The sequence below is a fragment of the Silene latifolia genome, chromosome Y (assembly GCF_048544455.1).
Source record: "Silene latifolia isolate original U9 population chromosome Y, ASM4854445v1, whole genome shotgun sequence".
Lineage (NCBI taxonomy): Eukaryota > Viridiplantae > Streptophyta > Magnoliopsida > Caryophyllales > Caryophyllaceae > Silene > Silene latifolia.
The window spans coordinates 72542763-72614851 of record NC_133538.1 but is presented as its reverse complement, the minus strand read 5'-3'; the positions used below and the strand labels follow the sequence as shown (position 1 = coordinate 72614851).

General features: G+C 39.8%; 2 protein-coding genes and 2 non-coding genes across 4 annotated transcripts; 2 read left to right on the top strand and 2 right to left on the bottom strand.

The window, feature by feature from the left end:
* Positions 1–24689: 24689 nt before the first annotated feature.
* Positions 24690–24796, top strand: LOC141635287 (small nucleolar RNA R71). Its single transcript, XR_012539986.1, has one exon. It is a non-coding gene; the product is annotated as a small nucleolar RNA R71 (small nucleolar RNA).
* A 9980-nt stretch (positions 24797–34776) lies between these two features.
* Positions 34777–36719, bottom strand: LOC141628326 (uncharacterized). The gene is made up of 3 exons (XM_074441484.1): positions 36178–36719; positions 35268–35467; positions 34777–35153 (listed from the first exon to the last, which is right to left on the bottom strand). Exons 1-3 carry the CDS (start codon positions 36717–36719, stop codon positions 34777–34779), a joined length of 1119 nt encoding a protein of 372 aa, XP_074297585.1.
* A 165-nt stretch (positions 36720–36884) lies between these two features.
* On the bottom strand, positions 36885–37844 carry LOC141628325 (uncharacterized). The gene has a single exon (XM_074441483.1). It carries the CDS (start codon positions 37842–37844, stop codon positions 36885–36887), a length of 960 nt encoding a protein of 319 aa, XP_074297584.1.
* A 32709-nt stretch (positions 37845–70553) lies between these two features.
* On the top strand, positions 70554–70659 carry LOC141635745 (small nucleolar RNA R71). The gene has a single exon (XR_012540408.1). It is a non-coding gene; the product is annotated as a small nucleolar RNA R71 (small nucleolar RNA).
* Positions 70660–72089: the final 1430 nt, after the last annotated feature.

The window sequence follows — 72089 nt, the reverse complement described above, 5'->3', positions numbered from 1 at the left end:
AAAGGAAAGACAATAAAAAGGGTACATAGATCTTACCCTCGACGCAAGGAACTCAACGGTATAACCAACGACGAGAACTGGCCTTCCAAACTTCGGGGATTGCTAATAATGCGATTAGGATGAAGAACTTGCTTGCTTTCTCTCTTAAACAGTAATTTAGGTTTTGCAAAAGTGATTTAGAATAATGACGACAAAGCTTATATACCTTAATCGCATAATTAACAAAACCCGAGAAAACTCCCCGTAAAACCGGACACTCGATCGAGTACCCGAGGTACTCGATCGAGTACCCCCTTACTCGATCGAGTACCCTAGTTACTCGATCGAGTACCCAACAGGTCAGAAACTTTTCTAAAACGTTACTTACCCTTACTCGACAGAGTAAGGCCTACTCGATAGAGTACCCCAAGACTTATAAATACGGAGTATTACAGTTCGTCCTACTCTCTAAAGGTCTACGTATAACACCCCCATTTATTCAGAAGCCTTTAGCAAGACATTCCCAAATAAATAGGACTATTACCATCTTGGTTGCCCGAGGTAGTGAATAACAAAGTACAACCACCTAAAGTACTTTAGATATAAAATTTAACGAATAAGAGTTTTATTACAATTTAACCCATATTAAATAAACTTAATATAAAATTAATTACAACTCGCAGCGTAAATTATATATAAACTGCAATATTAAAACTATGTGATCTAGACTTCTAAGTAGACTAGCCGAAATCCTCACGCATCCCCATGAGCTCCCAGGTCAGCTAACTAAAATACCTGTCAGTCAATCTGCTCCCCAATAATTGGTTCATCACAAGTGTTTAACGAATACACGATCAACCCAACGGTTGAGTAGGGACTAACTAAACAACACAATAAAAAATACTGAAAATAAATAAGACATATATAAAGACAACTGTAACACCCCCATACTCCAAGTGCCTTACCAGGACCACTTAAGGCATGGAAGTGCTACCATCTCGGTTACCTGAGTCAATGATAATCAAATAGAGAATAACGAAACGTACTTTATTAAATAGTTTAACGTGATAAGTCCAACTAATACTGATAAAGTAAAAAGTACAACTGTTCTCAAAATGTTAAACCCACTAAACAACGAAAGATTGTTCGACACAGCGGAAGACTTCTAAGACAGCTCGTGATGACTCAACCCAGCTATCCCATGCGCATCAACTCATACATGCTCAATAACTGCTCACCGCCCCCGAATGGATCACCACAGTTTTTAAAACATTTAAACGGGGTCAGTACTGATTACACAACACAAACAGCTGCAATGAAACCATATTATAAACAACTCAAACAGCACATCTCAATCTCGACAACTCCACCCTATCTTCACATATCTGACTACACACCGAAGTGTGTAGCCCTGCCAGAGTTCCCATCGCAACAAATACTCCTCGCCGCCAGTGGGGGGACCTCAGCCGTTCCCACCTAAGCCCAGCTCATCTCCATCGAGCAATAAACCCATGTTCATTAATGTGCACACCCTTTCTCTGGCGGGTTCCACAGAAGTCGAATCAAGGGCGTGAAGCATCTCCCGCAAGTGACTCCACTCAGCCATGGACACACCCCGACGATCACAGACAGTTAGACAATAATCACAATACTTCTATCAACAACCACCAAATTAGAATCTAATACGATAATTACTCAACAACAATAATACTAACAACATCAATATCAACCATGCCATGTAATTAATACCGAGTAGTGAAACCCTACCTGGAATAAGCCATCACAAGATCGTCACAATCAGCTAATCAACATCGTCCTTCAATGAAATTACTTCCTATCAAACATACAATCATACAATCACAACCTAACATCAACAATACTCCCCAAAACCCCCAAATTACCCAATTAGGGTTTCAACTAAAATCAATGAAATGATATAAAAACTATACTAGGATCTTACCCACAATGCGACGGTCTCAACGGCGTAAACAACTCAACGATCCGACGACTCTAGCCCATAGGATTTGATAGCAATGTGAGAGAGGAGAACTACGTAACCTTGTTTTCTCTTTTGTAAAATTTATAATGAAATAATAGTGAAAAAGAAATGCCGAAATATGTTTTTATAACCTTCTCGCGTTGCTATCAAAACCCGGCAAACAACCCGTAAAAACACACTTACTCGATCGAGTAAGTGACTTACTCGATCGAGTAAGTGACTTACTCGATCGAGTGACCCCTACTCGATCGAGTCCCCAACTTACTCGATCGAGTACCCTACAGGCAGACTACTGTTTTGCGTAAAAAGCTACTTACTCGACAGAGTAAGCCCCATTCGATAGAGTACCCATAGACACATAAAACCGTAGTATTACAGTCTGCCCTCCTTACACTTCTACAAAAAACCTCAAAGATACCACTAATAAGAAACTTGTTTGATTTTCAAACCGGTTTCTTAGCATAAGTGACCGTTTATCTCTGAAAACCGGTGTCTTATTGAAAGATAAGATATGTGTTAAACCTAAAACCGGTTTATTAGTTTTTTTTTTATCTATATTATTTTGGGAAAAAAATACACAACTCCTTCCGCAACGGTTTCTCATTTCTCCCATCCTGCTACTTTTTTTTGTAATTTTTCTTTTCCTTCTTTCTAATTAGTGATTAAAACATTTAATTTTTTCCCCCTAAACATCACTGAGGTAGGTTCTCACTTTTCTGAGATTCTAATTTGTGGATTAGTGATTCGAACCTATGTAATTCAATTGTTTAACCTACTAATTTCTTCCCATTTTCCTCATAAATCCGAATTTCAGATGAAGAAGGAGGCGATTTGGGGTCGATATTGGGCTGGAAGAACCCTAAATTGACATTTTTTGTATTAAAGGTAATTGAATGCATTGTCGAACTTTTTTTTATTAGGAAGTTGTATGTGTGATTGTTGTGAATCGCTGATGATTAAATGGGAATTATTGTGGATTACAATATGGAAATTATGTGTAATCGGATCTCTGTTACACCACCGGCTTTCCTCCATGCCAGTTATCTTGAATGTTCGGTATGCTTCTTTATTTCTCTCCCTATTTCTTTTCTTAGGGTTTCTCTGGCAATTGGATGCTATTGATCTAATATGCAATGGCGGATGTAATTAGGGATCCGGATTATATGATCAATTTTATGTTTATGTCCGCCATTGATAGCCCTTATAACTTTTGAATGGGTGTAATAGTATATTTCGACATTTGGTGCTAGCATTTTCCAATCGTAGAGCGTTAGATAAAATCCGTTTGGAATGTTGGCAGTCTTTTGCATTGTCAGAAGTTCAATTAACCTTTTCCATCAGCCACACAACCATTTCCTCAAACAGAAGGTGGTCACTCTCTTTTAGTCCTTTGTATTTGAAAAATTGGTTTTTGCTGATAAATTATGTGAGATAATTTGTGATACGTTGTGATGTATCAGATTTGCAATTGCGCAATTGGTGAATTAGAATTGTTGCAAGATATCTCTTACTAGAGTAGATAGTGCATCCTATGATTATGGACTTCAGAGTTCCGTTGCTTTTTTGACATACAAAACTTGTACTGTCAATTAGCGAGTATCTATGTCTTCGATAGTTTGAATGCCTGGACTTCAGAGAATATGAGCGGACTTCAGAGTTACTAGTAGTCTCCTTCATTTTGCAATATGTATTAACCTTTTGTTGGTGAACCTTCCTTTTGTTAATTTGAAAATTTTAATTGAGTGAAATCATTCCGACATCTTTAACATGAGGATGTTGTTGTATTAGCCTTCATGTTGAGGTATTGCCTAGTTAGATCACAATATTACCTATGCAAAACTGCTTGGTAAGATGATAGTTTTAAACTCGCTTGTTGCAATTGTTTTACTTTACTGATTTTCAGAAATTTAACTTACCATCCTATGTTTTGTTTTTGTTCATCTGAAAGGAGCTCGCAAGTTATTAGCTTTATCCTTTTTTTTAAACGACTATTTGATGGTTTAATTTCTGCTTCCCTGTACGCAGGTCCAAGAAGATTTTTGTTTCGTCAAACAGTGGGTCATTTCCAAAGCGAAGAGGTAATTGTTTTATCTTCTACCATTTGTTGCCCATGGAAGCATTCTACTAGTTGATGCATCTACCACTACCAGTAAAAAAAATATTATGTGCAGCCTTCAGCAATCTGCTTTCAACATTTATTTGATATTTCCTATTGTTAGTGAGCTGACTTAAATCCCCATTTTCTTAATTAGGAGCCTTCATGATTCATTGGGTTGATTTCTTGCTTACCCTTCTTGTTAGTGGTCTTTTCTTGTGCATGATTATGGATAATTATGCAAATGCTTACGCAATCATGATTCAGTGTATCCTTTCGTCTTTATACTGCTTTTTTTTCCCTTTTTGCAGAAGCGAGGACAGTGGGATGACTTTGAGTTTGGGTACCGATTAGATAATTTCGACATGCTTGTTTTTTCGCTCTTCGTGAAGAAGCGATGCCAGATCTAGTTTTTCAAGTTTGGGTACAGATCTAGTTTTTCAAGTTTGGGTAGGGTACAGATCTAGTTTTTGGAAGAAAAATTAATTCGGGGAATTATTATTTTGCTAGATTCATTCGTTTAGCAATTGAGGATTAGTTTATATAAATCCGAATATAACTTTAACATTGTTTGATGTTGGATGTTTATGAAGTTAATGTAATTGATAATAATTTTAATGTTTTAGTTACTGTAACATTTTATTGAAATAATGTAGGTCTCGATTGTTTTGATTTTTAATTTTGTTTTGTTTTAAATCAAACTTAAGAGACCGGTCTTATTCCATAACTGATTTCAAAGATAAGATCAAAGAAACTGGTTTTGGTCAATAATCGGTCTCGATCAAACAAAACCTGTTATTGTTGACAACTGATGTAAGGGTTTTGTCGTCGCTTCCCTTGTCAAAAACAATTTATAAAGAACCCAATTAAAAGTAGTATTAATTCGGGTGTCGAATACAAAGATGGCGGGGGTGTATACTTAGTCCGTTTCAAGTCCTATTTTAGTCAAACAAAAGTAAGAGGTTGATTAAACTGTAAACTAAGATGCAATAAGGTATAAAATTTAAACTAAATGAAATTGTTTTTTAATTAATAAGGGAAGGCTAAGGTCTTTGGGTTCACAAAGGGCAATTAGGGGGAGAAACAAGGTCTAACAAGAGAAGGGTAATAATGGTGGTCAAGGGTTTAAGACTAATTTCTTAGTCACCTTAAGCTCCTCAATAAGTTGTCACTTGATCGAGATGAACTAGCTACAAATAAAGCATAAAGACTACCCAATAGCATGAGCACCAAGACGGACCGAATGCATCAAATAGATGTTCTAACTTTCATTAAAACTCGTCGATAAGCACTTCTAAAACTATCTAATAGCACAATGCACCAAGGTAAGCCAAACATGTTAATGAAATGTCCAATTTTCATTGAGGCATTTCCACAAACACTTCAAATGCATTAAGAGTAGAAACCACATAACCACCCAATTCAAAAGGTTAACAACCCAAATTCATCCCCTTAATTACCCAAATTCCCCCTAGACCCTAGATTAGACTACTCACACATGTTTAAGGGTGAGAATTCAACAATAAATTGCAACCATAAACAAGTAAACATTGCAAACATGATAAAGACTAATACATTGGATGAATAACAATTAAACAACATAATAAATGTAAACAAATAAAAATAAGATGTAAATAAGAGATGAAATTGTACCAACTAAGAGGAAAGGAACAAGTTTGGACAATAATGGAAGAATGAATTTCTTCTAGTCTCCCAAATACAACCCAAATGACTAATTGTATACTAATGAGAAATGAAGAACTTGAATGAACAAAGGAAGAACTAAACTAAAATTAAAGAAAGATTACAACTTTTTATTGAATGAAAATGAGAGTGTAAATATTAGGGTTCTACAATATTGGGAGGAGAGAATGAACTAATCTAGTCTAATTTCTATTCTAATTTGGTGTAGGTAGTGGTAGTGTGTTTCTAATATGGTAGTAATCTTTATATACTAGTCTAAATAATAATAATAATAATAATAATAATAATAATAATAATAATAATAATGATAATAATAATAATAATAATAATAATAATAATAATAATAATAATAATAATAATAATAATAATAATAATAATAATAATAATAATAATACACTCACTCACCCACCTAACATTACTAGAGTTGGCATTGGGTCGTGCTAGGCCGGCCCGCGTGCCGACCCATCGTGCCTTTCCCAAAAAATGGACCGGCCCAGGCACGGATATTGGGTTGGCCGTGCCGTGCCGTGCCTGGCCCACTCACCCAAATCCCCACCGGGGCCCGCTCCTGGCACGCCCAATTTCGTGCTTGGGCCGTGCCTGGCCCATGGGCTAATCGTGCCTAGCACGTGGGCCGGCCCAATAACCTTAGTATTTTTTTTCTAAATACTCTTTTATTTATAAAAATAATGAATATTAACGATTTAAATATATATTTTATTAAATATTAATGTACTTGATGTCTTGATTAGTTGATTACTTGTATTTTTAATGTACTAGATTTAATTAAATAATTAAAAAACGATATTAAAAATGGAATTTAATTAAATAATTAAGAAACGGGCCAAATCTCGGGACGTGCCGTGCTAGGCCCGCCGTGCTTGGTTCGTGCCGGACCCTCCGTGCTTGGGCCGTGCCGTGCCTAGGCACGGGAATTTCCAAAAAAATGAAGCTGCGGCCCGCCTCAAACCCGTTCGTGCCGTGCCCGTGCCATCAGTATTATTCATCTGTGCAGTGCCGTGTCGTGCCCGTGCCGCCCGCCTTAGCCCGGCCCGGATTGCCATCTCTAAACATTACCAAACACACGACACATTCCATTGATCGAGGCCATTTCGTGTTCACAATTAAGTATATGTGGTCGTTGGTCAATGGTCGATACAAAACACAATTTATACTTCACAAACAACTCTACAATTAGTAAAGAGGCAAGTAAAGGTCGGATCCCAAGGGACGGGTATTGAAATGAGAATTCTATTGTAACTAGTAGTGTCTAGGGGGTGTCACAAATTGGGTTGATGTAGAAGGTCACTAAACTAAAATAGCAATGAAAATAAACAAGCAAGATGAATAAAAAGGGGTGTAAACAATTGATTAAAAGCACTAGGGTGTCATGGGTTCATAGGGAAATCATGGGATATGATCATACAAACATGTTCTCAAATTATAAGCAAGCAATTATTGTTGTGATGGATTGAGTTGGGTTATATCTTACAATCCTAGGAAAGTTTGGGTCCCGGAGCCGAATCGATTAGATTGTACAACACCTACAAGTCGACTTAATCTTTCCTACTCAACACATGCATGGTCTAACAAGACTCGAGTTGGGTTATGTCTTACAAGTCTCATTGAAAAGATAGAAGATGATAGTAAATGCAAGGATTCATAGGCTTAGCATTTCATCAAATATAACATGTGCATGTATTAAGATCAAAACAAGCAAGCAAATAAGATATGAAAGCATATTGATTTAAGCATGAATCATTCCCCATGTTGGTTTCCCTAATCACCCATTAAACCCTAGCTAAGAGACTACTCACTCATTATCATGTTGATCATGCTAGAAAGGTTGTCAATCATACTAACATAATGAAACATGATGAATAAATGAAAGTAATTAACAATAATTAAAAAGGGATTAAGAGATTATACCTACTAATGATTCCAATAATAAAGCAAGAATAATAGAAGTACTTGAATCCTAGATTGAGAGGTTGTCAATCTCCCAATAATAACCCAAATAATCTTCAATTACCCAAAATAAAGGAAAAACAAGAGAGAGATTAAAGAACTAAAACTTGGATTAAAACTTGATTAATACTTGATTACAATATTGAAGAGAGATTTGATTGATATTAACTACACTAATTATTGATAAGAAGAACATGCCCCTCTAATTAGCCTAATGGGGTATTTATAGTGAAAATTAGGGAGGATGCATTAGGGTTAACTAAGGGCTAAACTAGTAATTACACTTTTTAAGTTGAGCAAGGAGGACCGGTATTTTACGAGAGAAGGGCTTCTCTTTTCGTAGCTTGAAGAATGAAATCCGTCTTTGTCTTTGAAATCCGTGCGGATTAGAGTCGGACGGCCGGAATTGGGCTGGGCAATCCGAGCGGATTCAGGAGAGGGACGCTCGGATTGTGCTGGGGGAATCCGAGCGGATTCCAAGGGGGACGCTTCGGATTGTTGAGGCCGGACGGACGGATTATCCGCAATCCGTTCGGATTGTTGGTCGCGTCAATTCTTCTTCTTTTCTTCCCTTTTCTTCATAAATTCCTTGGGGATTTCCTTGGGGACGCAAGGATCCTTTCTCAACATTGTTCTTCTACTATGATATGTACAAAGGCCTTCTAGTCTTGTCTCTTCTTGATGCTTGGTCATTGAATACAATCAATTTAGCCTCATTTTGCCATGAAAAAACAAGATTTCCTACCAAGGGATCAAAATCTTAAAGAATATGCAAAACAAAGAACTAAAGATAAGAAATGACCCAAATAGGCACTAAAAAGCATGGAAACAATGGTAATTCGGGGGCTAAATATGCGCCAATTATGGTCACATCAAATATCCCCAAACCGAACCTTTGCTCGTCCCGAGTAAAGAGGTGACAAAGACTAGGACCAAAACTAACCTATCCTAATAATAATAGCCGATATGAGACAATTAGCGGGTCTCACTCCACCCCTTCAACTCACAACAAGACAACCATGAGGTAGGATGCCTTCTTGCAAGGCAAGGTGGGTCTTGCCAAAATGGCGACACATCCAAACATTAAAGCACATAAAATCACATAATGGATGCATCTACAAAAAGAATAGCCACTTTCCTCATCTAAGTGGCGAAAATTATCTACAAGGGAAGCAATTCAAGGGTACACAATCCTTCATAGATGCAATTTGTTTAAACTACTAAGCCTAGAAGGATACCAATAAATCACCTCCAAGTTGTGTCAAGCTAGGGTACCTTTGTCCTCAATCGTTAAATGCTTTTGTCAAGAGTAGACTCCCTATGGTGTTAGAAACACTGGAGGATCGCGGAATTCCCCCTCTTGCCTAGACAAGAAGAAGGGTCGTCCCCTCTCTACCATGCACAAAAATGGATACGATGGATAAAGGGATCAATAGATATTTGAGTTTCATTTTGGGAGTTTGCTTTTGTTTTTGTTTCCCCCCCAATTTCATTTGGCATTTGACATTTGAGAACACTTTCTTGCCATTTCTTTTTGATTTTTGGCTTTTCAATACTTGACAACTTTTTTGCATTTCTTTTTTTTTTTTTCAACATTTTCAAAGTCACCCCAATTAGTAACGAGGGTGCCTTGTATTTGAAGCTTAGGAGTTCTATTTTTGCTCCTTTTTTCATTTGATGCATTTTTGCAAACTTTCTTTCACTTTTCATTTCATTGAACTCAAATTGATTTCTTTTTGTGCCCATTCCCTTTTTGATGACAAAATGTATGGTAGAACATGGATGAATGATGGAAGTATGCATGGTTTCAAGGGTCACCTTGGAATAAACGGTAGCCAAGGAGTTATCACACCACAAGGTACTCTTGACTAGGCCTTAAACCATGGGTCAAAGGATACTAGCATGACACATCCTAGGGTGTTTTACAAGTATTCTAACAAGCAAAGTCTTAAGAACAAAAATCATCTACTAGGGCCTATATATACTTGTCAAGCTTCCCAAATAGACGGTTTCGCAAAATTTTTTCTAACATGCAAACTACATGTCATGATGCAACTAACATATACACATCCTAATGCAAATGATTCTACCAACTAATATGCCATATAAACTAAATGCAATCCTAAATTCACATTGTTGTACCGCATCAATCAAAATAAAGCCACATAGTCATTAACATAAAGAGGAAAAAGGAGATTGGAAAGATCATACCATGCGGTCTTCAATATCCTCATGTCTCGGATGTGGCGTAGTCAATCAAAGTGAACAAGGATAAACAAACACAATATATACAAGACAATATATACAAAGGAAATGAACTTGTTTTTGGTTTTTCAATTGTTTCAATTTTTATGATTTTTGAAATTTTTCAATTTTTATGGTTTTTGAATAAAAGTTAAGTGTTAGAATTCCCATCCCCACACTAATATGGGCATTGTCCTCAATGGCCAAAATGATGGAAATTATGCAAAGATGATGCATGATTTCTATACTAAATGCAATTCTACACTAAGCTATACTACATGATGCATGGTTTTTGTTATGACGGAGAGGATAATTTAGATTACCTCCTGTTGTGTATGCATTAACTTCCCCAAACCAAATAAGACACTATTGCTAATGTCAAGGATGGGTATAGTTCATGCACACACTATGCTATGCATGAAACTAGATTGTCATTTTGAATTTTACAAATGGGAACAATAAAGAACACCTCAATGGTACTGAGGTGTGAGTCCTTTGATGTTGCTAAGAATAAACCAACAATGATCAAAATGAAATAAAATACAAAGAAACAAGATACAAAGCTCTTTTCATGAAAAATAAAGATAAAGAGGAGAGATGAGAAAACTTCACTTGAACTAAGGTGGGTGCCTCTTGCCCGCTCCACCTAGCTATGAAGTAGTCTCCTAGATATCGGCATCATCTCCTTCAATATCGGTATCCCAAATATCCTTTGAAGCATCACTTAAACTTGGATCCATGAATTCATCTTCACTCTCAAGCTTCACCGTATCACCTCCACAAGAATCCCCACTCTCTTCCCCTTTGCGACCGTTCGCCCCTTCATTAGCCTTCCTTCTCCAGGAGTTAGGAAAGAGCAATTCCATTTGAGCCCATGAGGGGAAAGCTCATTCCTCACTAATCCGTCCTTTTTGAGCCATCTCATAGTATTGGGGGTAAAGAGCATAATAAGTGTCCACGGAGGTCTCATATTGACGGTAGTGTAAATTTTGCAAAATTCCTGTGACAAAGTCGTCACGGGGGAGGATGAAGGGATTTGGATGGTTATATGGTTGGTAGGGAAAGGGGTAAGGAGGCACTTTTATCCTCTCATTTTGAGTTTGTTGTTCTTGTTGTGGTGGTGGATTTTGTGGAGGTGGAGTTTGCCTTGTTTGACTTGGGATGAGGTAGGAGGGCATTGGGGACAAGCTTCGTCTTCTTGGGGAGACCCGTGGTAGATCATGCATTGGGAGATAGAGTGGAACGCTCCCTTTTGTCAACCACTTTATCTTCTTATCAACCCCCTCAAGGGTTATCCAATGGTGTTGGACGATAAGGAGATCTTCATTAATTCTCGTGTTCCCATGAAGTGGAGTGTACTCATTGTTTTCATTGAACCTTGGGTTAAAGTGCTTTGCAAGTCTAGTTATGAGTCCACCATTCACTATGTGCTTCATTCCATCATCATTCCCATTTCGAAACTTTGCCCATTTCTCTAGCATAACTAGAGGTGCATTGAATTGATACCCATCTCTCCCTTGAATGTTGAGGTATGATTCCATAAATACAAGGTCCAATTGGTTGACAATGGCGGATCACGGCGAAAAAGAGTACCCGAAAGAAATCTATATGTAAGCCTCAAGATCGGGTTTTGGATGTGAAAAGCAAGACACTCTTTGGTAAGAATGAAATCCCGGCCCGTCATGGCCCTCCACAATGGTGCAACATTATAATTTTTGGGCTTTGATGTTCGGGTAGGCGAAACATCAAGTCCGAACACATTGGCAAACTCGACAAGGGTCATCATTCTAGAGACATTCTCCAACCTAAACTCTATGCAAATAGTCTTGTTCAAGGTTGTGATTCTCAAAAAGCTTAAGAATTCTAGCACAAGGGACCGATATGTTGGCTCATACATGCGAAAGAGAGTCGAAAGACCAAAAACCTCGAAGAGTGCCTCTACTTGGTGAAAGATTCCAAGCTTTCTTAAGGTATCATGACAAAGAAATTTAGTGGGAAGAATATTCTTACTTAAGAGTCGATGGAAGACCAATCGCTGCACATCATCAAGGAATTCCACATTCGAGAAATCGTCGAGCCTTGTGAGGTCTACGATCTCTACATGTTCCCTTCTAATGGTGTTGAGATGTGAGGTAGAGGAACTTCCCACCATCCTTGGTCTTCTTGCACTTCTAAAGGAGGATCTCCTTGGTGCCATTATTGCTTCTTTTGTTGGGTTCTTTTGATTTGAAGATTTGCTAAGGATGTTCCTTGTTGATTGAGAATTGGAAACCCTAGAAAATTGGGGATTTTTAATTTTGTGGGTGAAGAGAGTGATTTGGATATGTATGGGAGTCATAAGGAGGTGAGTTTTATAGGGTAAGTGGAAGGAGTAGTGATGTGGCATTATATGGGTGGTGGGGTGTGTTTTAATTGGAAAAAGTCGGATCGAGAAATAGTGGGGAGAGACGAGCGGATTCGGAGGGAAGACGCTCGGATTCCTCCTTCACGAGACGGGCGGATTCTGGGCAATACGCCCGGATTCTGCCACAGAGTGAAATTCCAAAATTTTTGTTGCCACAAGACGGGCGTCCCGAGAATAAGACGCTCGGATTCTTTCATGGTGGGACGGGCGTCTCTTTCAGAAGACGGGCGGATTTTGATCTGAGAGATTTTTCTTGAAACGCACGGGCGGAGAGACGAGCGTCTTTCCACAAATCCGGCCGGATTCAACCAGACGGGCGTCTCTTTCATAGGACGCTCAGATTTTCAAACAGCCCAGAAACCTTCAATTTTTCGACCACGGTGGACGTGCGGTTTCTCTCCTAGACGTCCGGATTCGCCAAGACGGCGGATTCCGGGAATCCGCTCGGATTCGGCTGCGAGCTTTGACTTTTTCTTCTTTCTTTCAATGCATCCCCACACTTAGGAATTTGCTCCTTCCTTCATTCAAAAACTTGTTAGTAACCCTCCCTCACTTACGCTCATGAAAAGAGTTTATGACATTTATTAAAATAAAAGCAATTAAATAATAAATACAAGTTAGAGGGTTAGTATATTTACAAATGGTGGTTTAGGGAGGACTCCACCAAACTCTCCCTTAGATGATCCTTTCAAGGGGGAGGAGGCCCGAGGTAGGTAGCCTCGACCTCTCCAACAAATGCTCCTTCATAGTATGGCTTCAACCTTTGACCATTTACCTTGAACTTGCTTCCATCTTCCGCCTTGAGTTCGAAATCTCCATATTTTCCAACTTCGGTTATCACATAGGGACCCATCCATCTAGAGTTCAATTTTCCCGGAAAGAGTCGGTAGCGGGAGTTGAATAGAAGGACTTTGTCTCCCTTGTGCAAGGCCTTTTGTCGAATTCTCTTATCATGAAGCAATTTTGTTCTTTCTTTGTAAATCTTTGCATTCTCATAAGATTGTAGTCGGAATTCCTCCAACTCTTGGATTTGGATCATCCTCTTTTGACCGCTCAATTTGAGATCAAGATTGAGTGCTCGGATTGCCCAATAAGCTTTGTATTCCAATTCGATTGGCAAATGACATGCTTTTCCATATACAAGCTTGTAGGGGGAGGCACCAATGGGAGTCTTATAAGCCGTCCTATAAGCCCAAAGAGCATCATCAAGCTTTGTGCTCCAATCTTTCCGAGTCTTGTTCACAACTTTTTCAAGAATTTGTTTGATCTCTCTATTTGAAATTTCCACTTGACCGCTTGTTTGAGGATGATATCCCAAGCCGGTTCGATGTTGAACACCATATTTGGTCAAAAGGGATGCAAGCTTTTTCTCATGGAAATGTGTTCCTCCATCACTGATGATAGCTCTAGGAACTCCAAATCGTGGGAAAATTATCTTCTTGAAAAGCTTGGTGACCGTTTTCGCATCATCATTTGGGGTGGCAATTGCCTCTACCCACTTTGAAACATAATCTACGGCCACAAGGATGTACTTGTTCCCATTGGATGTCACAAAGGGTCCTTGGTAGTCAATTCCCCAAACATCGAAAATCTCCACCTCTAGAATGCCCCTTTGTGGCATTTCGTTTCTCCAAGATATATTTCCCGTTCTTTGACAAGCATCACAATGAATGATGAATTCTCTTGTATCTTGAAACATTGTGGGCCAATAGAAGCCTGATTGGAGAATTTTTGCAACGGTTCTTCTTGCTCCATGGTGCCCACCGTAGGGTGATGAATGGCATCCTTCCAAGATTCCTTGGATTTCCCATTGAGGGATGCATCTCCGGTAGAGTCCATCACTACACTCCTTGTAGAGGTTTGGGTCATCCCAAAAGTACCTCTTCACTTCGAATAGGAATCTCTTCCTTTGGTTGTGGTTCAAGTTTGGAGGGAGCACCTTTCCAACAATATAATTGGCATAATCGGCAAACCATGGGGTGATGTGCCTTTCAAGTTGAGTTTGAATAGCCATCAAAATATCGTCGGGGAATGAGTCATTGATTGGGGTTTCTCCATTTTCATCATGAAACCGGATTCTTGACAAGTGATCCGCTACTATATTCTCGGCTCCTTTCTTGTCTCTTATCTCCAAGTCAAATTCTTGAAGAAGCAAAATCCATCTCAACAATCTTGGTTTTGCCTCCTTCTTTATCAAGAGATGTCGGAGAGCACGGTGATCCGAAAATACAATCACCTTGGATCCAAGCAAGTAGGAACGGAATTTATCCAAAGCATAAACAATGGCAAGAAGCTCCTTTTCGGTTGTATCGTAATTCACTTGAGAAGGGTCGAGGGTTTTGCTTATGTAATAGATGGCATGAAGAGCTCTCCCTACCCGTTGGCCAAGAACCGCTCCAACGGCGTAGTTGCTAGCGTCACACATAATCTCGAAAGGTAACTCCCAATTTGGGGGTTGGATGATTGGTGCCGAGATTAATGCTTCTTTGATTCTGTTAAAAGCTTCAACACACCCGTCAGTAAATTGGAATTGGGCATCCTTAAGCAAAAGTTGAGTGAGGGGTTTTGCTATTTTCGAAAAATCTTTTATGAAACGACGATAAAAACCCGCGTGACCGAGAAAACTTCTCACCCCTCTAACATTCACGGGAGGTGGGAGTTTCTCTATCACCTCAACTTTAGCTTTATCGACCTCGATGCCCTTTTCCGAAATCAAGTGACCCAAAACAATTCCTTCATTGACCATGAAATGACACTTTTCCCAATTTAAAACAAGACTAACATCTTCACATTTTTGCAATACAAGGGAAAGATTATGCAAGCATGAGTCAAAGTCCTTTCCATAAACACTAAAATCATCCATAAAAACTTCCATTATGGTCTCTAGGTAATCGGAGAAGACACTCATCATGCATCTTTGGAAAGTAGCGGGGCATTACATAATCCAAAAGGCATCCTTCTATATGCAAAAGTGCCATAGGGGCATGTGAAGGTGGTCTTATGTTGGTCATCCGGGTGTATAGGGATTTGGAAGAATCCGGAATACCCGTCAAGGTAACAAAAGAATTTGTTGGAGGCTAACCTCTCAAGCATTTGGTCAATGAATGGTAGGGGAAGTGATCCTTTCTTGTTGCGGAGTTTAATTTACGGTAGTTAATACACATACGCCAACCGGTGATCATCCTTGTGGGTATTAATTCATTCTTTTCATTTGTCACTACCGTAGTACCTCCTTTCTTAGGTACCACTTGGACGGGGCTAACCCACAAAGAATCCGATATGGGATATATGATTCCCGCATCAAGTAATTTCATGACTTCTCCTTTGACAACTTCTTGCATGTGGGGGTTTAATCTTCTTTGGGGTTGAATGATAGGTCTATGGTCGTCCTCTAGATGAATCCTATGCATGCAAAAGTTGGGACTTATCCCCTTAAGGTCATCTAGACTATAACCTATAGCCTTCTTATGTTGTTTCAACACATTAAGTAATTTTCCCAATTGGTCATCATCAAGTCTATCATTAACAATTACGGGTTTGGTCTTTGATTCATCAAGATAAGCATATTTAAAATTTGGGGGAAGGGGTTTCAAAGTAGGAGTTTGTACCTCACTTTCCTCCTTTGGAGTTTCATTGAGAATTTGCTCCATCTCCATTAAACATTCCATTCTCATGACATACTCTTCTTCACTTTCATGAACCTCATCATATTCGAATTCCATGATGGGTTCCTCTTGCTCTTGAGTTTGTAGAATATCCTCTAGGATGGATTGCTCATCCTCTATGGGTTGACATGCTTCTACTAGAATATTATGCACCAACTCGGATTGTGCATGAGTGAGTTCCTTGTTAGCTAGAGCGGCCTCAAAGAGATCCACCTACAACTCCCAATACATGCTCTTAGCCTTACTTGCTTCTAAGGCCTCTAATGCTTGCATGGGATCCTTGAAGTAAGGGATACTCAAGTGGTCCTCTACAAAACAATCTATGAAATCCATTCTCGCAAAATATCAAACAACTTGAAAACAATTAGAGCAAACCTTGAGGAGTTTTACTTCCCCAAGGTGAAAAAGACACAACTAATAACAATAAAAGAAATCTTAAATCAATTAAACACCGTCCCCGGCAACGGCGCCATTTTTGATCGAGGCCATTTCGTGTTCACAATTAAGTATATGTGGTCGTTGGTCAATGGTCGATACAAAACACAATTTATACTTCACAAACAACTCTACAATTAGTAAAGAGGCAAGTAAAGGTCGGATCCCAAGGGACGGGTATTGAAATGAAAATTCTATTGTAACTAGTAGTGTCTAGGGGGTGTCACAAATTGGGTTGATGTAGAAGGTCACTAAACTAAAATAGCAATGAAAATAAACAAGCAAGATGAATAAAAAGGGGTGTAAACAATTGATTAAAAGCACTAGGGTGTCATGGGTTCATAGGGAAATCATGGGATATGATCATACAAACATGTTCTCAAATTATAAGCAAGCAATTATTGTTGTGATGGATTGAGTTGGGTTATATCTTACAATCCTAGGAAAGTTTGGGTCCCCGGAGCCGAATCGATTAGATTGTACAACACCTACAAGTCGACTTAATCTTTCCTACTCAACACATGCATGGTCTAACAAGACTCGAGTTGGGTTATGTCTTACAAGTCTCATTGAAAAGATAGAAGATGATAGTAAATGCAAGGATTCATAGGCTTAGCATTTCATCAAATATAACATGTGCATGTATTAAGATCAAAACAAGCAAGCAAATAAGATATGAAAGCATATTGATTTAAGCATGAATCATTCCCCATGTTGGTTTCCCCTAATCACCCATTAAACCCTAGCTAAGAGACTACTCACTCATTATCATGTTGATCATGCTAGAAAGGTTGTCAATCATACTAACATAATGAAACATGATGAATAAATGAAAGTAATTAACAATAATTAAAAAGGGATTAAGAGATTATACCTACTAATGATTCCAATAATAAAGCAAGAATAATAGAAGTACTTGAATCCTAGATTGAGAGGTTGTCAATCTCCCAATAATAACCCAAATAATCTTCAATTACCCAAAATAAAGGAAGAACAAGAGAGAGATTAAAGAACTAAAACTTGGATTAAAACTTGATTAATACTTGATTACAATATTGAAGAGAGATTTGATTGATATTAACTACACTAATTATTGATAAGAAGAACATGCCCCTCTAATTAGCCTAATGGGGTATTTATAGTGAAAATTAGGGAGGATGCATTAGGGTTAACTAAGGGCTAAACTAGTAATTACACTTTTTAAGTTGAGCAAGGAGGACCCGGTATTTTCTGAGAGAAGGGCTTCTCTTTTCGTAGCTTGAAGAATGAAATCCGTGTTGTACTGAAATCCGTGCGGATTAGAGTCGGGACGGCCGGAATTGGGCTGGGCAATCCGAGCGGATTCAGGAGAGGGACGCTCGGATTGTGCTGGGGGAATCCGAGCGGATTCCAAGGGGGGACGCTCGGATTGTTGAGGCTGGACGGACGGATTGTCTGCAATCCGTTCGGATTGTTGGTCAGCGTCAATTCTTCTTCTTTTCTTCCCTTTTCTTCATAAATTCCTTGGGGATTTCCTTGGGGACGCAAGGATCCTTTCTCAACATTGTTCTTCTACTATGATATGTACAAAGGCCTTCTAGTCTTGTCTTTTCTTGATGCTTGGTCATTGAATACAATCAATTTAGCCTCGTTTTGCCATGAAAATGCAAGATTTCCTACCAAGGGATCAAAATCTCAAAGAATATGCAAAACAAAGAACTAAAGATAAGACATGACCGAAATAGGCACTAAAAAGCATGGAAACAATGGTAATTCGGGGGCTAAATATGCGCCAATTATGGTCACATCATCCATACACAAAATATAACAAAACAACAAAAAGGGGAAAGGGGAAAACGACGCAAAAACGCAGCTACATGGGTCTCAGCCGGCTCACCGGCCGCCGGCTGTGCACCGGCACAAAACCCGCTGGAAAATTGAGGTGAAATTGATAGGATTTAGAGCCGGTGGGGGTGTCGGCAGACGGTTGACCGGCTGAGAGCCATAGTGGGACTTTGTTGCGGAATAAGAGCCGGTGAGGCGGCTGACGGTTGGCCAGCGGAGAACCATCCCCTGATGAATTCATAATGGCGGATGATGGTGGCTGTTTTAGTAGGTGTCGGGTTGCTGGGTTGAGCCACGGCTGATAACGGAGCTCGGGAATGGTGATGCTGGCGTTGAGGTGATAATGATGATGATGAATGATTAATGGTGGTGAATATGTCGGGTTTGTAGGTGCCGGGTTTCGAAGTTGGGTGAATGGGGATTGAACTGAAGAGGAGTAGTGCGGCTGATTGACACGAATTGGTGATGGTGATAGAGTGGTTGAAGTCGAAGGATGGAGAGGATGACTGATTGTTGCAGCTGGTGGTGACGAGCTGCTGCTACTATTTAATGGAGGATGAATGGTGAAGTTGATTGGTGATGATGGTGGTGGCGAAGTTGTTGAGGTGGACTCGGGTTTGTTCGGAGTTGCTGGTGGTTGAAATGAGGCGGAAACGGAGTTGGGTAGCTGATGGTTGCTGCTCGGAGTCGAGTTTTGATTGCAGCTGGATGGTGCACAAAAGGTGAGTGAGCTGGTGATGCGTCGATGTCGGGTATGTCAGCCATGGTGATGGTGTATGAAGAAGCAGATGCGTGATAAAGCTTGATTGATGGCGGGTTTGTTAATGGTGATGAAGGTTTGTTGGTGAGGACTGATGAATCAAAGGAAGGTCACAAGAGCAGGGGAATGGGATTGGTTTTCTTCTTTGGTCAAATTATTGGGCCCCTCTGAGTTATCCAATCCATTTTCCTTCGTCCTATTTACTTGACTCGGCTCAATTTGCTTCTCATTTTCCGTCTCATTTTACTCGCTATCCGCCTCATTATTCCTCCTTGCCTACACATTATAATAATAAATTAATAGTAGTACTAATATTAAATAAATATCCGACTAATTATTAATTTTAGCTAAGACGACTAATTAATATAAATTAGTAATTAAATGAGCCATTTAATCAATTAGGCACACAAAATCGAGTCGAATAAAATATAAATGCGAGGTAAAATACGACTAAAATACTACTCATCAAATCTCCCCACACTTAAACCTTACTCGTCCTCGAGTAAGCTCATTTAAACTAACCGAGACCCTTAATATAAAAGGACTAGATAAACTAATAATATCCGATGAAGGGCAATTAACGGGCCTCCTCCGTCCCTTCAACTCACAGCGAAACACAATGAGGTATGCATTCCGATGCAAGGCAAGTGGGGGCTTGCAGAAAATTGCGATGCATCTAACATGTAAGCACATATGAAAGTAATAGAATGCATCTAACAAAAAGTCACCCACTTTCCTCATCCAAGCGGGGTTTTGTTTTGAAAGATTAAAGGTTTTGGTCGGGAGATACCGTCTCATAGTCTTGGCGGGGTGTCAATGCCCTAATGGTGGCTCAAGCAACCTCAATGTGACAACCAAATGCCTAAGAAACAGATTCAAAGGCGGGAAAGGGGGAAGCAAAGCCCAACCTTCGAGATTTACACGACACACGCAAGATTCAACCAAATTGACCCATGACTAAGGGGACCAAGACTACCGACTTCCTCACGGTTTTCACTAGTCTCTCATTTTCTTTTTAGAACGGATGATTTTTGTGCAAAAAGTAACCAAAATCACTCAACTGCTCGACTCGTGAGGCATGCCCGCAATCTAACATGGAATCCTCTCCTACAAGACCATTTATGAGATGCAAAAAAAAGAAAAATATGCATAAAAGAAACAAGAGTTGTAACGGGGCTAGGTGGTGGGTCGAAACGGGGTTGGTGCAAGCACCATTTTGGGAAAAAAATGTGGAGGTACACATCAAGAAGTTGCCAAAATTCCATTTCTTCCACTTTATTACAACAAATGAGTAACGTCTACACCCTAACAAAAATTGGTTTCCCGAATTTATGCAAACATTGTGCAAACCCGACTCACTTTGGAAAAACACGAAAATTATCACCTTATTGCAACCAATGAGTAACGTCTACACCCTAACAAGAAATTGGCTTGCCAAAATCAAGCAAAAATTGTGTAAACCCGACTCACTTAGGAAAAACATCAAATGCCCATTTATTCTTGCAACGCCTTTTTCTACTCCTTTGATGAAGGAGTGTTGCTTGGCTTTTTCTCATCAAACAAAGTAATTGTGCAAATTTTTTTCTTTTTCATTACATTTTTTTCTTTTTCTATTTTCTTTTCTTTTCTTTTTCTATTTCAAAAACTTCTTATTCCAACAACAAACCAAATTAAGAACCATTATTTCAACTCAAATCATCAACTAGGACTCAAAACACCCTTCTTCATACAATCAACAACAATTAAGCAACTTTCTTGACAAGGGAAGGTTGTTTATGGTATGTAGCTAGTTTTGTAGGTGCCAAAAGAGAGGTTTAAGCTCAAAAGGGGTTAGCAAAATAGGACCTAGTCTAAAGGGTCGAAAAATAGGCTTATTTGGCAATGTGAGGCTCAAAAGTGAAATGCAACTAATTGTTTCAAAATATGCACATAAATGAACATCTCATGGTCTAAAAAGGAAAGGACGCCATGCTTGTGCGTCGTGATGTGACATGCCACGCAAGAAGCCTACTCACGCCTAAGGGAGACCGGGTATGGATGTACCGGTCCCAAGGAGGCTCTAAATCTCACATGTAAGTAGCGATGTCGAAATCTAGGCCTAGTCTACGGTCTTGGTCTCACATGGTGGTCAAAACTCTCCGGTCTAGCCTCATTTCCCGGGTATTTGCAAGCAAATACCCTAAAAAGGAGGTCACAAGGTGCAAGCCACTAAGAGGGGAAAGACACGACCTAGACAACATCATCATAGAGGGTATCATGCTCCCTCCCTAGACCAAATTTTGTTCAAAAATTTATACACAAACTCAATGCAACAAGAAGGGAACACAACTTATATATACATGTGAAACAAGTGCATGCAAGAAATGGAAATGAACATAAGGTAAACATGAAATAATTTTGACTAATCTTAGCAACACATCAACACCAAAAATCCACTAGTTCCCCAAGGGAACATACAAGGCACAAAATCCCATTCCCCTTCAAATATACAAGATATAAAAAGAAAGAACGGTAAAAGAGTAAGAGATTAGAACGAGTTACCAAGCGACTTCTAGCTCCTTTTTGCCTCGAATGGTCAATGTCTATCATGGAATGGCCAACAAACAACATATATATACAATGCAATATTTTTGAATTTTTCAAAAAAAATTCAATTTTTAGGCATTTTCTTGATTTTTCTTAAATTTACAAGTGTATAATGATATGAACAAATATAGACAATATTCACAAAGTGGATATTTCCCTCTCCACACTTGAAATTTACATTGTCCTCAATGGAACAAAGTATAGGGAGAGAATAGGAAAAATAAACAACATATTTTTGGTGGTTTTTGAATTTTTTGAAATTAAAGAACGTGTTTTTGAATATTTGAAAATAAATAACATGTTTTTGTATTTTTAAAATGATGGAATTTCCTCCCCACACTTATTTATTTACATATTTCCAATGGAAATAAATGTGTGGAGGAAAATCGGAAATGAAATACATGTTTTTGTTGATTTTTGATTTTTCAAATTTTTAGTGATTTTCAAATAAATATGCAATGCATGATCTAATCTATATGCAAAATTGAAATACGATGCAACTATACTATATGAATGCAAAGAGAACTAATTTAGATTAGCTCCTTTTCTAATTATGTTACTAAATGCTAAATGCGGTAAAAACTTAATTAAAGAGGAGAAGAATATATACATTGTGGTGGTTCTTAAGTAACTCCACCAAACCTTTTCATTCAAAAGTTTTCATTAATACGGGATCAATATCCCGAGATCCCACCAACTTTCCAACTTCAACACAAGAATCAACAACACACGAACTCTTGGTCTTCATCATCAAATCATGCAACTTACTCATGACATCTTGAATCTCTTGCCATTTTCGGTTCATTTCGTCTTCAAGCTTTTCCTTAATCTCTTTATCAACATTAGGGTCACATACCCTCTTTCCCTTAGATCTCTTCCTCCATCTTTTTGGCTTCTTTTTTTCAATTCCCGGTTTTGATTTTGGAGGGGCATTGGTGCTAGAATTGAACTCGGTTTCCCAAGTCTTGCCCTTTTCCCCACACTTACCTTTAGCATTCACTTCTTCTTCAAGGAACTTAGCCGGTGGCTCATCAGCAACTATTGGTTCATGACCAATCAAGAATTACATGTTCTCATCTTCATTCTCATGGAATTCTAAAGTTTCCACGGCAAACATGTTTGGAACCACGGGTTTCTTTGAAGCATGTGGTAGCTTGAATTCAACTTTTTCCTTCCCAACTTTGAATGACAATAGTCCCTCTTTGACATTTATGGTAGCTCCTCCCGTGGCCAAAAATGGCCTACCAAGAATGATACGAGAGCGTCTTCCCATAGGGATGTCCAATACAACAAAATCGGTAGGAATTGAAAGCTTACCAACTTGAACCATGATATCCTTGAGAATCCCATTTGGTGATTTGATTGTTCCATCGGCAAGTTTGATTGTAATGGAAGTGCGGGCAAAGCTTGAAATATTCAACCTCTTCACAAGGGCAAGTGGTATGACACTCACACTTGCCCCTAAGTCATATAAAGCACTATCCACCTTTTGGTCACCAACGATACATGGCATTGAGAAACTCCTGGGATCATCAAGTTTGATGAAGATTTCTTTAGATTTGACCACATTGCACTTCTCACTTGAGGCGTCAACCTCATGGCTACTAATGTCCACTCTTCTAGAAATGACTTCTTCTTACTTGGCCAAAGAGTGTTCTTCTACCATCACCATCTCTTCTTCTTCCGGGTTCTTCTCAACTTCTACCATCACATTTGGTGCTTTCACAATTTCTTCAAACACAAATTTTTCACTCATAGTGGTTGGTGAAGTCATAATCATCTCTCCCTTATCCGGGCCGACTTCAACATCAAAGCTTGTATCATGAATTGTCATTATTTGCTCAAGCACATAGACTTCTATGCTCTCTTTTTCGGGCTCATGGTCAACTTCTTGGAATGTTTCCATAGTCATGGAAAAGGGAGTAGTGTAAGATAACTCCTCTTGACTTGACAAATCAAATGACTCTTCTTTTTCCTCTTCAACTCCAACCATGATAGCATTAACTTCCTTTGCCTTCATAGGGTCTCTTGGATTTTGCCCTTGTCTTAGACATACACCCGGTGGTTTTTGAGAACTCATGAGAGCTTGGGAAGCCACCTTAGCTTCAAGACTCTTGATTTGTTGTTGGGTATTACTTGCCAAATCCCCTATCAACTTCACCAAGTTGTCATATTTATCATCTCCCATGGTATTTCTTGCTTGGGGTGGTGGCTCTTGGTTGAAGGGTTAGTTGGAAATCGGAAGAGAAAAGCCATATCCTTGATCTTTAAAGTTGGAATTTTGGTTGTTCCCTTGGTACCCTTGATTGAACCCTTGATTTTGCCCTTGGTTGTACCTTTGATTATTATTGTATCCTTGATTGAACCCATTGTTGTTGTTCCATTGATTGAATCCTTGGCCAAACCCTTGGTTAGCTTGGTTTCCTTGGTTTCCTTGGTAAAAGTTTTGATTACCTTGGTTCCCTTGGTTACCCCTATAATCTTGGTATGCTTGAGATTGGTTTGCAAAGTTTTGGTTGGATCCTTGGTTGTTGTTGAATGAGAGTCTAGGTGGACAGTTGGAAAAATTGTTAAATGCTTGGAAAGCATTCACCTCTTGCACATTGTTCCCATCAAAGTTGTTGTAATGGTTATTTGCACATACTTCATAAGTGTGACCCATCCCTCCACATGACTCACATGTTGATCTTTGCATCACTTCCTCCATGGATGGTCCATGAGAAGTGGTAGTTTGATTCACTTGGTTCACTTGCTTCTTCTTACTCAACTATTCAAGCTTTTTGGTGAGCATATCAAGCTTAGCATTAGTCTCCACATTCACTAAGAATTCGGGAGGGTGCTTTCTTCTTCTCAAGACATTCACTCTTGTGCCATAATTTGCTTCGGAGTCCACCATTTTCTTGATTAGAGTAGTTCCTTCTTCATCACCCAAATGATCGAATCCCCCTCCCGCAGAGGCATTCACCATTTCTTTTGTTCTTGGCAACAAAGTTTGGAAGAAGGTTTGGGTGACATACCAATCCGGAATCCCATGGTCAGGGCAACTAGCAATGAGGTCTTGATACCGGTCCCATGCCTCACCCAAGGATTCTCCATCCTCTTGTTGGAAAGTGTGGATCTCATTTCGGAGCATGGCGGTCTTTGATGATGGATAATACTTCTCTAGGAACGCCTTGGCTAAGGCATCCCATGTAGTAAATGTGTCTGGAGGGTGCACATTCAACCAACGATCCGCCTTGCCCGTTAGAGAAAATGGGAATAACATCATCCTTAGTGTATCCTCGGATACCCCATTCTATTTCATCATAGAGACTTTCCTCTTGAACCTCCTTAGGTGAGCATGAGCATCTTTTTCAATGTGTCGTCCAAACAAGTCTTTTTCAATTAGGCCAACTTGAGCCGGGTGCATCTCAAAATTGTTTGGAGCCAAGGTGCCAAAATTGATGGGGTTACAAGCATCATTATGGTTTGGACGGTTATGATCGCGTAAAGCCATTGGTGGTGGTGGTGGATTTGGTATATGAGAAGGTGGTGTTTGAGGTGCGTTATTTGGAAGTTGGAAGTTGTGAAATGGATTTTCTATTTAAGGCTCAATTGTAATGTTTGGTTGTTGTTGAGTTGTGTTTTCAATGAGAGGTTGGATGGGTGGATTTGCTTGGTTTATGGTTGCTTGAGAAGAGGTTATAACCCTTGCAATGGTCCTATTCCTTAAGGCTCTAAAAAGCCTTTCGGCGTTGGAGTCAAAGAGCAAAGCTTCGTGGTTCCTCCTAGGCGGTGCTTTTACACACTAGGGTAAGGCAAAAATCACACACACTCTACAAGAAGCACACAAACTAGACAAACAAGCAAACAACAAGTAAGGACTAAGCCTAAGACTCTAACTACCTAAGCATAACCTAACGCCATCCCCGGCAACGGCGCCATTTTGATGTAAGGGTTTTGTCGTCGCTTCCCTTATCAAAAACAATTTATAAAGAACCCAATTAAAAGTAGTATTTATTCGGGTGTCGAACACAAAGATGGCGGGGGTGTATACTTAGTCCGTTTCAAGTCCTATTTTAGTCAAACAAAAGTAAGAGGTTGATTAAACTTTAAACTAAGATGCAATAAGGTATAAAATTTAAACTAAATGAAATTGTTTTTTAATTAATAAGAGAAGGCTAAGGTCTTTGGGTTCACAAAGGGCAATTAGGGGGAGAAACAAGGTCTAAAAAGAGAAGGGTAATAATGGTGGTCAAGGGTTTAAGACTAATTTCTTAGTCACCTTAAGCTCCTCAATAAGTTGTCACTTGATCGAGATGAACTAGCTACAAATAAAGCATAAAGACTACCCAATAGCATGAGCACCAACACGGATCGAATGCATCAAAGAGATGTTCTAACTTTCATTAAAACTCATCGATAAGCACTTCTAAAACTATCTAATAGCACAATGCACCAAGGTAAGCCAAACATGTTAATGAAATGTCCAATTTTCATTGAGGCATTTCCACAAACACTTCAAATGCATTAAGAGTAGAAACCACATAGCCACCCAATTCAAAAGGTTAACAACCCAAAATCATCCCCTTAATTACCCAAATTCCCCCTAGACCCTAGATTAGACTACTCACACATGTTTAAGGGTGAGAATTCAACAATAAATTGCAACCATAAACAAGTAAACATTGCAAACATGATAAAGACTAATACTTTGGATGAATAACAATTAAACAACATAAGAAATGTAAACAAATAAAAATAAGATGTAAATAAGAGATGAAATTGTACCAACTAAGAGGAAAGGAACAAGCTTGGACAATAATGGAAGAATGAATTTCTTCTAGTCTCCCAAATACAACCCAAATGACTAATTGTATACTAATGAGAAATGAAGAACTTGAATGAACAAAGGAACAACTAAACTAAAATTAAAGAAAGATTACAACTTTTTATTGTATGAAAATGAGAGAGTAAATATTAGGGTTCTACAATATTCGGAGGAGAGAATGAACTAATATAGTCTAATTTCTATTCTAATTTGGTGTAGGTAGTGGTAGTGTGTTTCTAATATGGTAGTAATCTTTATATACTAGTCTAAATAATACAACTAATAATAATAATAATAATAATAATAATAATAATAATAATAATAATACACTCACTCACCCACCTAACATTACCAAACACACGACACATTCCATACACAAAATATAACAAAACAACAAAAAGGGGAAAGGGGAAAACGACGCAAAAACGCAGCTACATGGGTCTCAGCCGGCTCACCGGCCGCCGGCTGTGCACGGCACAAAACCCGTTGGAAAATTGAGGTGAAATTGATAAGATTTAGAGCCGGTGAGGGTGTCGGCTGACGGTTGACCGGCTGAGAGCCATAGTGGGACTTTGTTGCCGAATAAGAGCCGGTGAGGCGGCTGACGGTTGGCCGGCGGAGAACCATCCCCTGATGAATTCATAATGGCGGATGATGGTGGTTGTTTGAGTAGGTGTCGGGTTGCTGGGTTGAGCCACGGCTGATAACGGAGCTCGGGAATGGTGATGCTGGCGTTGAGGTGATAATGATGATGATGAATGATTAATGGTGGTGAATATGTCGGGTTTGTAGGTGCCGGGTTTCGAAGTTGGGTGAATGGGGATTGAACTGAAGAGGAGTAGTGCGGCTGATTGACACGAATTGGTGATGGTGATAGAGTGGTTGAAGTCGAAGGATGGAGGGGATGACTGATTGTTGCAGCTGGTGGTGACGAGCTGCTGCTACTATTTAATGGAGGATGAATGGTGAAGTTGATTGGTGATGATGGTGGTGGCGAAGTTGTTGAGCTGGACTCGGGTTTGTTCGGAGTTGCTGGTGGTTGAAATGAGGCGGAAACGGAGTTGGGTAGCTGATGGTTGCTTCTCGGAGTCGAATTTTGATTGCAGCTGGATGGTGCACAAAAGGTGAGTGAGCTGGTGATGCGTCGATGTCGGGTATGTCAGCCATGGTGATGGTGTGTGAAGGAGCATATGCGTGATGAAGCTTGATTGATACTTCCAAACAACTTAAACAACAACCAAGCAAACAAAACCAATCCAAAACTCATAAAACCAGTACCCCTAACCACATCTTACTATCTACAAAAGCCAAATAACAACATCCCTATGCACATATATTATTCAACTTATCAATCATGTACTACCCACATACTCTTATTCTATAACTTTCGCAAAAATAATAGTATAACATACAACATCAAATTTCTCATTCACATGTTACTAACATAGCAACATTATAAAATCCACTACCCACATAAACATGTTCCACACATGAATTTCATATTCTTATGCAATTACTTACTTAATCTTTTCCAACCAATTCATCCATTATAACTACACACTTCATACAACATATACATATGAACAATAGTGGACAAGTACATAAACTTATCATACAACTTTACGCAAACAAAATATACGTATACGACACAACATTCTGATTCACATGTTACTATTATGCCACATTATAAATCATCCATCCTGCAACATCATTATTCATCACATATTCTCATATATGAACTACTCCCCTTTCTACACCACATCATTCATCATTCTCATACCTTTCCACCAATTCCAAACCACATTGTAAACCAGCTATCATGCAACATGCTTATTCACAACACTTTATCATATAACCACTTCATCATTTTCCAACATTTCTGTACAACACATCATCCAACATACGCAATAGAACATTAGTAAATACATAGCGATCCCATGACACCCTCTAGTGATCAGTTCAAAATTGTAGGGCGAGTTCGCGACTTTAGGACGTCTCCCAAGTCTTTGCATTAGCTCCTACAACTTCTACCCGGGTTCATTTTAGTTTGACTCCCTATGCTCATTAGGTTCATTGGTTACAGGTTTCAAAATCGTCACTCTGATACCACTTTGTAACACCCTCATACTCCAAGTGCCTTACCAGGACCACTTAAGGCATGGAAGTGCTACCATCTCGGTTACCCGAGGCAATGATAATCAAATAGACAATAACGAAACGTACTTTATTAAATAGTTTAACGTGATACAAGTCCAACCAAAACTGATAAAGTAAAAAGTATAATTGTTCTCAAAATGTTAAACCAACTAAACAACGAAACAGTGTTCGACACAGCAGAAGACTTCTAAGACAGCTCGTCATGACTCAACCAAGCTATCCCATGCGCATCAACTCATACCTGCTCAATAACTGCTCACCACCCCCGAATGGATCACCACAGTTTTTAAAACATTTAAACGGGGTCAGTACTGATTACACAACACAAACAGCTGCAATGAAACCATATTATAAATAACTCAAACAGCACATCTCAATCTCCATAACTCCACCCTATCTCCACATATCTGACTACACACCGAAGTGTGTAGCCCTGCTAGAGTACCCATAGACACATAAAACCATAGTATTACAACAACAGTGTTAGCACAATAATAATAAATCCAGCTCAGTCAATATAATCACAGATTATGATGAGACCCATAACATTCATCCATCGATATTATACTCCAATCACATCCACTTCTCCCAAAATCCGTCTTAAAGCTTCCTTAGCTCCGAATGTGCACATCTCCCTAGTAATGAGCCTACTAGAGAAGAGACTCCGAGGGGCGTCCAGTGATCGACTGACGCCACAAGAACTAGCGGTTGCTTAGACCGGTTCCTTCAAATAATAACCAAGGATTAGAGGTATATCGATCCCTTCAATAAATAATTCACAAGGACTAGCAGTTCGGTCCCTTCCATCCAAGTACAATATCCACCACATACTCAAGTTACCAACAATGCTCATAAATAACTCCACTCCATTATCTCAACTCCACCTCCATAGTCACAATTGCAGTATATAAATCAACCACATATATATAAACAATTAAAAATCACGTAAATATAAGTTGAGTAGGATAATTCCTACCTAAGACAGTCACAATCAAACAAGCAAAGCGAACCCGAACAACGCTCTTTAATAAAGTCCAATCCTATAAAAATATATATATATATATATATATATATATATATATATATATATATATATATATATATATATATATATATATATATATATATATATAGAGGTAGGATCCGGTGAGTCCACCTAAATATTTGAGTCCATGAGTCCATAAAACAATATCACGCACTATACAAAATAATATCACGAAATTTATTTTTCCAAATTTTTTTTTTTCGAAATTTTTTTTTTTCAAATTTTTTTTTTCGAATTTTTTTTTTTTCGATTTTTTTTTCGTGTAAGCTGTGATATTGTTTAGTATAACGTGTGATATTGTTTAGCATAACTTGTGATATTGTATTACAAAACAATATCACGAAGAATTTTTTTCAAATTTTTTTTTTACGAAAACTTTTTTTAACAATTTTTTTTTCGTGAAAGTTGTGATATTGTTTAGTATAACGTGTGATATTGTTTAGCATAACGTGTGATATTGTATTAAAAAACAATATCACGACTTTTTTTTTCAATTTTTTTTTTCAAAAAGTTTTTTTTTTCCAGCTGTGATATTGTTTAGTATAATGTGTGATACTGTAAGCTTTGATATTATTTAATATAACGTGTGATATTATATCATGGACTCACGGACTCAAAAAGATAGGGTGGACTCATGTGATCCTAATTATATATATATATATATATATATCGATAGATAGATAGAGAGAGAGAGAGAGAGAGAGAGAGATGGAGAGAGGGAGAGGATCATGTAAGTCCTACTATTTTGGTTGAGTCCTTGAGTCCTCATCCAAGCCATTGGATCAAACAAATAAAGGGCCAAGATTAAAACAAAATTAATGGGCTTGATATAAAAGGACACAAACCCTAATCACTTCTCAATCTTTCATTCACCTCCCACCTCTCACACTCTCTCTCTTCATCTGACAAAAAAAAAATTTGCTCTGACTCCACCACAACCGTCACCACCAATCCCTCGCTGCCACCACGTCACACAGCTGTCACTCCCCTTCCTCTTCTCCGCCCTTCACGACACCACCGTCCACCACCAGTCACCTCGTCTTTCTCCATCTCTCTCCTTCACGGCACCGCAACTAACCTTCCTTTTTTTCTCCTTCACGCCACCATCAACAGCCTCCCAGACGACGACCCACCTGCTGCCACGCCGCCCCAAATGCAGCCAACGCCGCAACTCTGAAAACCTCATCCCCAACCCGCCGCTCCCTCCCCTTATCCTTTTTTTTTTCAGATCTGAAAAAAATAAAATGTTGTTTGTTGTTGGTTGTTGATTGTTGATGGGTGAGTTGGTGCCATCTTTGTGGTTGTTGATGGTGGTGTTGTGGTGGGTTTCTCCAGTTTTTTTTTTCTTTTTTTTTTTTTGCTGTGTGGGGGATCCGAATGTGGTGGTGGTGGGTCTGCCTCGTCCATATATTTTTTTTTTCAGATCTGAAATAATAAGTCGTTTGGGTTGTTGTTGGTTGTTGCGGTTTGGAGGTGGTGGTGGTGATGTGGTGGTTAGGGCATGAAGTGATAGGATGATGGTGGTAGTGGTTGAGAAAGAAAGTTAGTAGTATAAAGTTACAAAATCAAGGACTAAAGTTACAAATTCAAGGACTATAGTTACATTCCCAGGATAATAAAATTACACCTTTGTTGGCTAAACTAACAACTCAGGTCAAAAGTTACATTCTTGAAAGGACTAAAATTATAATATTAATGTATATTAATTCGAATTTTTACATACAAACCACTTTACAAATAAAGTTACGACTCCAACGACTAAAGTTACACTCGAAAGGGCTAAAGTTACAATAGTAATGTATATTAATTCAAATTTTTACATACAAACCACTTTATAACTAGAGTTACGACTTCAACGACTAAAGTTACACTTGAAAGGGGTAAAGTTACATTCGTAAAAGTATAGAAATTCAAATTAATGCATAAAAACTAACATACGACTAAAGTTACACCTAAAACGACTAAAGTTACATCTAAAATGGCTAAAGTTATACTCGTAAAACAATACAGTTACATATATTTTTGTTAAAATTACATATATTCAAATTTATAAATTCAAATTTCATATACACAATGACCTTAAAAGTTAAAAATTTCACTCATAAGTCAATAAATGACTAAAGTTATACTCATAAAGAAGTAAAGTTACACTCATAAAATGATTGGCTAAGAATAAGACTTAGGGACTCAACCAAATTTGTGGACTCATCTCGTATATATATATATATATATATATATATATATATATATATATATATATATATATATATATATATATATATATCTTAAAACCAATTATATTTTAGACTAATAATATTAACATATATTGAAAATATAACTCGTACTAAACAAGTGACTCAAGTATAATCCTCCTATTCCAACACTCCTTTATTTATTTATTTTTTTGAGAAAAGATCATTATCATTAATAAAAATTCATACGACATCTACAACATATGCGAAGCTCAATCGGATACAAATCGATTACAACCATAGGAAATAAATTCTTGTTCAAAGAAGGAAACACTGCAACAGAGTCTCTATCATCGATTCGCCGCAAAAGGCTTTCATCCATAAGAGGGTCTCTGAATCTTCCTTTACGAGTATCCATTCTTCTGACGTGATTGATTGTAGCCATGAATCGGGCAAAATATGTAAAATCATATAACGATCTATAACAACGCTGATCTTCTGCTGAGTTATTAGAAAACTGCAAACGAACCAGAAAACGAAAGCTCTCAAACAAAGAGAAGGACACCACCGATAGACGGGGACAGAGCCCTCATAAAGAGAGATGAAACAAAAACGAAAGCGGAAATTAAACAAAAACATAAAGGAAATAAAGCGGAACACAGGAAAAAAAACGGAAGCCACTGCCTCCCTACCAACCCACAACACCGCCAGATCCAAGCACCACCCTACCACACCACCTCAACAAACTCGTCCGATAAGACCCGAATAACCCACATACACCACGCAGACCGAGAGGAACGGGCAGACCCGTACGATCCAGAACTGGGTGTGGGTAAAAAGGGGAGGAGGGTTAATCGGAAGAGAGGAGACGGGTCGCCGGAGAAAGGTCTTGAGAGACCCCATCCCCGGTGACATGGTAGGGGGTTGATGGGTGGCGGTGGGAGGAAGAGGAGAACGGCGACAGCAAAGGGGGAGGATTTAGGATTTTGTTTTTTTAGAGAGAAGGTGGAGAACGGCGGCAGCTGTGTTACCTTTGTTTTTGCATTAACACTCCTTTATTAATTAACCCAATCATGTTTTAGTTGCTTAGTAAAGAATCCACTACCCCAATTAAATAAGCAAAGTGCAAGTTTTTAACAAACAGCAACTACACACTATACGACTCACATTCGTCCTTCATGACAAACAATTCGATAACTCAGCCTCGTCCAAAACCGACATTCACGCGGCTGCTCCAAGTACTCCTAACACTTCAAAGACCACACTTTAAGAATCTGACGTTCTGCACTCAAATATACGACTACCACTCAACAACCGCCAGCACACATCCCATTCGTCTTGACCCCAACTCACGGCAAAACAGGGGTTTGTAGACACCTCAAAGTTGTCTACTAGCCTTACGGGTACCCGATGATGAGGCTAAAAATAAATGACTAAATGTAAATTGACAAGGTTATAATTAACGACTCTTTACGCTTATTTTACAATAAATCACATAAAATGGCTTAAAACCATCTTTTAGCCCTTTGTTTCTGTTAAGAAACGTAATGTTGCGTGTTATTGATTAACTAGCCTTAACTCGACTTAAATAGATTACACATAGACGGACTCCGTCATTTGGGTTTGGGCTTCATAAAATACAATACATAATCTTAATACCCCCCTCAAGCTGGAGCATGAAGATCGAGAATGCCCAGCTTGCGGAGAAGATAGGTAAATTGTGGAACGCCCAAAGCCTTCGTGAAAATGTCAGCCAACTGTTCATTAGTCGAAACATGCTTCGGAGAGACCAAACCATCAAGATCGCATCCCGAATGAAATGGCATTCGATCTCGATGTGTTTGGTTCATTCATGAAAAACCGGATTACGAGCCAAATCCAATGCTGATTTGCTATCAGAGAAAATGGAAATAGGTGCCGTGACAGGCACATCAAGACTAAGTAAGAGACCTTTTAGCCACTTCAATTCACACACTAGCTGAGTCATAGACCGATATTCTGCTTCAGCAGAAGAAATAGAGACGGTTTGCTGTTTCTTGGTCTTCCAAGAGATAAGAGAGTCTCCAAGAGTGACAAACCAACCTGTAATGGATCGTCTCGAAGTGGGACAACCTCCCCAGTCAGAATCACACCAGCCAGATATAGAGAGAGGACGATCAGCGCGTAGAAGAATGCCTTGGCATGGACTACCTTTGAGATAACGAACAACAGGATGAGCAGCTGCCATGTGCTCACTACGCGGGTTGCTCAGAAACGGGATAAAATGTGCACAGCATAAGACAAATCGGGGCGCGTCACAACAAGATAAAGAAGACAACCAATGAGTCATCTATATGCCTCGGCATCTTCACACAAGGGACCAGAAGCGAGTCCAAGGCGGTGGATTTGCTCGATGGGCGTAGCCGCGGGTTTGGAACCAAGAAGACCTGTCTCAGCAATAATATCAAGAGCGTACTTCCGTTGACTAAGATAAATGCCCTCTCTGCTTCGCCAAACCTCTAAGCCAAGAAATTATTTAAGCTTTCCCAGATCCTTCATATGAAAACATTCACCCAAATAGGACTTGAATTTGGTAATTGCAGCTGAGTCGTTTCCCGTAATTACAAGATCATCGACGTAAATAAGGACAAATAAACGAACTGTATCTCGCGCGAAAGAAAATAAGGAGTAATCGGAATAAGATTGAACAAACCCGAAATCTTTCAAACCAGCGGTCAACTTCGCAAACCAACACCTCGGTGCTTGACGTAGGCCGTACAAAGATTTCTTTAAACGACATACCTTGCCTTCCTTACCTCGACTGAAACCCGGAGGAAGTCTCATATAAACCTCCTCGTCAAGTTCCCCGTGTAAAAACGCATTGTGCACGTTCATCTGGTATAATTCCCAATTGTTTACAGCTGCAACGGTCAAGAAGCACGAATGGTGACCATCTTAACCACTGGTGAAAACGTTTCTCCATAATCCAATCCTTCAACCTGATGATTACCAAAAACAACAAGGCGAGCTTTAAGGCGTTCAAATGTACCATCAGATTTATATTTAATTTTATAGACCCACCGACAACCAAGAGCCTTTTTATCAACGGGAAGATCGGTGAGCTCCCATATTTCATTTCTTTCGAGAGCATCGATTTCAGCCTTCATGGCTTCACACCAACCAATGTCTCGGATGGCTTCCTTAAAAGAAGGTGGTTCAACACCGGAGGTAATAGCTGCAATAAAAGATCGATGTTGCTCCGAAAAAGAATTGTAATTAATATAATTTGCTAAATCATAAGGCGTACCTGAAGTCGACGTTGAAGTAGTGGAAGAGCTAGAGGACGGGGATGGATTGCGTGTTGTGCGAAGCACATAGCCTTGGAGTCATGAATTCGAAAATTTAATACGACGGCCTTTACCCATATTGTCATCGGCATTTTGGAAATTATGCTCAACCGAATTCGAAGCACTCCCTGTAACCATATCCTCAGACCCATTGTCCAATGTATCCGCGGTATCCGGCCCGTGGCCCGTGTCACCCATAGCAGGCCCAGCAGTATCCAGCCCCTGGCCCGTTTTAGCCGTAGCAGGCCCGGCAACCTCCCCCATGTATGATTGTCTGATATATCAACGGACGAAGAACCATTAAATGGTTCATCGGAGAAAACAGTAGGGGAAGGCACAATGGGAGATGTCGTGGTGGAAAAAGGAAAGACCGATTCGTGAAAAACAACGTCACGCGAGACAAAATAGGATTTCGTCTCAAGGTCATACATTTTCCACCCCATCTTATCACTCCGGTACCCAACAAAAATACATTTTCGACTCCTTTTTGCAAACTTATCTCCATTAGTGACCTGATTATGAGCAAATGCGAGACAACCGAAAACACGCAAATTTGTATAAGAGGGGCTGACTCCATGCAAGCATTCATAGGGAGTTTTATTACCAATGAGAGGAGAAGGGGTACGATTGATAAGAAAGGCAGCAGTAAGTATACTTTCACCCTAAAACGATTTATCTAAATTGGCTTGGAATAAAAGAGATCGTGCGACATTCAAAATATGACGATGTTTGCGCTCAACCCGCCCATTTTGTTGAGGCTTATCTACACACGACTTTTGAAACCGAATCCCATGAACAAAAAAATATCCCGCCATACAATTAAACTCCGTACCATTGTCACTTTGCACAACTTTAAGTGATTTAGAAAATTGAGTCGAGACCATATTAATAAAATTCATAAACATATCGGTCACCTCTGTTTTATCAAGCAATAAATAAACCCAAGTAGCGCGAGAAATATCGTCCACTATCGTCAAAAAATACTTCGCACCACAAGATGACGGAATGCGATAAGGACCCCACAAATCACAGTGTATGAGATCAAAAATAGACAAAGCACGCTGTTCATTATTGCAAAAACTACTACGATGTTGCTTTGCTAAATGACAAACATCGCACACCCAATCTTTATTAAAATTCAAAGTACTAGCAAAAGGAATGGTCTTGACGACTTGATCAGACGGATGCCTAAGACGACGATGCCAAAGGTCACGAGAGCCCAGAGCACTTACTTGATGAATATCCGTCGAAGGAGCACACGCACGAATCCAATACAATCCATCCCGTAGCTCACCTACTCCAATCGTCGTCTTCAAAGAACGGTCCTGTATAAAACAAGAGTTTTTAGCAAATTCAAACACAAAATCACGATCGGAAGCAAGCTGAGACACGGATAACAAACTACATGTAAGGCTCGGTACATAAAGAACTCGACTAAGAGAAAGAGAAGAGTTAATATATGCCGAACCCATGATAGTGGACTCAACCCGCTGCCCGTTAGGGAGACCAACAGGTCGAGCCGCCATTGTATGACAATCCATTAAACAAGAAATATCTCCTGTAACATGATACGAAGCCCCGGTATCAATAATCAAAAAACACATACCACTGAGACGGTCCGAGGTAAGAAAGGAATTCATTGAAACACCCGAGACCATGTTAGCTTGCACAACACGATCTGTAGCAGCTCCTTACCCGCTGCCCAAGGCTGCACCAGTGGCACCCGAGCTGTCACGCGGCCCAGCAGACGAACCAGAACCCCCACAAAAGCGCCTAGCAGCTCGAACCCGACGCAATTCAGCAAGAGTACGGGGGCGATCACCCCACCAATCCGGAAAACGTTGCAATTTAATATAACAAGTAGAGGACTCATGGCCTCGTGTATCATGACAAAATAAAGGCTGATGCGGTGTGGCAAAAGCCACGACATCACCAACATCCACCACGGCTTGGGAGGGAGCACGAAGCCGCTCCTCCTGGAGAACCGCATGGTAAGCACGAGCAAGAGAAGGGAGGGGGTCCAATTGTAGCTGTTGTGACCGAATATTACCACACAAAGAGGAATCAAGTCCCATAAAAAATTGATGGAGACGCTCGTTATCGAGTCGCTTAGTAGAATCGGGACCAATATTACACTTGCAACCGCCACAGTGACAAGCAAAAGGGGGCTCATGAACGACAAGAGAGTCCCAAATAATTTTAAGTTTTCCGTAATAAGTCATAACATCCATACCTTTAGTTTGAACGCAATTATGAAGTTGAGTTTTAATATTATGAATTACAGTACCGTCGACAACGAAGAACTGCTCGGCCAAATCTTTCCACAAAACAGATGCATCCTCGACATAGGAAATCGTGTCAAGGAGAGAAGGATCGATGGTGTTGCGTATCCATTGCACAAGAATACAATGAACAACTTCCCAATTTTCAAGGTAGAAGGGATCAGTCGGTTTTTTGATAGAGCCGTCGATAAAACCGAATTTGCGGCGCGATTTCAAGGACATACGCATAGAATTTTTCCAATCGTCGTAGTTGTCACGACGGAGTACCACGTTCGAGATTTTTGCCTCGGGAACACCATGGGAACCAAGGTAGTATAGTGAAGTAGAATCAATTTTGGGAGTCGGAACGGCATCGTCGTCACCGGCCATTGCGACGTAAGAAAGGATCTTCGTTGTAAAGTTGTTTGGTGTTGATTAGGGTTTGTCGTGATTAGGGTTTCAGAGGGTCGAAACCTAATCCTGATACCATGTTAAGAAACGTAATGTTGTGTGTTATTGATTAACTAGCCTTAACTCGGCTTAAATAGATTACACATAGACGGACTCCGTCATTTGGGTTTGGGCTTCGTAAAATACAATACATAATCCTAATAGTTTCCTACCCGGCAATTTTCGTTAATGCGTTAATAAGTTTCTTAACTAATTACTAATTGGGTTGATTAAATAAGGGATGCGCACCTTGTTGCAAATTCATGAAAGCCCAAAGATTAGGCGTACGTGCGGTTGTTACTTTGTAGTCAAGGCTTTATGTCTAATATAAGTTCACATGGTATGCTTCACACATATCGGTATATACTAATTTGACAAACTTACGGATAGAATAAGGGGAACAAAGAGATAGAAATTGGAACATTATGGATGGCATGACATGATTACTTTTTAACCCACGATTCTATCTTTTATTACTCCTGGTCTAAGTAAACTACGACATGCGACATGTATAAATATCATCCAACATCCTAGTCCATTAAAGACGAGACGGGGACAAAAATACGAAAGACAGTTAACAGTACACCGAGAGATCCAAGCCAATACCACACATACGCATACAAATTACCGTATCAAATATTCTTTCCCAATTTCAAATCAATCTACATACATTAAACCATCCCAATTTCCATATAAGCGCATATATAAGAGTCAATAATTTACGATAAAGTCGATTATCATTCATAGTCAACATCTAAATAAGTCTAAGGGTAACAATTCAAATAAGTTTTCTCTACTTTACTCTATTATCTACAGTATTTTCTTTGTTTCTTATTTATGGTATATTTGTATATAATCTAACTAGTTAACTTGTCCTTGTGTATAATTATATCGTCTTGTGTATAAAATTGTATAACTAACCTTTGTATCGTCAATTTTCGTCAAATATATAATATCATCTATCATCTAATATATTAAAGCAACAGCCATACGCTGACGTGTCATTCATAGGTTACTCCATCGTATGTTACGGAGTATACCATACGCTACAAAGATACGGAGTCCATAACTGGCGGTTAAGCCAAAAGGCAAAAACAACCCCCGGCCCCCATTACATACCTCATCAGAGCATTTCCAATGGTTAAGCAAAAGAACTTGCTTGCAATTTTCAAGCTATTTGCTTAACCATTGGAGCACTTTACATGTACTAGCTTAAATTGAGCTAGTAGCTCCATGAAGTTAGTAGCTCAAATGGGCCACAAGAAAAAATCTACCAATTAAAACAACATTTAAATATTTTAAATTTTTATTTTCTAGGTAAAATAAGTAAATGTATTAATTAAAAAAGTGTTATGGAAGGTAGTTGACATATGGTGCATTTAAGCCACCACACTAAGCTAGTAGCTTACCATTGTAGTAATTTATAGCTTAAAAATATTCTAACTTGAAAATCTTACGTGGCAAAGGTAAGCTAGTAGCAACTAGCTTACCATGAATGCTCTCACAAGTCACAACTGCCTATTACCAAAATTAACTTCCTTTTACTCCGTATCTCCCTTCCTCTAACCTCTCATTTTTTCTGATTCTAACCTCTCATTTTTTGCAACAAAGCCCAGTTATCCATCGATCGTCTTCGTCGTAGCTTGGATATATAGTTAGATAAACTCATTATGGAGGAGGGAGATGGAGATTATTAGTCATGTAAGTGACCATGACCTTTGTATTATGGTTATTGATTTTCTCGACAACGGTCGAGGCGGTGGTGATTCTCCATGTAATCAGGTTTATTCAATCTTCACCATCTAGCCGATAAAATTTCAGTAATTTTTTAAAGAACTTTTTGGATTAATTTCTTGATTTTGACTCCGTTTTTTTTGGGGTTTCGCTTATGTTTTGGATAATTGATGTTTTGGATGATTGATATGTTTGTATGAATTAATAATTTTAGTACATTATGAAGAATTTTGTTTATTAATTTTGGTTTTTCGAGGTTTTCGTTTGTTTATGAGTTGAATAAATTGATGTATTTGTGTGAAGTAATCAAGAATTTTAGTTCATCATGAATTTTTTTGTGCTTTGCATGTATTGATGAGAGATTTTAAGGTAGTTTTTTCATGTTGCATTTCAGGTTTTCGTTTGATTTGGTCATGTAGGGATAAATGGCTAATTGGGCTAATTCAACAAATGGTCATCAGACATTGAAATATGGTGGATTAAGTAAGTCTCTTATTCCTTTTTCAGCATACGAAGATGAGTTTTTCTTAAAGTAGTTTCAATTTAATTTTCATATATAGCATATTCTTAATTTCACGCCTGTCAAATTTGAAATTGTATACTTATTTCGTGGTAATTTGTCAAAAAAATTCTATCTTCTATTTAAATTTCAATTATTGAATTTTAGATTCAATATGGTGGATTTGTGATGGAGAGAGATCTAGCAGATTTTAATATGTTTCTTTCACTCTAACTAAGGTTAGCCTTTTAGCTAAGTAGCATCGAATATGTTACTGATTTCATAGTTTATAGAGTATAGTACTATAGCACCAAAAAAATAGAGTATAGTACTGTAATTTTGTCTTAATTGCTCATATTCAAGTTCCCGTTAATTAATTTACTAATGACAATATTTGGATGAAGATAATCACGATGTTCCGTAAATAATCCTGAACAATGGTTGTCTAGAAATTAAGAATTCCAGTGATTTCATCATTGTTTGCTCTAATCAAGTTCAATCGTCTAGGCTTCCAATGCAAGTATGTGAAGTGTGAACTACCTTATAGAAGTATCATTAGCCTATGTACAAAAACATGCTGACATGAGACTATTTTTATTGGCCATGAACAGCCACCAGCCCACCATGTTCTAACGGGATGCATATCTGTGTTTTCTTATAGGGTCAAAGTAACCTTTTTCTACAATAACACAATATGAGTTGTTGTGGCGTTAAATTTATTAGCGGGCTCCAATTTACCGATAATCACAAATTCTTGTTTCAGACCGACACTTTTGGTTTTATTTGTCAGACGGATAAAATGTTGTCATTTTTTAAGAAAATGTAACCAATTAATTCACAAAATGTTATGACTAGAGGTGTCATTTTTTACCCTGAAAATGATGTGAACAATAATGGTAACATGTTATCAAAAAATAACAACATTTTATTGTAAAATGATGACATGTTACCCGTCTTATTTCTGACCAAAAGCAATGGTCTTAAGAAAAACGGACTGACCGATAATATAGAGTATAGACATACTTAGAATGGAGTTCCAAACCATAACTGTAAGCGGTCTCTAATCGACCTCAAACCCATTCCATTCCCATAAGCGTATGTGATGCTCATTTATGGTACCTATAGGCTACATCATTGAGATGGAAACTAAAGAAAGGGGAGTGGGATAAAGGGTAAGGAAAAGTAAAATAAGGGAAGGGAAGGGAAATGGGATGGGGTAATGGAATATGTGTATTGGATAGGATACAATCTCCTCTCAAATGTTTACTCATTTTGGAGGGTTTTCCTCCATTTCCTTCCCACCTTTTTTTCCCAACCAAATAATAAATGATTTTATGTCTCCATTTTCCTTCCATCCCCTATCCCCCTAAATTCTGCGATCAAAATGGCAAAAACAATGCATTTGATTGTGACAGACAACCTTGCGTAATAAAGAGGAAAAGAGGATGTCGATGCAATTCTTATCTATTGAAGAGAAGCGAGTTTTGTGTAGATTAACACAATTGACATCATTTTCATATCATAGCATCTCACAAAACAATGGAACAATTATACCTTCTGATGTTTGTATTTTGTTGGACATGTTTTATTTTTGAAGAAAACACTAATGCACTAGGATTATAGATAACCAATGTAAGAGTTAACATCATGGATGATTTTGCGACGTGACATTCTCATTACAATTAAATTTTTAGGCATTTTTTTGTTATTATCATGTTGTCAGCTCAAACCTAATTGTTTTTTGTTAGCTAAAATCTACTCGGAAATTGATTCCAATAACAATTGGAATATTTAATTAAGAAGCTAAGCCTCGTTGTTGCCATCCTTCTACTTTACATGAATTCAAATGCTTAACGGATTGTTTCAGTTGTTCAAAATTAGTTTGTATGCTTGACGAACTTTATCCCATTTTCGTAATAGATTTTTATAATTTCATTTCAGATTTGTCGCCTTTAAGCACATTGATGATCAACCCTTGGAATGTTGAGCAACATTGAAATGTTCTTGCCATTACAATGCTGAGATTATCACATAGATGTGGCTGATGTGATTCACATTCACCAGAATAATGAGATACTCTCTCCTTCCCGGTCATTTGTTATCCTTTGATTTTGGCACAAAGATTAAGGAAATAGGAAATGTCAATTATTAAATGACATGTGGATGAAATTGAGTTCGAATGACCAAATTGTTCATCAAATACAATCCTAAAATAAAAAGGATAATAATTGACTGAGACATCCCAAAATGGAAAGGACAACAATTGACTGAGACAACCCAAAATGGAAAAGGACAACAAATGACCGGGACAGAGGGAGTAATTATTAGTGTGGATGTAATGATGCGTAGAGATGTAGTTTAGATTGACAGCAAGATAAAGGTGATAGCAATTTAGTAGAAAAATCAAAGTTTTTTTTTTAAGGAAAAAAAATAAAGTTTAGTTATGTTTGTAGGCGCATAAATTAAAATTTATTAAAGTTTCAGGGTTACGATTTTGAATTTATTTATATCTGTAATAATTTAAACTCTTCAGCACTTTTCATAAAACTATATGGTAAGTGTGTTTATCATGTATAAAAATAACATTTAACATTTTCGGAGATTGGTAAGTGTTTTTTAGGGTAATCGAAGACTCACGAGGATTTTCTTACGCGTTACTCCATATGACTTACGTTCTATTACAATAGTCTTCATTTAGAATTGAAACGTACACAACATTAGAATCAAATAGAGTATTAAGCGGCGGAATCATATATAAGCTCTCAGCAAATCCTATAGCATTAGCCATGCCCAGATCAATTCAAAACAAATACCTTTATCAGAATATTGATCTGATTATAAAATATTACGAGTGTTCATTTGAACTATTCATGAAGGAGTGTTCATTTGAACTATTCATGAAGTCGCTACTAATCCTGTAATAGGTTTTATCATATCTTATATTTATAGTAACATAAAGACTATTTTTCTACACCCGTGTCCAATCCAGGACAACTTTGTTAGCAAATTACCTTATATCCTGTAATAGGTTTTATCAAATCTTATATTTATAGTAACATAAGACTATTTTCCTACACCCGTGTCCAATCCAGGACAACTTTATTAGCAAATTACCTCTATAAGTTTGATGTTAGGTGTAATTTGGCCCCAAATGTATAAGTGCAAGTTACCACCAAATGTTTAAGATTTTGTGCAAATCAATCAAATTTTAAAATTCCGAATATTTTAACTCATCCACCACCATCAAACGCTATCCTCCATCCAAGTAGGATAATATATAATCTCTATTAACTGTGTCCAATACGACTTATACGAGGGAGCATTCACTCCAGTTTTTGAACTGGATCATCCAGTTCAATCCAAGGAACAAAAATGCATCTCACTCTATTCCTTTGACTTAGAATTAATAAATAATTAATCTAAATATAATATTGTTTGGCATAGTACTATGGTTCAGTTACCGGACCCTGCAGTTCATAGAACAACTAGAGAGGAACCTCTTACGTCCAATACATCTCTCGATGTTTTCAAGGACTTTTGAAGGTGTGTTATTTTTGCGTTCTTCACTACCTTTTAAAATTGCCGGTATTGTATTTGATGGTGGTGGAATGGGTGGAGGAGAATCTGAAATTTTCGGTATTTTAAAATTGCATCAATTTACACATACTCAAACATTTGGGGTAAATAGAACTCATAAAAACGTTTGGGGACAAATTACACCTAACACCAAACATTTGGAGGTAATTTGCGACTCTCTCTTAAATTTGTTGGAATTTTAAAATTGGATCGATTTTCACAGTCTCAAACATTTGGTGGTAAATTGCATTTACAAAAACATTTGGACTCAAATTGCACCTAACACTAAACATTTGAGGATAATTTGCTACATTCCCAGATTATTTAGTTACTCATACATCGACCTATTTGTACAAAATACTTATACTGCTCTTATTATTTTTGCATATATACGGAGTATAATATAATGTTACAAGTAATAGACTCATATTATGTCGTGCATACCATAGACTTCTATTATTCTCGTGCATTTATGCATGAGTTACACACTAGTTACAAATAAATAGTAGAAGCCGTCAGTTTGATGGGCGGTCCGGGTGCCTAACACCTTCCCTGGCCGTACCTTTACTCCCGAATCCGCAATCTTTGGTTCAGACCGGAGTGACAGATCAGCCCCCATATCAGGGATCAAAAGGGGCCTTTTCCGTTAAAATTGTTTTTGTATGTTTTTCATAAAACCTACTGGCGACTCCTCCTTATTACTTATTTCAAAAAAGGAGTTTTTTCAGGGATCTCACAGTGGCGACTCCGCCGGGGACTTAATAAGAGGGTAAGACTTAAAATTTACTTTTAATATTATATATTTGACTTTTTTTATGTCGACGACTTTAGACTTATTGCTATGTTCAGACTAAAATATGTACATGAAAGCACTAATAATTATGCATGTTGAACCACTATCAGAACTTCCGTATGAAATTACTATTGTTTATGTGGCCGCATGTATACATATCTAAAGTTAGAGTGTTTGAACATTGTTTATTTTCTTTTGTCCTTATCTTTTATTATTATTATTATTATTATTATTATTATTATTATTATTATTTTCTTTTTCCAATTTCTATTATTGTTTTCAGTTTATGTTGATTATACATATATTATTTCAGACAAAAAAGGTATAGGCTCTCCGTAAGTCAATATTATGCCATCTAAGCTACCCTAATTTACCCTCAGTAAAGTACGTTGTATACTTAGAAGGTCCAATCGACCGACTAGGCCTTACACGTATTTTCCACCTCATGACGTCGTGTTTTAGCAACTCGCTTGGTCCATATGACTGGGTGAGCACAAAAGCGAGAGATACCTATGGTATTTTAATGTTGTGAGTACCCAATTTCCAACCCATTAACCTAACCATAGATCTCTTGGAACCTTTGTTAGGTAATGTTGTGTATTTTACTTATTAGGATAGTGATATGGCGCCACTGGGTGACGCCCAAATTGGGTGCCACCCTCTCACAACCATTTTTAATTGAAGGGGTCCCAACTTGTTAAACGTAGGTAGTCGGGTAATTTTGTATGTCTTATTTCATCAATAATCGATCACCTTATATAGGTGTACAACATAGCTAGTTTGGTACAAATTGGATTGTCGAGAAATATAATAAACTATAACATAAATACCTATTGTTGATAGGAATTACTAACTCGACATCTAGGAGACTTCTATTCCGTCTCAATAGCTAGCTAGTAGTAATATTAGGACTCAAGCCGTTTGCTTCGTAGTAGGACTCAAGTCCATATCGTCATACCCCTCCTCAAGTGGGGCGTAGAGATTTCGAATGCCCAACTTGGACAAGAGAGTTAAGAATTGAGCCTAACCTAAGGCCTTGGTAAAATTGTCCGCCAACTGAGTAGTAGTAGGCACATAGGACGGTCAGATGAGACCATTTTTGATAGCAGCGCGCACAAAATGACAGTCGATTTCAATGTGCTTGGTCCGTTCATGAAAAACCGGATTCTTAGCAATGTGAAGAGCGGATTGATTATCACAATAAACCGCCATACCATTTTCATGAGTAACGCCCAAATCACCCAACAAGGCTTGGAGCCAAATGAGCTCACACGTAAGAGCAGCAAGAGATCGATACTCGGCCTCAGACGAAGAGAGAGCGATAGTCGCCTGTTTCTTCTTCTTCCAAGAGATAGGAGAGGAACCGAGCTGAATAAACCAGTCGGTTAAAGAGCGACGAGTAATAGGACAAGTAGCGTGATCAGAGTCGCACCAACCACGTAGCTGTAATGTATTATTTTTGGGAAAAAAAATGCCTTGTCCTGGACAGCCCTTGAGGTATCGTACAACACGAAGAGCAGAAGTCCAATGGTCGAGGCGTGGTGCGTGCATGAATTGGGACAAAATATGCACGGAATAAGTAAGGTCTGGTCGTGTGACTGCAAGGTAAATCAACCGACCAACAAGTCGTCCATACTTCTCGGGATTGGTAAGTAGGGCACTGTCAGATAGTGCGAGCTTATGGTTTTGTTCGATCGGGAAAGCAACAGGCTTACAGCCCAATAGAACGGCTTCTTCAATAATTTCTAAAGCATACTTGCGTTGACATAGAACAAGACCATCATTGGTTCGTGTAACTTCAATGCCAAGGAAGTATTTTAGGTCCCCGAGATCCTTCATGTGAAAACACGTCCCGAGATAAATTTTGAAATTCTTCAGGGCGATCATGTCATTGCTTGAAAGAATTAAATCATCGACCTAAATTAAAACATGAAGTTGTTTCCCGTTCTTGATATAGAAAAATAGAGACGGGTCTGCGTGATATTGACGGAACCCATAACGAAGTAAGGCATCGGATAGCTTAGCAAACCAACATCTAGGAGCCTGCTTAAGACCATAGAGAGACTTTTTAAGACGGCACACAAGATTAGAATTTGAGTGTCGAAACCCGTGAGGCAATTTCATGTAAACAACTTCATGAAGATCGCCGTGTAAGAAGGCATTATGAACATCCATTTGATGAACATACCATTCACGGGTTACAACGACAGTAAAAAAGGATCGAACTGTCGTCATTTTGGCGACAGGAGCGAAAGTCTCGTCATAATCGAGACCTTCAATTTGATGATTTCCAAGAATAACTAAGCGAGCCTTGAGTCGTTCAATTGTCCCGTTTGCATTATACTTTATACGGTAAACCCATTTATTTCCCAAAGCGCGTTTATTTGGGGGTAATTCCTCCAAAACCCAAGTGTTATTTAATTCCAATGCATCAATTTCACGAGTCATTGCATCGCGCCATCCCGAGTCAGAAATTGCTTCTTTAAAGTGACGAGGTTCTCGTGCTGCATTAAAATTGGCAACAATGTGCCTATATTTTTCTGAAAAATTATCATAAGTAACATAGGCAGAAAGAGGGTATCGAGTACCTGGAGGTGTTGGAGTGGGCGAGACAGCGAGGATTGGACTGAGAGTGTGTACCGTGTGTGTGTGTCTGTGACGAACCCTTTCAATCGAGAAGAAGGAATCTTAGGTCAAAAACCACGACCCATTGGCGTACGATTAGCGGCCTGCTCATCAGATGGTGATGCTTGGATGACCATAGGAGATGGACCCGGTGGTGGTGAGTCATGTGAAGCGATAGCCCCCCCTGAAGTCGAAGGATCAAACAAGTCAGTCGGAGTGGCCTGTTCAGCTGGGACAGACGATGCAGTAGGCTGCTGTGCAATATCGTCATCGAAAATAGGTGGTGCAGATGCTGGCAAAATAGACGAAGCAAGGAGTTTATATGGAAATTCTTGTTTAAAAAAATTGACATCACGAGAGACGAAATACTCATTCGTCTCAATATCAAAAACTTTTCATCCTTTTTTTACCGAATTGGTAACCTAGAAAAACACACCGACGACTACGGCTGGCAAATTTATTTCCTTTATGCCGTTGGTTGTGTGCGTAACAAAGGCAGCCGAACACTCGAATAGAATCATAGCAGGGAACTTTGTTGAATAAAATCTTGAATAAGGTTTTATTTGCAAGTTAAGGGGATGGAGTTCTATTAATAATATGGCAAGCGACCATCACAGCCTCTCCCCAAAACTTTATTGGTAATGATCCTTCAAATAATAATGCCCGAGCAATATTTAAGATATGCCGATTTTTACGCTCTACCCTTCCGTTTTGCTGAGGAGTACCATCGCACGAAGTTTCAAAAAGTATCCCATGTCGTGCGAAATAAGGCTTAAGCGGAGAGAACTCAGTGCCATTATCACTTCTGATAGTCTTAATGTCTGTATTAAATTGTCGTTTGATCATAGCGATGAATTCGAGAAACAAATGGGGAACGTCATCCTTAGTACGTAAAAGATACACCCAAACGCCGCGAGAGTTATCATCAACAAGATTAAAAAAATAATGAGCACTAGTCGAAGACGGAGTGTTATATACCCCCCATAGGTCACAATGAAGTAAATCGAAAATAGAATTTGCTTTATTGATACTTTGATTAAAACTAAAACGAGTTTGCTTGGCCTGTAAGCATACATCACAAGCTTTCTTAGATAATTTGCTAGAAAAACTAAGACTAGGCAATTTATTAAGTACTTCGATGGAAGGGTGACCCATACGTTTGTGCCATAGGTCGATCGAAGAAGAATGAGCGATATTGAAAGCAGCTGCACACGACACACCACGGTAGAAGTAAAGTCCATCCTCGCGTTTACCCGCTCCAATCAACCTCCTCGTCTGTCGGTCCTGAATAACACAAAAGGATTTAGTACATTGAATAATGCAATCGGTTTCATCAATTAATTGTAAAACCGAAATTAAGTTGTAAGTAAGACTCGGAACATAAAGCACATTAGAAATAAGTAGACCCCCATCAAGGAGTACACGCCCTTGATAAGTGGCAGTAGTCGTGAGCCTATTAGGATGGCCAAAAGGACATGAGTCGATTTTCTGTATATGAGACATATTTGCAAGAGTTCCAGTGACATGATTCGTTGCGCCGGTATCAATTATCCAACCATTTTTACCATGTAAATGATCCTTAGCTTTAGGAATATTCAAGAGATCGAGTAATTGTTGCCATTGTACGGTAGTCAAGCCAGCAACAGCTGAAGAATCAGGAGCCGGTCGTGTGGTGTTGGTGGTACCCTCGGTATATGCATTGTTGATGCGAGCAGAACAACCGCGACCACGGCCTGAATTGGACCCACCACGGCTATGTCCACCGCGTGTTCCTCCCCCATGGTTTGAATTACGAGGACCACGTGGTCGATCCCCCCACCAGTCAGGATAGCCGTGAATGAGGAAGCACATGCTTTCGTCATGACCGTCGCGATTGCAGTGGGTACAATGTTTGTCGGAATTATTACCTTTAGGTTTAAAATCTGAGTTAACCTTGAATGCCAAGACACTATCCGTATCATCAGTAGCCAATGAGGAAGGAGCAGCACGCAATCGTTCCTCCTGAATTGCAGCTTGATAGGCGCGATTAACTGAAGGTAAAACGGTAGTGGAGAGGAGATCGGAGCGGAGATTAGCGTAGAGACCATTGTCGAGGCCAGATAAGAACTTGTGAAGACGCTTATTCTCCTGTAAAACTCCAAATTTCGAGGCAAGATTGCAGCTGCAATTGCCACATTCACAGCAGGGTAATTGTTCATAATTAGCAATATCATCCCAAAGATGCTTCAAACGATCGAAGTAGTGAACAACGGTCTCTGTTTTACCTTGTTTGCAGTCAACTAACGCAGTTTCTAACTGTTGAACACGAATGCCGTTGACCACGCAAAACCGATCCTGAAGATCTTTCCATAAAAGGACGGCATCTTTATAATAAGAAATTGTAGTGCGAAGAGAAGGTTCAATAGTATTCATAATCCAGGAGACGATCATGGAATGAACAGTATGCCAATCGTCAAGATTGGTTATCAGTTTCGCAATTGTTCTATCGATGAAGCCAAACTTCTGTCGTGCTTTGAGAGCAAGACGAATGGAACGAGCCCATTCATCATAATTCTCACCTCGTAATTGAATATTGGTAATCAAATTGCCGGGATTATCTTGACTGCTGAGATGAAAGGGTGAAGCGGTTGGATTAGGTGGTGGAGGTGGTGGTGGTGGAGGCGGTAGGAGAGAACCGTCTCCTGTAGACATGATTTATGAAAAAAATAGTTTATTGGGATTGAAACTTGGTGTCTGATACCATGTTAAACGTAGGCAGTCGGGTAATTTTGTATGTCTTATTTCATCAATAATCAATCACCTTATATAGGTGTACAACGTAGCTAGTTTGGTACAAATAGGATTGTCGAGAAATATAATAAACTATAACATAAATATCTATTGTTGATAGGAATTACTAACTCGACATCTAGGAGACTTCTATTCCGTCTCAATAGCTAGCTAGTAGTAATATTAGGACTCAAGCCGTTTGCTTCGTAGTAGGACTCAAGTCAATATCGTCATACAACTTACCCCATGTGAGAGGGTGGCGCCCAAATTGGGTACATGATACTGATGAGAGTAATCATCAAATAAAATTATTTTCATTTTTATCCTTATTTTAGACTTTACCCGTTTTTTTAAAAAGAATGGGTATAGTTTTACTTATTATTTTTATTTTAATGAACAAATCTTTTTTTAAAAAAAAAAAAACTCAGTTGTGATCCATGTTGAAAATCTGTATATATCGTCCCACACATGGAGTCTTTCCCCAATACAAGTCTAACATATTTCTCTTGATAAAGTCATGTCTAACAGGTTGAAAAAAAAGAGTAAGCACAAACATGTCAATAAAACAAGAAAAATCAATCTTATAGTCAATAATCTTATAACTTTATTGTTGACATTATCAAATAACATGTGGTTTAGAGTGTCTATTAAATAGGGCCATCCTAATCCTTTTCGAGTTGAATAAAATAAAAAAACGAGCAAATGTCATTTTTATTAGTCGCCTGTTCTACTTTTTACCCTTAACTAGTAGAATAGACTCGAAATACTTTAGGGCGTATCTCTTTAGCGTAGATCAGTCGACCTCTTAGAGTCAGCCTTAACGAGGGCGTGCATTTGACCATCTTTTCCATCTCTTGTGGTATGATAATTCCTTGATCGTCGTGTCTCTAATTAGGTGACCTCTAGGGTTGGAGACTCAATCTTTTTACCCGATTCGTCAAATTTTCATATTTGAAATACTACCAGATGAGCACAAATTTCTCTCTATTCGTTTGTCAACTTTCTATATGTCAAATGAATGCCAGATTCGTCAATTTCCCAAATGAGCACAAATTGCTCTCTACCAAATTTGTCAATTTTCTATATCTCAAATGACTACTAGATGAGCAAAATTTCATATGATCGGCCGTTTCGCTAAATACTATCATTCACTCCCATTCATGCTAGAAAACTAGCTCACAAATATTCAAACCAGATTCTTCGTACACCCATGCCCAAACATATCAAATAAAACACGGGACATTCCATGCTTTTAAAACAAGATAGGTGACCCCTAGTCCCTTAGAATGAACTTAAGGTGTGAGTCCAAGTACCAATACAAGCTCAAAAATACTCACACTACCATAGACCCTCATAAGTCAACAAAATTTTCAGTCAAAGTTGCAATCAACTCTAATATCAAAAGTCTCAAAAAGTCAAAGACATAAAAATATGATCTCTAATAGATAGAACTCTAGTGACAAAAATCTCAAAAAAAAAAAAAAAAACAAGAAGACAAAAAAATATGATCTCAAATAGATACAAATCTAGTCTCAAAAATTCAGAACACAAAAATTTTCAGTCCAAGTTGCAATTAAAATTGCAGAGTAGTCATTTTTCATTTCTCAGAAATTTGCAATCAAATTGCAGAGTAGTCACTTTCATTCCTCAGACGAGTCAATTCACAGTTACATTATCTCCATTCCTCTTGGGACGATCCTTTCATTCATTTAGGTGAGTGAGAGAGGCACACAGGTCTCCAGTCCTTCTAACATCATAGAACCTTCTACTCCACTCCATTTATCACCCTCGTGTAGGATCTAAAAATTCGGGGAATGTACACTAAGTTTATACGGTCGCATAAGTATTTTGTTCCTATGGTATTAGTTTTAGTTAATTAGTAGAGTTTGTAACTTTAAAGAGGGCAGAACTCATCAAAAATAATTCAAATTCACATGTAAAAAAAATGATTCAATCATTCTCCAAACTAATAGTGTCCAGTCTTTCTACTTGGATCACATTTGGGTCAGACCCCATCTTTTTCAAAATATTTTCAAAAAATAAAAATAAAAACTTTTTCAATACTCATTTGAATGTTTTCAAAAATTACATTTTCTGCATTCATCACATGCATCATAATAGCTAGGACATGCATTTGCATTTTAGGTGTCACATATTTGTCACTAACTACTCCACTTTTGTCACTAACTATTCAAGATCTCCAGCCGACAACTTTGTCAATCATCTTTCAGATTCTTCCAAAGTAGGGGCTTCTCATAAAGTCTTATCTTCCCGTGTAATAAAATTTTGCTATTTTCAAATCAATTGGTCGGCAGGCCCTAACATGCATCCCGGTTCTTAAAATAAAATTTTCTGAACTTGTCTTTTTGCGAAATAAAATTTTGCAATTTCCAAATCACTTGGTCGGCAGGCCTTGACATGCAACTCAGTTCTTAAAATAAAATCTTCTGAACTTGCCTTTTTGCGAAATAATTTTTTTCCAATTTTCAAATCACTTGGTCGGCAAGCCCTGACATGCATCTGAGTTCTTAAAATAAAATTTTCTGAAATTACCTTTTTGGCGAAATAAAATTTTGCAAATCCTAGTTTGTAAAATAAAATTTTACATTCTAATCCCTTTTCAAAATAAAATTTTGAAATACTTTGGTTGGCGGGCCCTGACACGCATCCGAGCTTGTGAAATCATATTTTTGCAGGTTCACCATTAAGCGAAACAAAGTTTTGCTTTTCCAGATCAAGACCAGTGAAACAAAATTTCACTACACCGGTTCTCGGATACCAGATTTCAGACAAGCTAAACAAAGTTTGGCTATACCAGATTCCAGACCAGCAAAACAAAGTTTTGCTTTACCAGATTCCAGACCGGCGAACCAAAGTTTTGCCATACCAGTTTCCAGATTGGTGAAACAAAGTTTTACCAACTTCATTCCAGATTAGTAAAATAAAGTTTTGCTAAGTCAGTCCCAATTTCCAGCTACTCCAGACAGGTAATGTAAGAGGCCCAGGTACGTTTCTTAACCTTTATCTGTCCCGACCGGACTACTTTGACCTTCGTCTTACTCAGCCTCGATCAAAGTGGGGGCTTCTATAGACATCTCAAAGTTGTCTACTAGCCTTACGAGTACCCGATGATGAGGCTAAAACTAAATGACTATATTTAAATTGACAATGTTATAATTAACGGCTCTTTACGCTTACTTTCCAATAAATCACATAAAATGGCTTTAAACCACCTTTTAGCCCTTTGTTTCCTACCCGTCAATTTTCGTTACACAAATTGGTTTGTAAGACCACTTTATCCATAAAACTAGCCCAATAACCAAAATCCCAAATAAATCAGTTAATAAACTTGTACAAAATTATTTTATTTTGATAACCTAAAATTTTATATTGATAAATTGTATATTTAGATATGTTAATTTTTATTATAAAATGTCGGGTTGTTAAAATAAAATTAAAACATAAATAAATTTATTTGTTTTCTTTGGGCTTCTCTCCTTTTGGGTCAGTCATATGCTATAGGACAGTCCTATAAAAGAGTTGTTGTTTTCGTTAATGCGTTGATAAATTTCTTAACTAATTACTAATTGGGTTAATTAAATAAGGGATGCGCACCTTGTTCCAAATTCATGAAAGCCCAAAGATTAGGCGTACGTGCGGTTGTTACTTTGTGGTCAAGGCTTTATGTCTAATATAAGTTCACATGGTATGCATCACACATATCGGTATATACTAATTTGACAAACTTACGGATAGAATAAGGGGAACAAAGAGATAGAAATTGGAACATTATGGATGGCATGACATGATTACTTTTTAACCCACGATTCAATCTTTTATTACTCCTGGTCTAAGTAAATGTTTTGGTAAAAAATTACGGAGTTATCAATTTAATTGTGTGAGTGATAGTGATTGTTCTTAATGCCAATCGTGGTTAAAATGCAAATGATAGGAACGATGAAGTAAAGACAAACGAGGAGAATGACACGGAGGATTTTCGGTGACGCGGAAAACCCGGTGTGGGAACAACCGCGGGGAGAGTCGGAATCCCGCCAACTTTTGCACTATAATCGAGATTTTGTGAACAAGTAAGGAAATACAAGTGTAATGTTGCTAGAGAAATATCGCCAATCGTAGATGAATTTTAAGGAGTGAAGTGTTGCTTGATAGTGCTGATGAATGCCCTTTGTACGTTGCTCTCCCCTTGTTTTTATAGCTGCCAGAACCACATTTTAGGGTTATCAAACCGCTCCCTGCTTCTGCTCCTGGATACTCGGTCAATTTCCATAAGAATAGGGTTGGTTAGTTGACCTGGTAGATATTTTCTTTGTTGCACGTGTGATATCTTTTGCCTCAATGTGTGCTTGTTCCTTTTTCAATCTTATGTCCCATAACATGCCACCTCAGTGATCCCTCTTTCCCTTCTTCTACCAATTGCCGCGTGCCATGTCGTCACCCCATTGCCACTCTTTTTGCCAGTAAAACAATGCCACGTCATGGATTGAGGCAAGTGGCCCTGAGAGAGAAGAAACGGGTTGAGGTTGCCCCCAAGCCTGCTGAGAAGAAAAAATCCACCCCTGTCCCTGGTTCTGGACCTCGTCCCAAGAGAAGATCTGCTGCTGCGGGTCAAGCTAAGGGGCAGATTCCCATCGAAGCCACTCCTCTAGCCGTGAGACCTCCAATTCCGGGGCATGGGCTGTCTGCTTCTGGGGATCCTCCTGTTCCCAGACCTACTCCTGCTTCCGGCTCTGTCCCTACTGCCACGTCTGCTTCTGCTTCAATCCCAACATCTGGAGCCATTCCTGCTTCTGGAGCTGCTCCTGCTTCTGGGGCTACTTCTACTTCCAAGTCTGCTCCTGCTACTGGGGTTGTTGCCTTTACATTTCCAGATGACTTTGGCAAGGCTAAATCTGCGCGTAACCTGGGCTTAATGAACCATCTGCTGTTTCCTGCCCCCAGGTTTGCGTTGGGGAGTAGAGCTTTGTGACACGTCTGTCGTGTACCTATCAAAAATAAACTAACTAAACTAACTATATAGCTAGGGAAGTCAGGTTGATCTCCTCAGGGAGGCAAGATATCTGTAAAAGTCCGTCTATTTGGTCACAAATGAGGGGTTGTTTAATTTGGTTTTCAAAACTAAAGGTTTAAATGAAAGAGAATTAGAGACAAGAGCAGTAAAGGCAAGAAAATAGAATTAAACTATCAAATAGAGAAGGGTCATGTCAGGATTTTGGTTCACTACTGTAGTCCAGTGACTCAACTGTAAACAACTTAGACAAATTAATGCGAGACAGATATGGAAAGGTCCTTCCGGTCCACTTTCTATCCTAAAATACCACGAACTTAACTTCCGTCCTCGCCAGGGTAGTCTACTGTTCATAGCAGGCCTATTTAGTCCAGTATTCTAATCCAGGATTAAATTTAGCCAAATTAAAAGGGGCGACTCAGAAGCGTGCACTCAACTAAGTCGGTAAAATACAGTTAAATTGCTATGGTGACAGAATCTCACAATTAATTCATCTAACCTACTTACTACATCGTCACATTTCTACCGTAGATCCCCTAATCCCAACATGAAACAAGTTTAGCTACTCATATCGCTATTTATACTATCAAAACTAATAAAGTAGATAAATGACCAAAGATTCAACATATTAAAACGATAATTAAATTGCATAAAAGTGAATTAGGGCAGAAATTAAATAAAGCAAAACGAAGAATTAAAGCAAATGAAATAAAGATTATTATTAAGAAAGGAGAAAGAGATTACAATCGTGAGAATCCGGCGTAAAGAACGACAAAATCCGAGCGAAATAATCCCGACGACAAAGTTACAAAGAAAAGGGAAAAGCAACGTAATGTGTTTTTCTGTGAAAGCTAAAAAATTAGATCAAAAGATAAAGGGTTATTTGATAACTTATACCTTGAATAACTCACTTTTTCAAATCTTATACCTTAACATAACTTTCTTTAAAATCTTATACCTAAAATAACATTTTCTTCCAAACTTGATACCAAATCTCAAAAAATGCTCTAAATCGACGATCTTACCCTTACTAATTAAACATCATCATCCTTCCTCTCTCCTATTAACACACACATTCACGATTACCACCACTAAAACCCATCAAATTAGTAAGGTCAAAATCGTCAATTTAGGGATTTTTTTAAGATTTTGTATCAAGTTTGGAAGAAAATGTTATTTTAGGTATAAGATTTTGAAGAAAATTATATTAGGTATAAGATTTGAAAGAGTGGGTTATTCAAGGTATAAGTTATCAAATTACCCTAAGATAAAAGATAGATAATGACCTAGTTAATGCAAGTTTAAATAGAAAATAAACTAAGTCCAACAACTAAAACACGTTCACGGGCTAATTAAAGCCCACGAAAGCCTAAAACACTCGATCGAGTAGAATAAATCCACTCGATCGAGCAAAACTCCAGAAAATTTACTCGATCGAGTAGAATAGTTACTCGATCGAGTAACCTGTCTTCAGCACTTCTCGATCGAGTAAACAACTACTCGATCGATCAACCATGGCTATAAAAACTACTCGATCGAGTAATAAAACCACTCGATCAAGCCTTCTTCCATCAAATCAGCCCAATCTCGTACCCGACTGCCTCGTAAACCATGCCTTTACGCATGCAAAATCACTCACTCACTCTGGAAAATCCCGTCTCCTCAAAATGCATGCAAAAAGGACGAAAAATGGTACGATTCCAGTACTTTCGCGTTCATTTCTACAAAACGGACAAAACGAACCAATGTAGCCAATTCGGGGAATAATACTATGTAAACATTACAAAAATGCATGGAAATACGTGCTGAAATAGGCTAACAAGACTATACAATATGCACGTATCCAATCTCCCCAAACCGAACCTTTACTCGTCCTCGAGTAAACTAAAATACAACTAATGGAACGAAAATGAAAACTCAGAGCTAGCTTAACTTGTCAACTTGAACCAATTTAATGCAACAAAAACTAACAGTTATAGCTAAGCAGTCAATACGCAAACGAGTTATAAGCTGTTCAGAAATATAGCCAACTTATCGCCCTTGCAAGACCAACAAAATCGGACTCTCTCGTGGTCACTCTTCTCTCATGAAGCAAAGGGTGAATGTTATATGTAAAAGAGAGAAGGAAAGACAGTCAGTCACCTAACTGCGACCTACATAGCATGCATGTAACAAAAATGAAAGACAATTCAAGTACTAATGCACACACTCCAACCAATAATGTCCGTCACAGCCGAGGGCTTACAAATAACATGGGAATAGTGAGGTTCAGGTGAGAAAAGGTAAAACAAGTTATGGTAATATGGAGGTAAAAGCGTCAAGCTAGTTCCTAACAGGACCATAATAAACCATCCGAATCTCAACTGACTGAGAAATAGAGTACAAGTGCCCTTCATTTGGCACACAGCTCACTAAATTCATACACAATCTCCTCAATAATATGGAATAAGAATGGAGGAGTTAGACGGTCACAAACTCTCCTTTTTAACACCGTCTAAATGAATCAAATGATATAAATAAAACTTTTTTCAAACCTTTTTTTTTTCTTTTTTTGTCACTGTACAACGTGATTCACAACTCCTTTTTTTTCATTTTTTTTTCCTTTTTCTTTCTTCTCTTCACGTTTTCTTCTCTTTTTTTTCTTTATCAATTTATTTTTTTTCCTTTTTCTTCTTCCTTCTTTTTTTACACCATCTCCATACAAAAAGATACTGGCCAAACTGCAGACGGAAAATCATACCACAAAAGACATACTAAACTAGCTTGACTAGGCAGGCTCAGTTTGGGATGTAGCTAATGGGACAAAAAGGCAAGTTTGGCTTAAGTGGAGCTAAATGGGTGAAAAATATAAGAAAAAGGGGAAAATTTGCAAGGACCTCCCTGCATGTGACACCAACCACAAACCCGAATGTGTGCATTTGACAAGAAATGGAATGTCATAAAAGTGCAAAAAACGATGAACATGCTATGCAAGGAGTACCACTCTCAATTCCTAATGAACTGGTCATGAATTTTGTTTTGGTAAAAATTTACCGGTTAGTTGTTTAGATTGGTGAGTCAAAGTGATCGTCTATAACTATGAGCGAATCAAGGAATCACGGCGCAAACAAAGTAAAAGACAATGAAAGAAAGATCGATGCAAAGAGTTTTTGGTGACGCGGAAAACCCGGTGTGGGAACAACCGCGGGGGGAGTCGGAATCCCATCAAGTATGCACTATAATTCTTTAGAAGATATTTTAATGGAAGTACACGATAAAGGCTAGGAAATAAGGCTCTTTAGGAATGCTTCCTGCTGGATCCTCTGTCGGAGTTTAAGCTGGAACTGCTGCTGGAACTACTGCTGCTGGAGCCTGAGTGTATTTTCTGGATTCAAGAGTGTTGTTGTGTAATTCTTAGATGAGTAATATTGATGACAGAGATGTCGTTGTATTTTTAAGATGTTTTCTTGACTATGGAATAAGATCCCTTCTTTTGATTGTTTGCTTCCCTTTTATAGTTGTTCTAGTCTAGGGTTTTTGCCTCCAACGTATGCCTCCAGATTTTTCTCCTCCATCCCTCCTTTTTTGGTAACAACTTTGACCCCCTTTAATGTAGTAACTCCCCTACTTAAATGCTCCACTAAATGCCCATTCAATACTAGCCGTTATTTGACCAAATCCTCCATTAACCCATATTATTCTCTCCAATCCCTATTTTTATGCTAACCGTTATTGACTAATTCCCCAACTTTCTCCTCATTTTAATGCTAATCTTTATTCCTCTCATATAGCTTCTTCCTCTAGAGTTTCCCTCCCTCAGGCTCTTCCGGAATGAGGCTCCTCCAGAATTAGGCTCCTCCAGAATCAGGCTCCTCAAGAGTCAGGATCCTCCGAAATGAGGCTCTTCTAGAATCAAGCTCCTCCAGAATCAGGCTCCTCTAGAGTCAGGATCCTCCAGAATGAGGCTCTTCCAGAATCAAGCTCGCTTTTCCAGAATCAGGCACCTCTAGAATCTATTTCCCGACTTCTAGGTCCAGTCGCCCAAAAATAAGAAGTAGCTGGATGGGTTGACTTTTAACCTCTTTGACTGCGCTTGTTTTAGTATCCCATGTGTACTTTTCTCATCCTACGGGCCGGATTCATCCACGACATTAATCCTCTCAAGCCTTGATTGACCACTCGTTACTTGCCACATGTACCGATATGAAAATGTGAATTTTGCCCATAACAATTGCCCCCAATTTTCCTCCTCGGCCTCAAGATGAGGAGGGAAATTAGTCTTTCAGGTTTTGGATATGGTCGTCATTTTCTTAGAACAAATAGCTACCTGCTGGATACACCGAGCTTAGTTCTGAACCCCCCTCTCTGTACCCAGACTTGTTCTCGAGATTTTTACTCCATGCCCCTGGTAGTCTAATATGCTCGCTCTTGCTGGACCAGAGTATATTGCTCTAGCAGATTGATTTCTGGGTCTCTTGGTTTGTGCTGGTTTGGAAGTAAGGCTATGTAGGTACACAGGCGGAGCGCTGCCGCTAGATTCTCATTGGAGTGAGTTTGACAGGTAGGGAAAGCTGCCTCCTCTAGGATATTTTTCCAGGCTCTCTACGGTTCTCCTACTCAGGAAGTAGCAACAAGTAGATACTTTATAGATATCGACCTATAGAGTCCAGCCGGTGGATGCTGATGGACGCTGGGTCCTGCTCACAAAAGCTTATGGATGTTGGGTCGAGCTAGTAGATGCTGAAGGATGCTGATGGACGTTGGGTCTAGCGGATGGAACTGGTGGATGCAGAATCCCGTTGGGACCAGCCTCCTCCTGACTTTACCATTCTGCCTCTGAATGTCAAGGGTGATTCTGGCGATGAGAACCTTTAGCAGAACTTGCTCCTACAGTTAGTATGCAGCTGGTACCTGAAAAATGTCAATGATGTAACATAGGTGTATGCGAAGATATACTAATGCACGATCCACTCTATATGGTGGCTAGGCACGTTGTGACCTTTATATGATGTGAATGCAATGTCTATCAATGTGTCGTGAGAATGATCACATTTGAGCGTGTGTTTGACGTGTGTTATAATGTCGCGAGTGTTCTATCGTTTGTTTTGTATTCTGCCGTTTCTGGCTTACTTTTGTTTTGTATTCTGCCGTATTCTGGCGTACTTTTGTTTTATCGTGCGTGCACCTTTTTTCGTTGTTTTGTTGCCGGCCTTCGTTGATTGGAGGCTCTAGGAGTCAATTGCCTACGCTGTTTAGAGGGGCCCCGCTTGCGTGGGTGCTGAGTACTAAAGGAGCCTCGTTCGTCCGATCTATAGGTACTCAGCCATAGGCCCACGCTTCACTGTATAGACATACAAACTCTATCAGACTAGTTTTTGCAAGCTCCTTTCTCCAAAACACATGATTTCAGAAATGCTTTAAAGGTAGGTCTTGAGAATGTACTATAGATAAGCTTAGGGTTTAAGATTCACAATGCTTAAAACATGCTAAAAATTGTTTATAGTTCAAAAGTTTGAGCGTGCTAATGGAAGTTAAAGTCAAAAGATTTGAAATCAGGGCTCTTAGAAAGATAGCAACACTTAGCAAAACCTGAGACCTGGCAGAGTTGTATCTGGTAGACCGTGTACCAACATATGTCGTCTTAAAAGTTGAGAGGTGCTGGCGATAAAGCCTGAAACCTGGAATCTGGCGGAGTTCCATCTGGTAGACTATGTACCAAAATATGCAGTCTGTTGGCGAATTTTTGGGGAGGCTCTTGCCCCCTGCATGTCTTGCTCTGCTTTGCTGTGGAGGGCATGCAAAAAAGCCTGGATTCTGATCACATTTCTGTTGCTGAGCAATAACTAGTTATGTTCCAAGCAGGTTGCAGAATGCCTCTATTCTGGTAGCTATTGTTTGCAAGTTTTTCTTCTAGTTATTTCATTTTATCTGCTTGGTGGAGGACTACTCGTCCTTGGATAATCTTTGTTGTGGCGCCTTTAGGACCCTGACTGATTGCAAATATAGCATTTTTTTTTATGGAGGAAGCACCTGGTAGAATTTGTTGTTTCAGTATTCTAGTTGCTGCATATCTCCTGGATCCTCATGCTATTCGGACTCAGTGATGGTTCAACGACAGGCACTGCCCCAAGACCATGGATTTCTACCCTGCCAAGGATCACAATGCAAGATAACGAACAACCAACTACTGAATACCTCACCTCCTTGTTGATCCTCCGGAAATTGTTCTATCTGAATGTTATTCTGGAGGCAGAGTCGTCTGATGGATCTGCCAGCTAGCATGATTATCTATTGGATCTGCAGAAATACTGGTCCTGGCTTGGATGTTGCCCCCAGGGTAATGAGAGTGTCTGGCCCCAGATTCTGGTCCGCAACCGGGGACTTGTCTGGTTTCAGGTGCTTGACTTTTAGGGACTCTTCAAGCTTGGACGATTAGGTCCCCTCGTGGTACCCTGGTCTCTGCAGGTACCAGAGACTTACTGACATAGTATAATGTATGTTGAGCTTCTTCCTGCTGTCGTACCACTACTGCACTGACTTCTACCTCAGTTACTGGTAGATATAGGAATAGTGCTTCTCCAGAGTCTGGTGTGCCACAAGAGCCTTTATATATGTATGGTCAGCACCATAGGTAGCCCTTCCTGGGCCCTGAGTCTTCCTCCAGCCGCATAACAGCGATTGCCTTCATTTGTACTTCCTCGAAGGTAGTGCATAGATACTTGGTTAAGTCTTTATATAAGTCTGAGTCTTGGTGGAGCCCTTGGCGGAAGGCTTCTATAGTTGTGGCTATGTCGCACCGGGGGATTGCCACCTTCTCCCTGTTGAGAAAATATCGGGTAGACTCCTCGGATCCTTGTACTATCTGATACAGGTCGCTGGTTTGTTTTTCTGGTTTTCGGCTACTAGAAAACTACTGGTAAAAGGTGTTGACTAAGTCGGTGAAGCAGGCTATGCTCTTGTTGGGCAGGCTGACGAACCACTGCAAGGTTGCTCCGGACAACGTGGACCCGAACCCTTTGCACATACAAGCTTCCTTCAGGGACCCTGTTGCGTTTATCACCATCATTTTCTGCTTGTAATGGTTGATGTGATCGAGAGGATCTGTGGTCCTGTCATAGAGTGTCATGGTTGGTGGTACGCATCCTTTGGGGACACCAACGAGGGTTATGTCATCCACAAAAGGGGAGTCTGCGTAGCTATTGCGTGTTGCCTTCTCCAGGGGTCGTGCTACGCCTGGAATCCTGTACATCAGGTCCCTTAACTCCTGGTACTGCTGCTCCAGTAAGCTACCTGTTCCTGCAAGAGGGTGAGAGGGAGGCGGAAAAGAGCCAACAGTTGTACCTTCGAACCAGGTTCCTCCTAGGAACTGATTGCCTGTTTGACTTGCCAAAGGTGTCGTGTGAATAATGGTTCCTAGTTGGCATTCTGGTGCCTGCTGAGAGGAGGTTCTTCCAAGCCAGGTTCCTCCGGATAAATGACAGCATGCTGGATTCATCACGTTAGTGCCGGATCCTGGATTCCATCCTGTCGCCTGCTGGACGGGAGTTCCTGCAAGAGATTGCAAGTTAGTCCCTGGCAAGCTATTAGATAAAGTACTACCTGGAGTCTGCTGCAGGCTAGGTGGCCGATCAAAATACAAGAACCCTAATCCGCTGGGCTCGATGGCTCCTCTGGGTGGTACTTCTTCGAGATCCAACTGGGTGACCGATCTGACGAAATCCAGGAAAAATCCTCCACCGGTGGTGGCTGGGGCAGGGCCTCGGAAGGTGGAGGTAGTGGAGCAGATGTTGGCCTAGCCTGTGCCACCATTGCGATCTGGTTCCTGAGATCCTGATTGTCCTTCCTCAAGCTTTCAATGGCCCGGTGCAGAGTATTCATTCCTTCTAGCACCACTCTCATTACATCTGGTGGCGAGGCTTCTGATTTCTTGGGAATTCCTCCTGATGCTGCCTCCTGGATCTGGGTCCTAGTAAGGACTTCACTCCTGCTGGGGCCGCTCTCCCTGCTAGATTCTGTCACACTGGGTGCTGCTGATGCTTTAGGTACCTACGGTGGCTTGAAAGGTGGTGGCATGGCTTTGGGAGACATACTGACGGGGACCATCTGGCTGGCTGCTGGTGACGTAGTGACTGGTCCCGTGGATGCTGGAAGAGGCCTTCCACCAAAAGGTTGAGGGAGTGCTCCCTGGGTGCTTGATGGATTCGAACTGGCTCCAGACATGGTAATGAATAAAATTGCACTTGCGAAATTAGGTTATAGAGAATGATCACTATGCCCCACGGTGGGCGCCAAATTATTTTGGTAAAAATTTAACGGTTAGTTGTTTAGATTGGTGAGTCAAAGTGATCGTCTATAACTATGAACGAATCAAGGAATCACGGCGCAAACAAAGTAAAAGACAATGAAAGAAAGATCGACGCAAAGAGTTTTTGGTGACGCGGAAAACCCGGTGTGGGAACAACCGCGGGGGGAGTCGGAATCCCACCAAGTATGCACTATAATTCTTTAGAAGATATTTTAATGGAAGTACAAGATAAAGGCTAGGAAATAAGGCTCTTTAGGAATGCTTCCTGCTGGATCCTCTGTCGGAGTTTAAGCTGGAACTGCTGCTGGAACTACTGCTGCTGGAGCCTGAGTGTATTTTCTGGATTCAAGAGTGTTGTTGTGTAGTTCTTAGATGAGTAATATTGATGACAGAGATGTCGTTGTATTTTTAAGGTGTTTTCTTGACTATGGAATAAGATCCCTTCTTTTGATTGTTTGCTTCCCTTTTATAGTTGTTCTAGTCTAGGGTTTTTGCCTCCAACGTATGCCTCCAGATTTTTCTCCTTCATCCCTCCTTTTTTGGTAACAACTTTGACCCCCTTTAATGTAGTAACTCCCCTACTTAAATGCTCCACTAAATGCCCATTCAATACTAGCCGTTATTTGACCAAATCCTCCATTAACCCATATTATTCTCTCCAATCCCTATTTTTATGCTAACCGTTATTGACTAATTCCCCAACTTTCTCCTCATTTTAATGCTAATCTTTATTCCTCTCATATAGCTTCTTCCTCTAGAGTTTCCCTTCCCCAGGCTCTTCCGGAATGAGGCTCCTCTGGAATTAGGCTCCTCCAGAATAAGGCTCCTCGAGAGTCAGGATCCTCCGGAATGAGGCTCTTCTAGAATCAAGCTCCTCCAGAATCAGGATCCTCCGAAATGAGGCTCTTCTAGAATCAAGCTCCTCCAGAATCAGGTTCCTCTAGAGTCAGGATCCTCCGGAATGAGGCTCTTCTAGAATCAAGCTCCTCCAGAATCAGGCTCCTCTAGAGTCAGGATCCTCCAGAATGAGGCTCTTCCAGAATCAAGCTCGCTTTTCCAGAATCAGGCACATCTAGAATCTATTTCCCAACTTCTAGGTCCAGTCGCCCAAAAATAAGAGGTAGCTGGATAGGTTGACTTTTAACCTCTTTGATGCGCTTGTTTTAATATCCCATGTGTACTTTTCTCATCCTACGGCCCGGATTCATCCACGACATTAATCCTCTCAAGCCTTGATTGACCACTCGTTACTTGCCACGTGTACCGATATGAAAATGTGAATTTTGCCCATAACAAATGTCACCAGTTATGGGCTCTAAAACTCAGAATTTATGGAGTAGTTTGCCAATTTATCAAGTCAAGTCTAAACAGTCAGCTATATTTGAACAGAAACTCTTAGACTATGCGTATGACAAAGCTAATAACTATCAACAGAGTGCAAGACTCAAGTAAAAATGACAAGTTATAGTGCAGTTTCATCACGGAAATCTACCGTTCCGACTCAACCTATATGCAAAAATAAACGTGAAAATTTTTGGATTTTTGAAATTTTCTAATTTTTTTTGTTTTTTTGATTTGTTTAATGAAATAAATAAACAATGCAAGCTGAAATAAATAAACGTGAATGCAAAACAAATGCAAATGCAGACTCAAAAGGATGCAATACCCTCCCCAAACCAAAACGGACAACACCCTCGTTGTCCTCCAAAGATACACCAAACGAGATATATACAGGGGAACGGGAATATACAACCAATAAAGAATGAAAAATAAAATAAAAGGGGACAAAAATAAAAGAGTGAGATGTACATACAAAACACGAACTTCCCCAAACCAACCAGAAAACTGGGGAAGTGAGTAGACCAGTAGCTACTAATCAGCCTCCTCGTCACTGTCGCGCACGTCCTCCACCCTCACTGTGTAGTCCGGGTCGACCTCCTGCTCTATCCTCCTCCTCTACTCAGCTCGAGCTCTCTCCGCTGCCACCGCCGGGTCCTCGTCCTCCTCCTTCTCCTCAGCAGACTCCGAGTAGCCCTCAGCTGAGTACCGGTAAAAGGAAGGGTGTGGCCAACCCTCTGGGATCGAACGGTGTCGACTCAAGTGGTACTCGTATAGAGGGAACAAAGTCAAAGCTAAGTCCCGCTCAATACGAGCCTGTCTCTCTGCAATCTCAACTAACAAACTGTCACGACGCCTTTGGTCCATGACCAAGGACGCCTCAAAGGGTGGTGGAGGTACAAAATTAGCCGGTAAGACCGGCTGTGCCTGTGTCTGGTCGGCGGGTGCGGGAGTAGGAGTAGGAGTAGGAGTCGGGATGGGAGTAGCCGGGGAAGGCTGGACACTCCCAGAAGGTGTAGACCCCTCTCCAGTCTCAAGTATACGCCGCTTCTTGGCGGTGGGTAAAGTGGGAGGTGGTCGAAGCTGGAGGTGGTAGTCAAGCAGTGGTGAAAGTCGGTCGCCCCTAGAGACAGTAGGCAAAGGGGCTAGATGGCGGAGAGTATCACAAGGTAGGTCCACAGACAAGGAACCGTCTATCTTCCATGTCTGGTAGTCTGTGGTCAGCCAATGCTGAGAATGCATGGCATCTAGACTCAGATACCTCTCTCCCTCGAGGTACTGTAAGTCACGAGGCCAGACAGGGAAAAGGGAGCGGGCAAGAATGGTGGCTATGCCACCGCAAGCAATAGATCCCGTAACCTTCGCCCCCTGGGCCTGAAAGTACTGGGCGGTCAGATAGGCAATGTTGAGGGTAAAAGGACCCTCGCAGTCAATGTTCAAGTAACCGCCTAAGATGGAGAGCTCGTTGTTGTTGATGTTGTTTGGCTCCTTTCGGCCAAAAATGGTGCTCCCCATCAATCTAAGAAAGTAACGGGCAGGGGGAAGGTGGACATGTGCGAGCTTTCGCTCGGGAAAGGTGGTATGGGCCAAGGTCCGCCAAAGCTGACGAAGGACCCTCCTTGGGGCGGTAGCGTCGCCTGTAGAGGAAAGTTCAAGTCTGCTGCCAAACTCCCCCAAAGTCATCGAAAAAGTCCGGTTGAACAACCGGAAAGACACAGAAGAACTATGGGGGCAGCGTCATGTGCCCCGGAGGAGAAGGTGAAGGAGCTGAGGAACTCAAGACTCAGCTCCAGAAAGGTACGGCCACTCATAGTGATGAGTCCGGCCATCCCCGTGCCCCGTAAAAGCTCACAAACGGACTCGTAGATGCCGAGTCTCTAAAGTGCCGGTTTATCTAAAAACCGGGAAGTTACAAACTCACAGCCAATGAGGTTATAAAACCTCTTACGATGGACACCGTTAACGAAAATTACCTGCGGGTAGTCAGGGTGAGAGTCGAGGGAGCTGTCCCCTCGGACAGTGACCGTGCTAGAAGGAGCAGCAGAAGTAGAAGTACTAGGAGCTGGCGTAGAACGGGAACGTCCACGACCTCGGCCCCGGCCTCTAGAATCTGAAGTAGAAGCCCGTCCAGTGACGGTGCGAGGAACTAGGGCCGCTCGTAAAGCAACTACAACTGCAGGTGAGTCCGTCGTGGTGGAAGTAGAAGCTGTGGCTACTGTGACCACCACTGAAGAAGAAAGACTAGCAGCAGTGCTAACAGTGGTGGTGGCTGTGACTAGGGTAGCAGTTGAAACAGAGCTAGCAGCAATGCTAGCTGGCGTAAAAACAGTACCGGTGGCTGAAACTAAGAACACATGAGTGCTGGCCGGTGCGGAGACGGTAGTAACAGCAGGGACTACCGTCTCAGACAGAGACAAAGACGGACTGGCAGAAGAGCTCGATGAAGGCATCGAGCTAGAATCCATCCTGAATAAATAGGGCAGGGGAATTGATAAGAAAAAGACATGAAACAACGTGAAACAGCATGAATTCGGCATGAAAATTCCCATAACCAGTCGAAAAATTCGACTTTCAGCACATAAATTCCCAACTTTCCTCAAAAAAAATTCGAATAAAAGCATGTAAACAGCGATAGAGGCGGGGTAGCAGGCATCCATGGCATGAAATTAAGTAACAATCGAAGCAATTAAGCATGTGACATCAGCAAAAACCAATTTTCCAGTCGAAAATTTCGACTTTATTGAACCCGTATCGCAAATTTCTCGCTAAAATCGAATTTAAACATGTAGGAATCAATGAGGAATGGGAATTAAGCATCAAGTAGTGTAAATTAAACATGGAAATGAAATTTTAGTCGAAAATTTCGACCCAAAACTGAAATCGAAACCCTAATTCCTAATACACTTTATAAAAGGCATAATTATTGAAATTAAAATGCAATGAGGTGTAGGAATTACTTACTTGATGCTAGAGATCCTATAAAGAACAATTAATCGACAAGAAATAAGCAAATTAGGCGATTTTTTGATCGAAAACCGCGGAACACTAAATCCCTCAATAGACCGTGTAAATGGGCGTAAATAAGAGGGAAAGTAGAGGGCTTTTGATGATTAATTAACAATGAACACAATGTAGGTGACGGATTTGGTAAAAGGGCAAGAAAAATGGAGGAATTTGGGGTTTTTGATCGCAAAAGGGAAGAGGGTCGAAAATTTTTGGGGAAAATTAAATAAGAAACAAAAATAAGGAAGTTAAAGAAAAACTCCCTGTGTGTCTCTTCCCATTTCACTCGATCGAGTTGTTTGGAATTGCTCGATCGAGGATTTTAATGATCCATCTACTCGATCGAGTAGAAATTTACTCGATCGAGAACTCCCCATTTCTGCTTTACTCGATCGACTGAAATGGAATCACTCGATCGAGTACAAAAAGTACTCGATCGAGCTCTTTTCCTCGTGTAAGCTCTTGAATTCGTCATTCTTCCTTTGAATTTGCGTACAATTCCCCAAATCTGCATAGAAACACTCGCAAAAGTATCCCAAAATACCAAATACGCAAAAGAACAGTCTATAGTCTCTATCTACGCTAAAAATTGTCTAAATTATAATTGTCCTAATTAAAAGCAATAAATGAAATTCAACGGAAAATTAAAAATTGTTTATACAAGATGGTGCACGCGGCATTTCCCCGCTCACTTGCCAAAGCAATTCAGTAGCCCCTCAGAGGGCTCTTGACTAGAGGATGTCACCTCAGCAACATTGATCGTCCTTTTCAGCTTCCATGAGCTTGAACTTGAATCATTCGGAGGAGAATAATAAACATCCACATATGCACGAACTTTTCTCATCCTTGCTCCTTTCTCACCGGCTTTAACACTGTCACTCCCACTTTGACTGACATTATTTGCACAATGCCCTTTGACAGCTCCTTCATTGTTTTCATCTGTACCTGCAGCAAGGAAAACAAACGAACTTTCCTCCTTTTTGCTCTCAATCTGAGGCGGAGGGGTCACAATAGCAGCACAATGCTCCAAATTTTCATTTGGAGTGTCAATTATAGGGTCAATAGAAGAGAGGGCATTGCAAGGCTGAGCTTGCATGGGAGCCCTCCGGAACTTAGACTGATGGAATATCAGCTCCTCGTCCCCAACCTGAAAAGTCAATGTCTTAACCCCGATGTCTATTACTGCACGGGCAATAGATAAAAATGCTCTCCCTAAAATAATAGGGGTATGTGCATCTTCGGGGATGTCAAGTACAATGAAGTCAACGGGAATAAGGAGCCTCCCGATCTTAATAGGTATGTCTTCTATTACAACTAGTGGCCATGATATGCTACGGTCGGCCATCTGAACAGTCATGTTGGTGCAATTAAACTTTGTCAAACCAAGTCTCTTAGGCAGAGACAGCGGTAAGACACTCACGCTAGCGCCAAGATCGCATAACGCGTTATCAATCAAGTGGGTACCAATATGACACGGAATCGAAAAACTACCCGGTCCGATTGTTTAAGGTAACTTATTCTGAACTAGGGCCGTCCCTACCTCGGTCAAAGCTACCGTCTCATGATCATTAATGTGCCTCTTACGTGTTAAAATTTCTTTCCTAAATTTAAGGTAAGAGGGTACCTGTGTCAGCATTTCGGCGAATGGCACAGTGACCTGCAAGCTTTTCAGAAGTTCGGCAAATTTGTCGAATTGTTGATTAGCTTTAGTACTTTGCAAACGCCTCGGGAAGGGAACCATGATGGGTATCTCGAGTCCCTTGTTTCTCTCTTCCAACGTGTCAGCCGAATTAAGATCTAAATCCTTCGGACGCTTGTTTCCTCTCGAACAAGGTCTTTCAGGTGATTTCTCACTTGATCGAGCACTAGCAGGCTCTCGATCAAGCTGTCCATTATCCATACTACTCGATCGACCAAAATTCCCATTCGATCGAGTAGTTTCTTCAACAGAGTCACTCGATCGAGTAGAAATTCCACTCGATCGAGCAGTTGCGTTTTCCTGTTCACTCGATCGAGTAGAAATTCCACTCGATCGAGTACTTTCTTCAACACTTTTACTCGATCGACCCCCAGAAACTAGTCGATCTAGTACTTTCTTAGACGTTTGCTCATTTCCTTTGACAGAACACTATTCATCAGCTATTATTTCCTTCCTCGGGTCTGATTTCAAAACTTCCGGTCCCTCATATGAACGACCGCTTCTCAAATTAATTAAATTTACCGTCTTATGTGGATTTTTGTCAGCTTGTGACGGTAAATGACCCGGTTTCCTTGTGGACTGGTTCACGGCTAACTGGGCAACTTGAGTTTCAAGTGCCTTGATAGAAGCATCTTTTTGTTGGTCGCTTAGCTTCCACTGCTTTGTCAAAGACTGCAACATCATCTTCAACTCACCTATCTCACTTACCCCACCAGAAGACGAGGCACCTTGATTAGGTGTAGGAAAGGAAGGAGGCTTCTGAAAGCCTTGTTGAGTCTTATGTGGAGGGACATATGACTGCTGCTGGTGCGGAGGAGGGGTAGGATTGAGCACATTTTGACTTGTCCACCTCAAATTGGGATGGACTGCCCCTTGGTTATTATAATAGGAACCTCCTCCTTGCCTGTATTGTTGAAAGGCAAGGACCTGTTCCTTCTCTGTAAGACAGCCAACAATAGTGTGACCGTCGTTGCTGCCACACCTCTCACATATGACGGTCTCCCTTCTAGTAAGCACATGGACCGTCTGAGGCTCCCCAACAGAATGTAACTCTAACTTATCAAATCTAGCATTCATGGCTTCCACCTGAGCCACAATTTGCTTATCGACTACATGAACTGTTCTAATACCATCCCTCGGGTTTCCATATTCAGCATTGTGGTTCGCCTTCTCTTCAATAAGGGCCTATCCCTTATCATCGTCAGTATTCTCTTGGAATCTTCCATTAGATGACGCATCAAGTATGGCTCTGTGATCATCATAAAGCCCATTGTAGAAATGGTTAGACAGAAACCACGGGTCAAAACCATGGTGAGGAAAAGACCTCACCAACTTCTTGAAACGGGACCATGCTTCATAGCGAGTCTCATCAGGTGCCTGCTTGAAACTCATAATCTTTGCCCTCAGCTGATTGGTGCGCTGTGGAGGGAAATATCTCTTATAAAAAGCAAGAGCAAGTATCTCCCAGTTTGTAACCCCTGCGGCCGTACGGTCCAAATCACGCAACCCCTCCCTGGCTGCATCAGTCAAAGAAAAAGGAAACAGAGCTTGCTTAATCTTGTCTTGAGTTACCCCCTTTGTGGCGGGGATAGTAGAACAGTAGTTCGTAAAGACCTCCATATGCTTCCTCGGGTCTTCACCGGCCACACCTCTATAGAGGTTTCTTTCCACCAGATTGTTATAGGAAGGACGGATGTCAAATGTATTCCTATCCTCAGTGTGGAGATTGAAACCTTTAGGAATATACGATGCTTTAGGCTCCGAGTGACTAGCAATGTTCGGCATCTTTACTAGTTGATCGGCAGAAATAGGAATGTCTTCTTCTAAAGACTGGTCTTCTGCGAAAAGAAAATGATGTAGCTCTGGCTCGAAAGTACTCAAGTCTTCCTTTCGTGATTCTCTTTGCAGACAGAGTCTATGCCTGAACAGTCTTTCTGGCTCAGAATCAGCTGCAACTAACTCAAACCTGTCTGACCTGGGCATAAACAACACTGAAAGAAAATAAATAAGAACTGCCTCAAGGAATAAAAATTCCCTGAGACGGATAAAATAAACGAAACAAAGACAGATAGGGCAATTACCTCCCCGGCAACGTCGCCAAAATTTGACACGTCTGTCGTGTACCTATCAAAAATAAACTAACTAAACTAACTATATAGCTAGGGAAGTCAGGTCGATCTCCTCAGGGAGGCAAGATATCTGTAAAAGTCCGTCTATTTGGTCACAAATGGGGGGTTGTTTAAATTGGTTTTCTAAACTAAAGGTTTAAATGAAAGAGAAGCAGAGACAAGAGTAGTAAAGGCAGGAAAATAGAATTAAAATATCAAATAGAGAAGGGTCATGTCAGGATATCGGTTCACTATGATAGTCCAGTGACTCAACTGTAAACAACTTAGACAAATTAATGCGAGACAGATATGGAAAGGTCCTTCCGGTCCACTTTCTATCCTAAAATACCACTAACTTAACTTCCGTCCTCGCCAGGGTAGTCTACTGTTCATAGCAGGCCTATTTAGCCCAATCTTCCGATCCAGGATTAAATTTAGCCAGATTAAAAGGGGCGACTCAGAAGCGTGCACTCAACTAAGTCGGTAAAATACAGTTAAATTGCTATGGTGACAGAATCTCACAATTAATTCATCTAACCTACTTACTACATTGTCACATTTCTACCGTAGATCCCCTAATCCCAACATGAAACAAGTTTAGCTACTCATATCGCTATTTATACTATCAAAACTAACCGCAGATAAATGACCAGCATTCAACATATTAAAACGATAATTAAATTGCAAAAAAGTGAATTAGGGCAGAAATTAAAGAAAGCAAAACGAAGAAT

Excerpts from the sequence above, each read along its gene's own strand:
- LOC141628326 (XM_074441484.1), bottom strand. The coding sequence starts at position 36,719 with ATGGCGGCTCGACCTGTTGGTCTCCCTAACGGGCAGCGGGTTGAGTCC. Across the intron at positions 35,468-36,177 it reads CCGTCATCTTGTGGTGCGAA|ACAATCATACATGGGGGAGG; the intron begins GTATTTTTTGAC and ends TTGATATATCAG. Across the intron at positions 35,154-35,267 it reads AAATGCCGATGACAATATGG|GTACGCCTTATGATTTAGCA; the intron begins GTAAAGGCCGTC and ends CGTCGACTTCAG.
- LOC141628325 (XM_074441483.1), bottom strand. The coding sequence starts at position 37,844 with ATGGCCGGTGACGACGATGCCGTTCCGACTCCCAAAATTGATTCTACT.